Source organism: Eubalaena glacialis, chromosome 5 (assembly GCF_028564815.1).
Source record: "Eubalaena glacialis isolate mEubGla1 chromosome 5, mEubGla1.1.hap2.+ XY, whole genome shotgun sequence".
Lineage (NCBI taxonomy): Eukaryota > Metazoa > Chordata > Mammalia > Artiodactyla > Balaenidae > Eubalaena > Eubalaena glacialis.
This window is the reverse complement of record NC_083720.1, coordinates 33,353,261-33,425,349: the sequence shown is the minus strand read 5'-3', so window position 1 is coordinate 33,425,349 and position 72,089 is coordinate 33,353,261.

The window sequence follows — 72,089 nt, the reverse complement described above, 5'->3', positions numbered from 1 at the left end:
TACTTTAGATTAGTATGAACATATAAGTCAACATATTTGTCTTCCACCGTGTTATCATCCATTTTATTCTCTCTCATAATGAGATGCAAAATTAATACAGTACTAGTGGTAATGGCATCAACTAAGTTAATCATTTGTTTATCTATTTTTATATGGAAAACTGTGCTAACATATAAATATATAGCAGTTAATAAGATACCCTAGTTCTTTGCTCTCACAAAACCTAGTAATCTTGGATGAGTTTCATAAACTCTGCGGACATCTGTAAACAAAGGAGTTGAACTGGATGGTTTTGAATGTGCCTTCAAGCTCTAAAATGGAATGTGCCTAATCTCTGCCATTGGCATAGGAGATGAGAACTGTGGTTTTCACACTTTACTTGCTCCCGTTCCTTCCTTTTTCCAAAAACATTAGGATGCTGGAGGAGATACTTGAATAAAAGGGTAGACAAGCACTTCTTTTCAGACAGAAAGAACTGCTGGAGAGAGAACAAGAGAAAAAAGGAGGATGAGATCCTAAGTCGTAGGATATTGAAACCTGTGGTTTCAATTTAGAAAGCTTTTAAAATCAGAAACATATTACTTGGTGTACCCCTTCGTGCTGCCTTCAAGTAATATTAATCCCATGCTTTCTTTGCATAACTGTGTTCTCTTAAGGATCATTAAGAAGTTCATGAATAATCACTAGCAATTCCTGAATCTCAGGCCCCACTGAAGTGTTTTACTTGCCTTGATCCCTACAACGACCTCAGGAGGTAGATACTATTATAACCTTCATTTTCTGGAGGTGAGTCAAAGAGATCAAATAACTTGTCCAAGGTTACATAGCTAGTAAGAGGTAGACCCAAGATTTGAAGCAGTGTCTGGCATCACTGCCTCATTCATCCATTACCTGACCAAACTGCTACTTCCATTGCTTTATGATTTTTCATTGCTACTTATTAGAAAATGTTATTTATGAAAACTTCTTCTATAGTCTCTTTTTATCACACACTGATGAATGACCAATTAATAGATCTTATCTTTCCCTCCTTTCTGCCATTATAAGAAAGAATAAGTTAAATAGTCATGATTTCAGTTTGCTTTTGTTTTAGTTTCCCAGGGCTGATGTAACATATTACCACACATTGGTGGCTTAAAACAACGAAAATTTCTTCTCTCCCAGTTCTGGAGGCCAGAATTCCAAAATCAAGGTATTGGCTGGGTTAGTTCTTTCTAGAGGCTGAAGGAAAATCCATCCCATGCTTCTCTCTAGCTTTTGGTGGTTGTCAAGAATCTTTGAGGCTCCTTGGCTTATAGATGCATCACGTCAATCTCTGCCTCCATCTTCACATGACCTTCTCCCAAATGATCTTTGTGTCTCAAAACTGCTTCTTTTTTCTCTTATAAGAATGCCAGTCTTCCAGGTTAGGGCCCACCTTAAATCCAGGATGATCTCATACCAAGATCTTTAACTTAGTTACATCTGCAAAGACCATCTTTCCAAATAAAGTGACATTCACAGGTACTGGAGATTAGGACTTGGATGAATCTTTAATGGGGACTCTATTCAACCCACTATAGCTCTATTGAATGAAACAATTTAATGGTCAAGATATTTTCTTCATGATGTCAATCAATACCTGTCTCATTCTACTGAATTCACTAATTCAACAAATATTGATTGAAAACCTCAGCTATGTCCAGGTTATAGCAGATAACAGGAGACACTCCCTGTGCTCTTGGAGCTGGTATTATGATTGGGAGAGAAGTAGAGGGAGAGATACAACAAACACGACAAGTAACTAATAAACAAACAAGACCATTTCAGAGAATGAAAAATGGCATGAAAGAAATTAAACAGGACAATAGATTGTTTAATTTATGAGTCCTAAGTAGCTCCTTAAATATCTGTTATATCTCTAGACACTGCAAATAGTTGTTTGATTTATTTTATTAAATCAAATTCTATTTTGAGTTTTATTTCTGTTGCATAAAATCCTTCTTGGTATGATAAAGTGGTCAAAAGAAATTACAGATGTCTGCCATTACTCATCTAACATGTCAAAGAAGTATTCCCTCATGAAAGAAATAACATACAAGATTCTCTGATTTCCTGAGGAAATTGAATTGGGGGAAAAGTATAACTAAAGCACCAATTTACCAAGCATCAATTTCCCCAACTCCCAAGCAGTACAGCATTGTAAGATTACTACCAAAAATGTCCTCAGGGATCGTTATCTGTAGGAACATAAAATTTTTGGAAAAAACTCAACCTGCTATAATTGGTCATATATTACTCATCAATTACAACTGAAAATTTTTTGCAAAATACATTGGCAAATGGCTTGGAAGTTGTTATTCAGGAAGTAATTCATTAAACCTAAGATGACATCTTAAAACTCAGTTTGACTTCATGTGGTACCATAACGTTAGTCTCTACAAAGCACCTGTCTAGGGACAAACTTATCCCTTGGCTATGTAATCACCAGTTGCAAGAAAAGCCTTTGGTGATGTTTTGTAAACTACTGAGAACTTGTTCTGGCATATTTTTTGGATTTGGGGCTGTTATATGTCCATTTTCTTTCTCCACAAATTATATTTCTTTTGTTCAATTCTGGTAATTGTCTACAAGCAGCTGGAGTATTTTACTTTAGTTCATGAACTCTTTTATAGTGCTAGGAATTAAACAGGCACCAACGTTCATTCTCACTTGAAATACGAATTTAAGTGAAGGCCTAGTTTACTCAGAGGAAAGAAATTTGGCTGTGCTTGAGATTAAACCAGTGCTTGTTTCAGCAAATACTTCAACTCCACACCTAGCTGATTTGCTGGAAAACTCATTCTTAGTTATATGCCCAGGAAAGAAAAAGGTTGTAATCTATCCTTTCATTAGGAATTTAGACATCCCCTCTCCATAGGTAGTGAGGAAATTATTTTTTGGAAGTCATTTAGTAGTAAGTTTTACAAAGACTACTGCATAAGGCACTACCATTCCAGTTGTTTTTTAAAACTTTATTAACAAGAGAAGGTAAAAGAAACAATAAGGTAAAAGTAAAAGATATAAAAATAGTGGAATTCAAAACAAAGGAAACAAAATTAACTCAAACAACTGTATTTAATGAGTTTGTGCTGCTATTCCTTTGCCCCCCAATAAGATATGATGTCTATAAAATTGTGATGCTGATAAATTTGTCTAGGTCTACCTCTTGCAGAACTTTTATCTCTATTCATTGGACCTCTGAAGAGTGCCTGCTGTGTGCTAGGGGCTGTAGTATATACTTGATGTATGGAGGTGAACCAAACATATGTGGAATTGGGTGGCAGACATTGTAAACAAGAACATACATGAATAAATTAACAAATACTTTCATATAGTGGTTAGTGCTCTGAAGCAGTAAACAGGTTGGAATGGTTCACCTTAACCAGAGGAGAAATATTTAGATAAGATAGTTAAGAAATGTTTTCCCGAGAAGTCATTTAAGCTAAGTGCCAAGTGCTACGGCTAAGTGTCAACTCAATTTATACATTAGAAGGTCAACTGGACTTTCATATAACTAGTCAGGATTGGGGGTTATTAACCTGTGATCTTGGAACCAAAGGAGGGTAAATTTGGTGTCCAATAGCAGGATTAACCATGTGACTTACATATATTAAAATATATATGTACAAATGATATATCATTTACTTAGTAGACTGTTTCTATGAAATGGATTGTAATGGCTTTCCAGCTGGGTTCACTCACATTATTTGCCTTTGATCTGCCCCTTTTCCCCTTCCTGATCAGAGGAATTCTAACTGAATTGCAAATCTTGCACTTTTTAAACTTTGAGAGTTAATCCATTGACCCGTGTGTTTAATCACACCACTTAGACAAAATCTTTTGTGGGGGGAATTTTCAAGAGTGTTGAAAGCCTTAGTGGATGGAATTTACTGCTTTGAGGTGTCCATCTAGTACAAAATGCTTTTTTGTGAAATCTTTAATCATTCTCAGTATCCTATTGATCCTCAATTTTCTTATCTGCATCATGGCTCTGATGAGACTATGTACTTAATATTCAGCTATAAACTGTGAATTGCATTCCTAAGAACTATAAAACAATTATTTCAATGTGAAAAGAGGAATTAGAATGGTAGTTTTAGCCTTGCAGTTGCAGGTTATTTTTCTTACAGGAATTCCATTAATAATTTAATAGCTATTAATACATAGCTAAAAATCAAAACAATACTGAACAAAACTAGTCTTTGACTGCATATAACTTTTTCTTCCCTTTCCTACCACCTCCAACACTATAGTTGGCACACTGCTTCTTACACATTCTAATCACTTGCAGAGTTATAATATTGGCCAACATTTATTAAGCAATGACTATGTGCCAAGCACATTTGTAAGTACATTATAAATGTTTTCTCATTTAATCGTCACAGTGACCCTATGTGGTAGGCATTTTTATTAGTCTCATTTTCCAGATATGGACATTAAAGCATAGGGTGGTTAAGTATCTCGCACAGGTTCACAAAATTGGCAAGTGTGACTACGGAGTGTAAAAGCCTAACCTTTCTAGACTGCAGCTGCTATGCTCACTTCTGGTTCCTGATTGAAGTATGGGGATCTCCTTGTAACTGATTAAGGCAAAGCTGTCAGTCCAAAGCAAAGAATGTTTCCCCAGGAGCTCAGTCGTGTTGTATCTGTTTGCTTTATGAGCAGCAGGCTGGGAAAAATTCCTGTAAAAAAAAGAATATCATTAGTTTTAATAAGGTATGTTTATAAGGTGCTAACAAACCCATTTAGAACTACATGAAAAATGCCAGTTGTGTCTCTTTTCACTTAAATTTATTTATAAAAGGACCTGACCTTTCTGATAGGGGTTCTCGGTAGGAAAACTTCAGAGTGGGGTTGGATGGTATTGATGGTAATTAAAGGCACATGCAATATGGATGAAAAGGGTCTATAGCAGGTCAGAAGAGGCCTAGCTCATTTATACTTAAATAAATACCATACAGCTTAAAATATGACTCTATTTAGATGAATTATTTTTTTCTTAATTCTGATATGTAGAAAGTGATTACCCTGAAGCACTCATCATGCAGAATCATGCACACCAATGATGATGGTTTGGATTCTGGAAGCTTAGCTATGAAATTCCTCCTCCTTTTAAGATTATATACCCCTGATATAGAGTATAAAATACATAATGGAAGGAAATATCACATATTTCTTATATAATTTGAAAAATATGCCCCTAAAATTTCTACCAATAAAGCTTGCATTAGATGCTTCTCTGTTCATAATATAAAATACTCACCTAGAGATCAGAAACTACTTTAACACATTGGGAGTTTTCTTTTCCTAATCTCTTGAAAAATTGAGTTCTGCTGTGTCAACTTGGCTAAGTCTGCCCTGGGCTACTCTTGATGATGGAATTCCTAGAATAAACACCAAGGATGATGAAAGGTAACCTGAACTGAATTCTTCCTGAGCTAGAATGAGGTTGAGAGATCACTCTGAAAATTCTTTCCAAGCTGAAAATTCATTTCAGTTGCTGCTACTATTGTGATCTATCTATACATAAAGTGAGAGGAAAATTTATGGCAAAAATGACTAGTTTATAAAAGAATTTAAGGAAGATGAACATTTGGAGAGAGCGCTACTAAGGTCTATGGAAACATTGTGAGATAGGATACAAACATAGATGCCGCATTGATTTGTGTTAATGAGAAGTGCTTTTGAGAACTTCATTAGTAGAAGCCATCCACTAACATGCATATCTGTCACTTGAAACACCCCGGGGGTAAATCTGAATAAAACTAAAGGAAAGAAATTTTATAGCTGAACATTTAGGCAATATGTCTCTAGAGACAGTCACTAGAGGAAATGTTGGTCATTGGAATTCCCTCCCTTAATTTGTATTTAATCTATTTGAAAGTTTTGTTAATAGAATATTGAGTTTTGTTGAAGTCACTGTTTATTACATTGCATTATATAGCTCTGCCTGATATTTTTCTTGTTTATTCATTCTTTCTTCATTTATTTGATTATAATCTATTTTCCTCTACTAAAATATAATCTTTATAAGAGCAAGACTTTTCAATGCATTCCCTCCAATATCCTGAGGATCATAGGAGCCACGACTGATACCCCTCAGCATGGGGAGGAGTAGGGCATTTCTTCCCAACATTACCTAGAACACTAGCACAGAGATTTGTACACTGAAAGTCATTAAGTATTCATCAGGCAAACTACATAAATAGGGATTATTGCATTTCTGTCACCATCAGTGTTAACTGCATGTTGAAGATAGAAAAATAACTCCAGTGAGAAATGTATCCCAGAAGAAATCAATGAATACTTAGGCTTGAGTTTGTCCTTTAGACTATAAGCCACTAAATTACAGTGCTTTGCAATCAGAAGTGGGGGGGGAGGGTGGTCATCAATAAATACACTGGTCCCTGGGTATCCGTGGGGATTGGTTCCAGGAACCACCACCCCCGCCCCCATATCAAAATCTGTGAATGCTCAAGTACCTTACATAAAATGGTGTAGTACAGTCCACTCTCTGTATCTGTGTGTTTCACAACCGCAGATTCAACCAATCGCCAATGGAAATTGCCATCAGAGGATGGTTGAATCCTTCCATGGGTGCAAAACCCATGCAGCAAATTTGGCGGGTCAGAGGACCGACTGTATATTTATTGAAAACAATCTGCATTATAAGTAGACCTGTGCAGTTCAAACCCTAGTTGTTCAAGAGTAAATGGTAATACTGACTCAGCAACTTCTTTGAACAAAAGAGTATCTGAGTGGCTACTGTACAAGGGGTGGCCATAGAAGGCATTATGAAGAGATGAAGAGAAGTGTTTATTCTAAGATCTGAAAGAAAAGAAGGAGACACTGATAAACATATTATATGAAAGAGCACTCCCTATAGGGGCAGTAGCTAGTGGAAAGGCCTGGCGAGAATGAGAGGTACATTTGAAGAACATGAATTTTCCTTGGATTTTATTGCGATCAGAAACCACTGGAGAGTTTTAATAATGTGAATAGTGTGATATAATTTAGGTTTATAAGATCACTTTGACTGGTGCATGGACTAAGGGTTGTAGAGGGTTAAGAATAGAAGCAGCAAGACCATTTTGGAGGCTGCTTTAGTAGTGCGGGTGAGAGAAGATGGTAGGGTTGAAGTGAGTCCTAGTGGCCTGGCTGAGAGGAATTAGACAGATTCAGAATAGATTTGGAGGTAGAACCAATAACGTAGCTTGATTGGATGTGGAAAGTGAGGGAAAGAGGAATCCAGGAGAATACTTAGGAATATGTAGGATTGGAGGTTGTGTGTGAACTCTTCAAATGGCAGTGAAAAATCTGGGAAACCTTGAGAAGAGAATATCAGGAAGATCAACATGGAAATTACAGAGACTAATCAGAGGTGAAATACTAAAATACTAGTAGTAAACATTTATTGAGTTCTTACTGGGCATAGAACTAAATAAATACTTCATATATGTTATCTCCTATATTCTGAAAAAATAAAATAAAAATCATGTGAAGTGTGTATTATCAGCTTCATTTTATAGATGAGAGAACAGAGGCTTAGATAAGTTAATTAACTTGTCCAGATCATATGGATGGAGAGAAGGTAGGTAAAAAATCCTTCTGGACACTAACTGCTCACTTTCTCAGATACTCTTGGACTCTCCCTCAGGGAAACAAGTGAATAAGTGCTCTGAGAATGAATGAGAAATTTCGCAAAAAAGCGCAGGGAAAGTTGCTGTAGGGACTTCCCTGGCAGTCCAGTGGCTAAGAATCCACCTTCCAATGCAAGGGACATGGGTTCGATCCCTGGTCGGGGAACTAAGATCCCACATGCCGTGGGGCAACTAAGCCCACCACGTACCGCAACTACAGAGCCCGTGTGCTCTAGATCCTATGCGCCACAACTACAGAAACCCACGTGCTGCAACAAAGAGCCCGCGCACTGCAACTGACCTGATGCAGCCAAATAAATAAATAAATATTTAAAAAAAAGAATGACCCTGAATTCATTCTATTTTCAATAGACATGTTTGAGAATATTATGGAATTACTAATATGTGCACTTTATATTGTGCACAGAGGAAGGCACTGGAAATGTTGTTATTGAAAGGGATGGAAACATGAAGAAGACACTACTTCCAAGAACTTATAAGCAAAAAGTGAAGATGTCTAACAACAGACTGGGATGTAGAAGGCATTCAACAATGTGAGTTGAATAATTAAGAAAAAAAAAGCTGAGATTGTTAGGAAGGCAATCATCAGAGATCAGTGAGCATTTGAGAGTGTTGGTCAAGGCTTCCAAGGTAGATAGGAAATACTCTGATTAAAACAGCAAGGGAAGTCTTCAGGTAGCTGTGGGGCAATTATTTCCACAACCCTAGCTGAATTATCATGGCTCTAAGGGAGAGCCATGATTCTATTTCCTAGGCATAAACTTCACAGTCTTGAACTGATAATACTTTGCACTGTCCCAATCTTGGCTTCACTTAATGGTGCCAGCCTGTCTAAAATGTTAAGCAAACTGAAAGAAAAAGCAAAGAGCTTGTGAAGCAAATTGAGATTGGGCAAAGTTGTATAATTTTGTGAACTTTTGTATGACTTTCTCTTTCCTGAGGTATTGCCATTCTTTCTCTCAATCAGCAGAGAATTCCCTTCTCTTCCTGGTTCAGGTAAATGTCCTTGTACAAGATTAAGGATGCCTCCTGTTCTTGGAGAGAGATAGTTGACATAACCCAAGACTATTGGATATCCTCTTGGATCTTGCTAAGATTTCATTGAACCTGCTTTTCAAAAGCAAGTCACTTTCAACAGGAATCAGTGGCCGTGTTCTGTCACAGGAACAGCTTCTTCTTTCACAACATTTTATTATTTCATTTGTGATCTGCATCAGCATTCATGAGCTACTTTCTGGTTAAGTTAAAAAAATCCCGTTTTGTATACTAAGGGGTGGAGGGCAGAAGGGAAATTGGCAAGGGAGAAATTTGGTGTGATCCAGTGACTCACAAGTTCATCCCTAACTTTTATTGTCAGATAATGTTTAAACACTTCTTGCTTTTGCTTTCTCTCTGGGATCATTTGTAATTTTTGTTCTAAAATCCTTGTATCATTTACCTCCCTGTACATTCAACATCTTCTTCTCTAACTTCTGTTGGGAATATAAGATGTCAACAACATGCTATTTCGATGAAACACTGTTATCTTTTCCTTTATAGGGTTTGTCACTTCCTGTTGTCTGTCCAGACAAATAGCCATGCCTACAGGGCTTTCAGTTTGGGCTACATTATTACTTTCCTCTTTTACCTCTTGTCCCAGTATCAATAGATACAGATAGACTTGTTTGTAATATTATACCTGGTTTGTAAGATAACCGGTTCTTCCTAGATAACTCTTCCCAGGGTTTCTCACTTTCCTTGGGTTTGCTGCCTTATCATTTAAAAGCCACGATTTTTTTTAGTTTAAGGTCTACTTTTTCAATCTAAAAATGCAAAGGATAGGATTTTGCTACTATCTGGGGCTCCTGTATATTTAATGATTTCATTAAAATTATGTCTCTTATATGTACAAGAGGTTCCTCTTTTCTTCCAGAAAAGATAGACTTCTGTTCTTAGTTTGCTTTTGGAACTCAGCATGTTCACAGTCTTCAAACTGTAATTTTGATTTATCACTGTGATCAGATTTTCCTTATTGGAGTCAGTTGTAGATGATTGTCTCAAGACAATTATGGTAAAATTGAGAAGTAATCTCAGAAACAAGGTGCTTAAGGAAGAGAATTTGCTTTCTGAAGAGAGGAAGAATACTTAAGACACTATATATTCTCTTATCTTATGGTTCATGAGTAATTGTTCAATATAAGTAAGCAGTAATTTTTTAAAGGGTACAGACATCCAATTATCAATTATAACTTGCCCTAAGGTGAAAAGTAAGTGTATGTCACAGTGTCTCTTGAGTTACTTTACTACCTCCTAATGAACCAATTCACACCCCAGTAAGTCCATTCTGTTTTTCTTTTTTCTTTTTCTTCTTTTTCTTTTGCTGGACCATATGGTAGTTTTATTTTCAATTTTTGAGGAACCTCCATATTGCTTTCCATAGTGGCTGCACCAATTTACATTCCCACCAAGCGTGCACCATAGTCTAGTCAGCACTTTTTATCTCTTGTGCTTTTTTTTTTAATTTTTTAATTTAATTTTATTTATTTTTTTATACAGCAGGTCCTTATTACTCATCAATTTTATACACATCAGTGTATATATGTCAATCCCAATTGCCCAATTCATCACACCACCACCACCACCCCAACCCCTGTGGCGGTTTCCCCCCTTGGTGTCCATACGTTTGTTCTCTACATCTGAGTCTCAATTTCTGCCCTGCAAACCGGTTCATCTGTACCATTTTTCTACGTTCCACATATATGCATTAATATACGATATTTGTTTTTCTCTTTCTGGCTTACTTCACTCTGTATGACAGTTTCTAGATCCATCCACGTCTCAACAAATGACCCAATTTCGTTCCTTTTTATGGCTGAGTAATATTCCCTTGTATATATGTACCATATCTTCTTTATCCATTCATCTGTCGATGGGCATTTAGGTTGCTTCCATGACCTGGCTATTGTAAATAGTGCTGCAATGAACATTGGGGTGCATGTGTCTTTTTGAATTATGGTTTTCTCTGGGTATATGCCCAGTAGTGGGATTGCTGGATCATATGGTAATTCTATTTTTAGATTTTAAGGAAGCTCCATCCTGTTCTCCATAGTGGCTGTATCAATTTACATTCCCACCAACAGTGCAAGAGGGTTCCCTTTTCTCCACACCCTCTCCAGAATTTGTTGTTTGGAGATTTTCTGATGATGCCCATTCTAACTGGTGTGAGGTGATACCTCATTGTAGTTTTGATTTGCATTTCTCTAATAATTAGTGATGTTGAGCAGCTTTTCATGTGCTTCTTGGCCATCTGCATGTCTTCTTCGGAGAAATGACTATTTAGGTCTTCTGCCCATTGTTGGATTGGGTTGTTTGTTTTTTTAATATTGAGCTGCATGAGCTGTTTATATATTTTGGAGATTAATCCTTTGTCCGTTGATTCATTTGCAAATATTTTCTCCCATTCTGAGGGTTGTCTTTTCGTCTTGTTTATGGTTTCCTTTGCTGTGCAAAAGCTTTTAAGTTTCATTAGGTCCCATTTGTTTATTTTTGTTTTTACTTCCACTACTCTAGGAGATGGATCAAAAAAGATCTTGCTGTGATTTATGTCAAAGAGTATTCTTCCTATGTTTTCCTCTAAGAATTTTATAGTGTCTGGTCTTACATTTAGGTCTCTAATCCATTTTGAGTTTATTTTTGTGTATGGTGTTAGGGAGTGTTCTACTTTCATTCTTTTACATGTAGCTGTTCAGTTTTCCCAGCACCACTTATTGAAGAGACTGTCTTTTCTCCATTGTATCTCCTTGCCTCCTTTGTCATAGATTAGTTGACCATAGGTGCATGGGTTTGTCTCTGGACTTTCTACCTTATTCCATTGATACATATTTCTGTTTTTGTGCCAGTACCATACTGTCTTGATTACTGTAGCTTTGTAGTATAGTCTGAAGTCAGGGAGTCTGATTCCTCCAGCTCTGTTTTTTTCCTTCAAGACTGCTTTGGCTATTCGGGGTATTTTGTGTCTCCATACAAATTTTAAGATTTTTTGTTCTAGTTCTGTAAAAAAAAAGCCATTGGTAATTTGATAGGGATTGCATTGAATCTGTAGATTGCTTTGGGTAGTATAGTCATTTTCACAATGTTGATTCTTCCAATCCAAGAACATGGTATATCTCTCCATCTGTTGGTATCATCTTTAATTTCTTTCATCAGTGTCTTATAGTTTTCTGCATACAGGTCTTTTGTCTCCTTAGGTAGGTTTATTCCTAGGTATTTTATTCTTTTTCTTGCAGTGGTAAATGGGAGTGTTTTCTTAATTTCTCTTTCAGATTTTTCATCATTAGTGTATAGGAATGCAAGAGATTTCTGTGCATTAATTTTGTATCCTGCAACTTTACCAAATTCATTGATTAGCTCTAATAGTTTTCTGGTGGCATCTTTAGGATTCTCTGTGTATAGTATCATGTCATCTGCAAACGGTGACAGTTTTAATTCTTCTTTTCCAATTTGTATTCCTTTTACTTCTTTCTCTTCTCTGATTGCCATGGCTAGGACTTCCAAAACTATGTTGAATAATAGTGGTAAGAGTGGACATGCTTGTCTTGTTCCTGATATTAGAGGAAATGGTTTCAGTTTTTCACCATTGAGAATGATGTTTGCTGTTGGTTTGTCATATATGGCCTTTATTATGTTGAGGTAGATTCCCTCTATGCCCACTTTCTGGAGAGTTTTTATTATAAATGGGTGTTGAATTTTGTCAAAAGCTTTTTCTGCACCTATTGAGGTGATCATATGGTTTTTCTTCTTCAATTTGTTAATATGGTTTATCATATTGATTGATTTACGTATATTGAAGAATCCTTGCATCCCTGGGATAAATCCCACTTGATCATGGTTTATGATCCTTTTAATGTGTTGTTGGATCCTGTTTGCTAGTGTTTTGTTGAGGATTTTTGCAACTTTATTCATCAGTGATATTGGCCTGTAATTTTCTTTTTTGTAGTATCTTTGTCTTGTTTTGGTGTCAAGGTGATGGTGGCCTCATAGAATGAGTTTGGGAGTGTTCCTTCCTCCACAATTTTTTGGAAGAGTTTGAGAAGGATGGGTGTTAGCTCTTCTCTAAATATTTGATAGAGTTCACCTGTGAAGCCATCTGGTCCTGGACTTTTGTTTGTTGGAAGATTTTTAATCACAGTTTCAATTTCGTTACTTGTGATTGGTCTGTTCATATTTCCTATTTCTTCCTGATTCAGTCTTGGAAGGTTGTACCTTTCTAAGAATTTGTCCACTTCTTCCAGGTTGTCCATTTTACTGGCATAGAGTTGCTTATAGTAGTTGATTTGTAGTTCTGTGGTGTCTGTTGTAACTTCTCCTTTTTCATTTCTAATTTTATTGATTTGAGTCCTCTCCCTCTTTTTCTTGATTAGTCTGGCTAATGGTTTATCAATTTTGTTTGCCTTAAAGAACCAGCTTTTAGTTTTATTGATCTTTGCTATTGTTTTCTTTGTTTCTATTTCATTTATTTCTGCTCTGATCTTTATGATTTCTTTCCTTCTGCTAACTTTGGGTTTTGTTTGTTCTTCTTTCTCTAGTTCCTTTAGGTGTAAGGTTAGATTGTTTATTTGAGATTCTTCTTGTTTCTTGAGATAGGCTTGTATAGCTATAAACTTCCCTCTTAGAACTGCTTTTACTGCATCCCATAGGTTTTGGATTGTCGTGTTTTCATTGTCATTTGTCTCCAGGTATTTTTTGATTTCCTCTTTGATTTCTTCAGTGATCTCTTGGTTATTTAGTAACGTATTGTTTAGCCTCCATATGTTTGTGTTTTTTACATTTTTTTCCCTGTAATTCATTTCTAATCTCTTAGCATTGTGGTCAGAAAAGATGCTTAATATGATTTAAATTTTCTTAAGTTTACTGTGGCTTGATTTGTGACCCAAGACATGATCTATCCTGGAGAATGTTCCATGCACACTTGAAAAGAAAGTGTAATCTGCTGTTTTTGGATGGAATGTCCTATAAATATCAATTAAATCTATCTGGTGTATGGTGTCATTTAAAGCTTCTGTTTCCTTATTTATTTTCATTTTGGATGATCTGTCCATTGGTGTAAGTGAGGTGTTAAAGTCCCCCACTATTATTGTGTTACTGTCGATTTCCTCTTTTATAGCTGTTAGCAGTTGCCTTATGTACTGAGGTGCTCCTATGTTGGGTGCATATATATTTATAATTGTTATATCTTCTTCTTGGATTGATCCCTTGATCATTATGTAGTGTCCTTCCTTGTCTCTTGTAACATTCTTTATTTTAAAGTCTATTTTATCTGATATGAGTATTGCTACTCCAGCTTTCTTTTGATTTCCATTTGCATGGAATATCTTTTTCCATCCCCTCACTTTCAGTCTGTATGTGTCCCTAGATCTGAAGTGGGTCTCTTGTAGACAGCATATAGGTGGGTCTTGTTTTTGTATTCATTCAGCAAGCCTGTGTCTTTTAGTTGGAGCTTTAATCCATTCATGTTTAAAGTAATTATCGATATGTATGTTTCTATGACCATTTTCTTAATTGTTTTGGGTTTGTTTTTGTAGGTCCTTTTCTTCTCTTGTGTTTCCCACTTAGAGAAGTTCCTTTAGTATTTGTTGTAGAGCTGGTTTGGTGGTGCTGCATTCTCTTAGCTTTTGCTTGTCTGTAAAGCTTTTGATTTCTCCATCGAATCTGAATGAGATCCTTGCCAGGTAGAGTAATCTTGGTTGTAGGTTCTTCCCTTTCATCACTTTAGGTATCTCATGCCACTCCCTTCTGGCTTGTAGAGTTTCTGCTGAGAAATCAGCTGTTAACCTTATGGGAGTTCCCTTGTATGTTATTTGTCATTTTTCCCTTGCTGCTTTCAATAATTTTTCTTTGTCTTTAATTTTTGCCACTTTGATTACTATGTGTCTCGGTGTGTTTCTCCTTGGGTTTATCCTGTCTGGGACTCTCTGCACTTCCTGGACTTGGGTGGCTATTTCCTTTCCCATGTTAGGGAAGTTTTCGACTATAATCTCTTCAAATATTTTCTCGGGTCCTTTCTCTCTCTCTTCTCCTTCTGGGACCCCTATAATGCAAACGTTGTTGCGTTTAATGTTGTCCCAGAGGTCTCTTAGTCTGTCTTCATTTCTTCTCATTCTTTTTTCTTTATTCTGTTCCGCAGCAGTGAATTCCACCATTCTGTCTTCCAGGTCACTTATCCGTTCTTCTGCCTCAGTTATTCAGCTACTGATTCCTTCTAGTGTAGTTTTCATTGCAGTTTTTGTATTGGTCATCTCTGTTTGTTTGTTCTTTATTTCTTCTAGGTCTTTGTTAAACATTTCTTGCATCTTCTCGATCTTTGCCTCCATTCTTTTTCCGAGGCCGTGGATCATCTTCACTATCATTATTCTGAATTCTTTTTCTGGAAGGTTGCCTATCTCCACTTCATTTAGTTGTTTTTTTGGGGTTTTATCTTGTTCCTTCATCTGGTACATAGCCCTCTGCCTTTTCATCTTGTCTATCTTTCTGTGAATGTGGTTTTTGTTCCACCGGCTGCAGGATTGTAGTTCTTCTTGCTTCTGCTGTCTGCCCTCTGGTGGATGAGGCTATCTAAGAGGCTTGTGCAAGTTTCCTGATGGGAGGGACTGGTGTTGGGTAGAGCTGACTGTTGCTCTGGTGGGCAGAGCTCAGTAAAGCTTTAATTCGCTTGACTGCTGTTGGGTGGGGCTGGCTTCCCTCCCTGTTGGTTGTTTGGCCTGAGGCAACTCAACACTGGAGCCTACCTGTGCTCTTTGGTGGGGCTAATGGTGGACTCTGGGAGGGCTCACGCCAAGGAGTACTTCCCAGAATTTCTGCTGCCAGTGTCCTTGTCCTCACGATGAGCCACAGCCCCCCCATCACCACCTCTGGAGGAGACCCTCCAACGCTAGCAGGTAGGTCTGGTTCAGTCTCCCCTGGGGTCATTGCTCCTTCCCCTGGGTCCCAATGCGCACACTACTTTGTGTGTGCCCTCCAAGAGTGGAGTCCCTGTTTACCCCAGTCCTGTCAAAGTCCTGCAATCAAATCCCACTAGCCTTCAAAGTCTAAGTCTCTAGGAATTCCTCCTCCCGTTGCCGGACCCCCAGGTTGGGAAGCCTGACGTGGGCCTCAGAACCTTCACTCCAGTGGGTGGACTTCTGTGGTATAAGTGTTCTCCAGTCTGTGAGTCTCCCACCCAGCAGTTATGGGATTTGATTTTACTGTGATTGCACCCCTCCTACCATCCCATTGTGGCTTCTCCTTTGTCATTGGATGTGGGGTATATTTTTTGGTGAGTTCCAGTGTCTTCCTGTCAATGATTGTCCAATAGCTAGTTGTGATTCTGGTGTTCTCGCAAGAGAGAGTGAGAGCACATCCTTCTACTCCGCCATCTTAGTTCCTAATCCATTCTTGTTTTTCTGATGAAACTGGGTTGAGCACAGCAAAGAAACTCACTCATCCAATCACTCTTTACAATACAAAGTCCTTTATCTCTCAGCTCTGGATTCAGCTGATCAGACTTGTTGGTTTATAACAAAATATTATTAATGTAAATATAGACTCTTGTTTACAATTCTGGCTTTCTTTGATCCTGGTTGGCCAAATGCTGTGGCAGCTGCCAAGAAGCAATTTTTTTTTTTTTTAAAGTCTAAATACAATTCTGACTTTTCCACCTAAGCTGTGGTAATATAATAGGAAAGCAACTAACAAGAGTACCTCAAAAACCTTAACCACTGCTGTGGACTGAATTGTGTTCCTGCCATATTCACATGTTGAAGCCCTAACCCCCAAGATGATTGTGTTTGGGACAGGGCTTCTGGAGGCAATTAAACTCAGATGAGGTCCTAAAGGTGCAGTACTAATCCAATAGGATTGGTGGCCTAAAAGAAGAGGAAGAGAGAGATCTCTCTCTCCCTCCATTCACATGCATTGAGAAAAGGCCATGTAAGGACACAGCAAGAGGGTGGTGTCTGTAAGTCAGGAAGAGAGCTCTTACCAGAAACTGTGCTGGACCTTGACCTGGGACTTCTAGCCTCCAGAACAGTAGAAATAAGTTTCTATTGATTAAGATGCCCAGTCTATGGTATTTTGTTATGGCAGCATGAGCAGACTAATACAACTACCCTTAGAAAGAACCACATAAACGAGAGGACACAATTCCTCTAGGAGTGAAGCATATAGTTTTAATGAAAATGAAAGAGAAGGGAAGGGGGCAGGGCACAACCCTTAAAAGACTGAGGATATGACAAGAACTGGTTAGAACCAATTAAGTCTAAGATGGCCAAAGATTTGACTTCAAGTAGACCTTGAGTCTCATTATACACTCATTGTAATACATCAGCATGTGCTAAATGACGCACCCACCAGTGCTATGACAGTTTGGAGGCTAACCATAAAAGGCCAAAAAGTGGGCAGTGGCCCAATTCCTGTATATCTCTGCCCCTTCTCCAAAATAGTTGTAATAATCCTCCCATTCATTAGCCTATGAAATTACCCAGCCCATAAAAACTAACCACCCCATATTTCAGGGCCTCTGACCTTCTGAGATGGCCCACACTTTGTCTGTGGAATGTGTTTCTCCCATGGCCGCTCTCGCTTTCCAAGGTGATCCCATGCCCTGGGGCTGCTCTTGCCTTTTGAGACAGACCGCATTCTTGATAGGGATAGAATAGGACAGTTATACATGTAGTTGTAGAAGTCCCAGTAGGGGATTATAGATAGAGAGGGAAGGAAACCTAGGGAACTTTGGGAGACCACCGTATGCTAATGATTGCGCAAGAAATGTCATGGAACGAAACAGGCTTGCTAAGTGAAAGAAAAATATAACCACCCTTCTGCTGATTTGAATGAGTGCTATGATGGTCCTAGTTTGACCTCATAGGGTCAGACACTCTCCTGCTTGATATGAAGGAGGAGCTAGTGATGTAAACCTGACATCTACTTGAAAAATGAGGAAGAAGGCAGTCTTTTCCCCCTCCCCCACTCTCCTTTGATTATAAAAATGTAGCCCACTGAATCCTCAGGGCAGAGCCCCCTGGCCTGCAAGCTTGCATCTCTAAAAAATGTCCCACATTAATAAGTCTACATCTTGCCTATCACTTTGCCTCCCACTGAATTCCTTTCTGCCCTGAGACACAAAGAACCTGAGCCTCAGTAAGTCCAGACACCAGGTGAGTGATTCTAATTAAAAGACCGTGGGTTCGAGTCGCAATCAGAGGTACATGGTTTCATTCTGCTTATGGAATGTGGATTTCTCTAAATAAATCCACTTCTTACCTATCACTTTGTGTCTCACTGAATTCTTTCTGCGACAAGACATAAAGAACCTGATCTTCATTAAGTCCTGAGACCCGGTGTGCAATTTCAATTAAAAGATAGTGGGTTCAAGTCCCAAATCTGAGTTTTGGCTGGGTTTAAGTCCCAGCCTGCAGGTTCAAGTCCCAATCTGAGTTGTGTGGTTTCAAAAACTTTCCTTAATGTTTTCCATGGGGACTTGTCTTCTGTCCCTTCTCTCAATATGTATATTTAACTTATCCAATGGATATGATGTTCATAAAATTTATCATCTAAATCAGTACAGTTTTTATAACTATAGGCTGGGATCATCTAGAGCAAACTGAGACAAATTGTCACCCTTCTTATACAGAATGTCTGCCCATTCCTAGGGCCATCGTAAGTGGACTATCCCATGTTAATTGTCCAGTGATGGCTTTGGTTGGTGATACTGGGTCATTATCCATTGGTTACTCACAATCTTTGTTTTCCTGCTGTTTTCAGATGTTACCCATGTTCGCTGCTTTCCTTCACTGCCTAAGTACAAATAGAGCCAATTTTCCTTTGATGCCAGATTAGTATTTACAGAATCTTTGATTTATACTGTCTCCAACTATAATTTAAGACAAGTTCTCTGAATTTCATGATGATTTATTCAAAGATATCTGATATATCAGTTCAAAGATACAACATTTAGGCCATTTTTTCCCAGAGGCAAAGATCAGGCAAGAAGCATGATATTCATTATATAAATATATAAATAAATGGATTTTTAATATAAAGAGTAATTTGTAGCCTTGCTATTCCTACTTCTCTATTAATTCTAAGGAGCATGGGTAGAAGAGGAGAGGAAAGAATCTCATTTATTGAGCTCAAGGTCCTTAACACTGTCTATAGGTGGACTGTGGTCCCTATAGTCCAGTCTTGAAAGGTAAGACAGTTATATGGGGTTCTTTATGACAGAGTAGTGTTTTTAAAAAATAATAGCTTCCTCATTTCCTCCTAAATAATGGAAGTTCTCCCACTGAATGACACATAAGTGGGATATATTTTTATTATTAATATATTTGTGAATTTTCTATTTCTTCTACCTTAAGCAATCTATTTTTAAAATATATTAGAGGATATTGAGTGGAAAATACACTGTGTCCCAGAGTTGTGGTTAAGGCCTCAAATTGTGGACAAGAGGCACTAAGTATCCTACTTTGAAAGCCACTGTGTAATAGAAGCCAGCCATATTCCCACAGGGCTTGTTAAGAGGTGAAAAGTGCATACCACCCCTGCCAACAGTGACTAAGAAGAGAACTGGGGAGGGAAAAGGGAATCATCAGCCTTGTAGGGTGTGCTAGTTGAGAGTGATACTAACTGCTGTAACTAACAAAGACCTATATTTCAGAATAAAATAAAATTTTTATTTTTCTCTCATGCAGTTGAACGATGTGGGTGTTCCTGGTTGGATGGTTTTCCTTCAAGCACTCTTTCCAGCTCGTAACTTTGCCATTTTCAGCACATGGCTTCCAACTTTGTCCTGGGGTGGGGGTGGGGGGTCATCTCCATTCCATCCAGCTAGACAGGGAGGACATGGAGGATTATTTTATTTTTATTTTTTAAATTATTTTTATTTATTTATTTATTTATTTTTGTCTGTGTTGGGTCTTCGTTTCTGTGCGAGGGCTTTCTCTAGTTGCGGCAAGTGGGGGCCACTCTTCATCGCGGTGCATGGGCCTCTCACTGTCGCGGCCTCTCTTGTTGTGGAGCACAGGCTCCAGACGTGCAGGCTCAGTAGTTGTGGCTCACGGGCCTAGTTGCTCCGCGGCATGTGGGATCTTCCCAGACCAGGGCTCGAACCCGTGTGCCCTGCATTGGCAGGCAGACTCTCAACCACTGCGCCACCAGGGAAGCCCACATGGAGGATTATTCATGGGAGGGTTTTATGGGCTGTATTAGCTTGGTAGGGCTGCCATAACAAAATACCACAGACTGGGTGGCTTAAACAACAGAAATTTATTTTCTCACAGTTCTGGAAGCTAGAAGTCCAAGATTAAGGTGGCAGCAGGTTTAGTTTCTTGTGGGGCCTCTCTCTTTCACTTGCAGATGGCCACCTTCTGGCTGTGTCCTCACATGGTCTGTCCCCTCCATGTGTGCATCCCTGGTGTCTCTTTGCGTGTCCAAATTTCCTTGTCTGATAAGGATACCAGGTTGGATTAGGGCCCACCCTAATGGCCTCATCTTAATTTAATCACTTATCTCCAAATATAGTCATATTCTGAGGTACTGGGAGTTAGGGCTTCAACATATGAATTGGGGGAGGATGTAATTCAGTAACATGGACCAGCCATTAAAGTCATATAAATTACTTCCACTCAATAGAATCCTTGGCTAGAACTCCAACTCCTGGCTACACCTAAATGCAAAAGGAACTAGGAAATGTAGCATACCTGTGTAGCCAGGAAGAAGAGAAAGGAAAATGAATGGGTTTGATCAGGGAGCAGAGTCTTCCATAGTCTGGTCACCAAATATCCATTTCACACTTCTTACTCATGGCGTTTACCTACCCTGCCTCCACAGATTCAATGTGTATGATCTCCAGGTGGTGAGCAGTCTTACTATAATATCCAGATATAGCTTCTGCTGGTCCAGTGACTATGAATTTAAAAGACAAGTTATCTCCTCACCTCCTGCCTCCATACCTAATATATAATAGTGAAGCAGGAACAGAATAACAGCAGTAAACTGTCCAAATGAGGAAGAATGAGAGAGACACAGCAGTGTCTGGTACATAGCAATAATGAACTCCTGTAGGGCAGGCATTATAGGGTCCTTTGCTCTGGCAGTTCTTGATTAGATCCTTATTCTGCCCTCTGGGAGGACCATTCCTGACCACGCTCTGTGAGGCCACTGGCTCTACTCTTTGTGAGGTTCATTCTTGTCTGTTATCCTCCATGGCCACGTCTCAAGTGCACTTTGGGCATATACTCATTGGGAGTTGTTCAGATTTTGCAGTCCACTTCCTGTTTAGGTAAGTTTGGGCACCCATGGATTGGTTGAAGATTCAAGAAGTCAAAGGCATATATAATTTCTTTAGTAAGACAATGTTCTCAACACCTTAGGAAGATTTTGACCTACTTGCTTCTAATCAGTTCCCCGTGCCAATAAGCTTACGTGAAATTCTTTCCCAAATATAACTCTCAAACCTGGTTTATGCCTTTGCTGCCTCCCTTCCATGCTTCTCTCCGCTTGGAAGCTTAAGGGAAACTACCTTGATTTCATATGAAACAATAGTTTGTGGTGGAAATACACTATCCTCCATTCAATCTCAAAAGCAGAGCTGAGTTCCTTGTTCAGTTAAGTCTTACAGGGCCTCTGTTATTCAAAGGCCTTATCAATTTCTTACTATTTAGAATCTAGAAAAGTTAGCTTTTCTTAATTTTTGAAAGCCAGGATTTCTGGATTCTTTCTATACCCTTTCATTTCTGTTTGCAGACTGTGCAAGTCTTTCCTCATCTCATTTCTTTCTTGTGATACCTTGTTAAAGGCATTGAGTAAAAGCCGAGATTCGCACTCTTGTAAACCACTTCCCCTAGAATAACTGGTTCAGGTGCCATTGTTTTACCTTCCACGCAGGAGGTGGTTTTGCCAGATATTTTGCTACTGCATAATGTCTGCATCTTTCCAACTCCAATATTATTATTTATTTATTTATTTATTTTATTTGGATCTTCGTTGCAGCCATGCGGCCTGGGCTCTTAGTTGCCACATGCGGGATCTAGTTCCCTGACCAGGGATCGAACTCACGCCCCCTGCATTGGGAGTGCAGAGTCTTAACCACTGAACCACCACCAGGGACGTCCCCAATATTATTTTTCTTACCCCTTGCTGCCTTTGTTTGAGGCAATATTCCACCCCAGTACCAATTTTTATGTTAGTTTTGATAGGTTAACTACCATGATAGACAACTATAAAAACTTTGGAGAGAAGAAAAAAAGAATAAAAGTTTATTTCTGTTTACTTAACAGTAATGTGGGTCAAATTTCGGGGAAAGGGGTGTTGGGTCTATGTGTTCATTTGGGGGCCCAGCTTGTTGGAGGGTCTGCTATCTTCTGCGCTCCTCCTGGGCATTGATAACCAACCTGAAGCTAGGAGAAAGACATTGAAAATTATTTCTTAGAGATTTTAATGGTCTCAGGCTAAAAGTAGTACACTTTACTTCTGCTCTTTGCATAGAACTCAGTGTCATGGTCACACAAAAATGCTAGCAATTCTGGAAAATATAGACTAGTTTTGTGCCCACTGAAAACATATTTGGTAATCAGACAGTTGTCTGTGCCACTGTGGAGTAAAATATTTGTGGGAAAAAGGTCTTTCCTAACTTCCTTACTGAAGCTAAGTGAAGGGGAATCCAAAACGATAACTCATGAAGGTTGGTGGTGTCTTTAAGAAGGGGAAACTGATTTCTCTTCCCTTAACAGGTACTTTCTGAGCTTCAGTCCTCCAGAGGATAGAACATGGTAAGAGATTTCTGGGGAGAACTTTAGGGGGCCCAGGAGTATAGCATAAATTCTTACTAAGTTCCTCCACTCCCACACTGGAAAGGAGAGAGTTTAAGGGCCTAGGTAGTAAACAGAGACTGGCATTTACTTTTTTGAAGACAAGAGGCTCCATGGAATAACAGGGATTGAGGGACGAGTGATATACAGTAATTTGTCTGGAGAAGAAAATTAGGACAATTGCTTCCCAGTGTCAGGTCTGCAAGGCTTCACATGGAATAGCACAGAGGGTGGTGAATGGACAACTTTTATATATTGCATAGGTAGCCACTGAGAAGAGTGACAAAATGCCCAACCAGAGAAGATGTTGGGAGATGTGTCATTGCCGGTGAAGCCAAAGGGACACATGGCTGCTCTTCTAAGGAAGTCTCTTGAGCAAAGGAGGAAGCTTAAGTGAAAGTGTACACCAGGCAGAGGAAACCATGAATACCACCCACATGCAGATCCTAATATCAGCAAAGTCCCCAATAACAGATGAAACCAGAAAACCAGAATGGGATCGGGAGTACCAGTCAACTACCAGCAAGAGGGAAGTTGTACAGACAGACCATGCCTCCTCTCTTCCTTATCCCTGCCCCACACTAGAGGAAATAGAACCTTCTCCCTGACACTATCTATTCCATGCATCTGAGGCTTCTGATTTAGTTTATGTAGGTGGTAGAGAGGAAATTAATCTTGGATCTAGTTCAAGTTTGAAGTTTCAAAATGAATAAGATTATTTTTTGTTTCTGTTAACAGCTTTATTGAGGTATATTTGACATACAATAAGCTGCATTTATGTAAAGCATACAATTTATATATATTGAATATGCTCTTTCTCCTCTCTCTCTCTCTCTCTCTCTATATATATATATATATGTATACACACATATATATACACACACACATATCTGAGAAATCACCCCAAATCAATATCCATCACCTGCAAAAATTTTCTCATGTCCCTTTGTAAAACTCTTTTTTGCCTGTCTTCTTTCATCCAGCATACTTGTTTTGAGATTCATCCATTTTGTTGTGGCAATAGTTCATTCCTTTTTATTGCTGAGTAGCGTTCCATTGTTTGAATGTTCCATAATTTGTTATCCATTCACCTGCTGATAGACAGTTGTACTGTTTTCAGATTTTGGCTATTACAAATAAAACTGCTATGAACATTTTTGTACAAATCTTTTTATAGATATGTTTTCATTTCTCATGAGAAATACTGAACAGTGAAATAGAGGGTTGATATGGTAGATGTATGATTAACTAACTCAGAAATGGCCAGACTGCTTTCCAACATGGTTATATCATTAAATATTCTCACCAGCATTGCATAAGAATTCTATTCCTCCATGACCTTGCCAACACTTGGTATTGTTCATCTTTTTAATTATAGTCTTTCTGAAAGCATGTGGTTATATTCATTGTGATTTTAATTTGCATTTCCTTAGTGACTAATAAGTTTGGGCATATTTTCATGTATTTGTTTACCATTTATATGTCTTTGGTGAAGTGTTCAAATATTTGCCATTTTTTTATTATTAAGTTTTGAAATTTTATATTCTATATATAAGCCTTTTGTCAAAGATACGATTTACAACTATTTCCCCCAAGTCTGCGGCTTGTCTTTTTATTCTTTTAACAGTGTCTTTTGAAAATAGAAGTTTTAATTTTAATAAAATGCATTTTTTCTTTTTATGAATCATGCTTTTTTGTTGTAATTAAGAAATCTTGACCTAATCCAAGATCACAAAGAATTTTTCCTGTATTTTCTTCTAGATTTAGCTTTTTAACTTAAGTATGTAATTCATTTAAGTTAATTTTTGTACATAGCAGGAAGTATAGGCCAAAGTTCTTTTTTTTTTTTTTGCATGTGGATTTCTAATAGTTCCAATATAATTTGTTGCCAGACTATCATTTCTCCTCTACAGTATCTTTGGACATTTTGCAAATATCAGTTGTCTATATGTGTATGTGATCATTGATCTATTTGTCTATATTTAAACCAATACCACATTGTTTTAATTATTGTAGCTTTACAATAAGGTTTGAAGTCAGGTAGCATAAATTCTCCAACTTTACGCTTCATTTTCAAAGGTGTTTTGGCTCTTCTTTATCCTTTGCATTTCCTTTCAGCTTGTAACTTCCTACAAAACAGCCTATTGGGATTTTGACTGGGATTGCATTGACTCTATATATCAATTTAGGGAGAATTAACATTTTGACATTACTGAGTCTTCCAATCCATGTGCACAATATATTTCTCCATATTTTTGGACTTTCTTTAATTTTCCCCAGCAAATTTTGTAGTGTTCAGTGTACAGGTCCTTTACATCTTTTCCAAATCTATCCCTAAATATTTCATCTTTATGATGTTATTATAGGTAACCTCAAAAATTTTAATTTATGATAGTTTCTACCATATAAAAGTAAAATTGCTTTTTGGATATTGACCTTTTATCCTTGCTAAACTCACTTACTAGTTCTAATAGCTATTTCATATATTTCACCATATTTTCTACATAGACAATTATTTCATCTGTGAATTAAGACAGTTTTACTTTTTACTTTCCAATCTGAATGCTGTATATTTCTTTTTCATGCTTTATTGCAGTCAAGTGCCAAAACCTCCAGTGTGATGAAGAATGGAAGTGATGAGAGGTGACATCCTTATTTTATTCTTTATCTTATTGGAAAAATGTCAGTTTTACCATACATGTGCTGTTAGCCAAAGGATTTTCATAGGTGATCTTTATCAGGTTGAGAAAGTTCCCTCCTGTTTCTTGTTTGCTGGGAGTTTATTTATTTATTTTTTAAAAATCAGGAATGCATGTTGGATTTTGTCAAATGCTTTTTCTGCACTTATTTAGATGATCAAGAGTTTTAAATTTTTTAATCTCAATATGTTGAAGTATATTGATTGCTTTTTGAGAAAAATTACATTTTTCCTTACATTCCTGAGATAAATTCCTTTTGGTTGTGATGTATTATAATTTTTATGTATTTTTAGACTCAATCTTCTAAAATTTTGTTTAGAATTTTTGCATCTGTGAAAATGAGAAATATTGTTCTATAGTTTTATTGTGATATATTTGTTTAGTTTTGGTGTCAGGGTAATGCTGGCTTCATAGAATGAATTGGTAAATGGTTCTCCTATTCAATTTTCTGGAAATGTTTGTGTAGAATTGATATTTTTTATTTCTTAAATATTTGTTAGAACTCACCATTGAAGCCATCTGGCCTGGAGTTTTCTTTGTGGGAAAGTATTTGACTACAAATTCAATTTCATTAAAACAGAGCTGTTTAGATTATCTATCTTCTTGGGTGAGCTGTTGCAGTATCTTTCCAGGAATTCGTCCATGCCATTTAAGATGTTAAATTTATTGGCATAAAGTTGTTCATAATATTCCTCTGTTATACTTTTACTTACATGAACATGTTCTAGTTGTTACCTTTCCCATTCCTGAGAGTGGTAATTTGTGGCTTCTGTTAACTTTTTTTGCTAATCAGTCTGGCTAGAATTTTATCAGTTTTATTGATCTCAACAAATCAGCTATTTGTTTCACTGATTTTCTCTACTGTTTTTTAATATTAAGTTTTAAATGTGAAAAATAACGATAACTGAGAAAGGTAATTTGATCAAGATGTTGTGAAGGGATCTGCTACTCAGTGGGAAAGCAAGATTTGACATTTGAGAGCAGTAATTGGAAAAATAAAATCATTTCGTAGTAAGACTCCTAAACTGGTTACATATGTTTAGTATAATTACATATTAATACTATCATTCAAATATAATTTGATTGTTAACATGCATTATGTATTTTGAATGTCAAATAATGTAGTGCAGTATTTCCCAAGAAGGGGGCCACTGGACATTACTTCCCTGAATATTAATGTCTGCTAGTGAAAAAAGGATTTAGTCTTCAAATGGTAGGAAACAATGGTTAAACTGAGTTGGATAAATTTCTGGTTTTGTAGGATTTCTCATACTTTTAAATATTATATTGTGTATCTTTAATCTCCATGAGAGGGATATAAAGCACAGTATTTCCCAAATATACTTGACCTGGGATCCTTTTTTTTTTTTTTTTTTTTTGATGGATCATCTAGAAGGACAAGAATTTAACAAAACATCTTTTGGTGAATGATAGTAGGTTGAATGAGCTTTAAAGTGAAACAAACCTAGGTTTAAATCCTTACCCTGGGGGCTTCCCTGGTGGTACAGGGGTTAAGAATCTGCCTGCCAATGCAGGGGACACAGATTCGAGCCCTGGTCCAGGAAGATCCCACATGCCGCAGAGCAACTAAGCCTGTGTGCCACAACTACTGAGCCTGTGTGCCACAACTACTGAAGCCCATGCGCCTAGAGCCCGTGCTCCGCAACAAGAGAAGGCACCGCAGTGAGAAGCCCGTGGACCGCAACAAAGAGTAGCCCCGCTCTCCACGACTAGAGAAAGCCCGTGCACAGCAACAAAGACCCTACGCAGCCAAAAATAAATAAATTAACAACAACAAAAAAATCCTTACCCTGGAACCAATTTGATCTTGGTCAAGTAACTTAAAGCCCGTGAGCCTCTGCTCATCTTCAAAAGAGGATATAAAGAGTTCCCTTTTGGGGTGTTGGGATGATTAGAAATATGACTATAAAGCACCTGGTAAAATGCCTGACACATAGTAGATGCTAAATTATTGGTATCAATATTAATGCTAATAACTTAATCTCCAATAATACAGGATGCTAAAAGAGAAAAGGTGCTTTATTTCTAGAGCTGACATAAGAGCATTTTGTACAATTTGGAATAATGATTTTTGTATTAAAAAATTATAACACACCTATCTTTATTCCTGAAATTACATCCAATGAAAAACATAATGTTAGGGCAAAATTGAATTGAATTCAGGAAGAATACCATGAATTTCAGCGTTTCTGCCTATCACTGATTTCTTACGTGATTTTGAACAATTTAAACTCTCTTAAGCTTTGGTTTCCTCATTTATAAACTGTAGCATTTGTACTGGAATTTTCATAATGGTTTACTTTTCAATACTGATAGATATTTATCCTTGAAAGATGTATTACCTTAAATTTAATCTCTATTTATAGGGTATTTTGTTGTTGTTATCTCTAACCCTTATTCTAGAAAAAGAAACATCAGCTTAACTTGATTTAGATTTTCAATCTCAAATCCTTACCCTCTGAGCAATGCTTTACCCACTTTTACCCTTAACCTTTAACCTTTATAATTCTAATGCAGTTACTGTAAAGACAACACTTTTGGTTGTCTGCCCATGGTTCACTTTTTCTCTTCTTCCTAATAAAACCTGAACTTATTCAGGTATACAGTGCTCCCATATGCAGCCATGTGCCCCCAAGAGAAGGTGGGTGACCCTGTCCCAGCTACAGTAGTATATGTAACTAGTTTGCCTAAAGGTAAGCTGATTATCCTTGCTAGTCATGGGTCCAAGAATGGAAATGTGACCCATTCCTAGCCAATGAACTGTGAAATGAAATCAGCTGGTACATTTTCTGGAAAACGACCTCAATCCTAAGAGATATCCACATCAAAGGATGGTATATTTCTTTTTATTGTCTGAATTAGGCATTTGGTCCTGCTTCAGCCATCTATCTAATTAGCCTGTGAATCAGCTCAAAGCAGGGAGGGAAAAAAGGAGAGATTGTAAGAACCTGTGGTTTGGATGACATTGTTAGAATACTTAAGTAACTTGCCCTGAAACCTGAACTTTCTATGAGTTTCTATTATGTAAGATAATAAGTTTTCTTTGTGTTTAAAATTCCTTACGGTTTCTGTTACTTGTGGCCAAAAGCATACTGTCAAATGTTTAGACTCATAACCTGATAATTTCTAATTTTATTTTTAATACTTCTTGTTTCCATTCTTTTTTTTTTTAAGGAATCTAGTTTATTTATTTGTTTATTTATTTTATTTTATTTTTGGCTGCGTCGGGTTTTAGTTGCAGTGTGGGCTTCTCTCTAGTTGCAGTGCGCGGGCTCCAGAGTGCATGGGCTCTGCAGTTTGCTGTACACAGCCTCTCTAGTTGAGGCGTGTGAGTTCAGTAGTTGTGGTGCGGGCTCAGTTGCCCCTTGGCATGTGGGATCTTAGTTCCCCACCAGGGATAGAAACGCACCCCCTGCATTGGAAGGTGGATTCTTAACCACTGGACCACCAGGGAAGTCTCCTTGTTTGCTTTCTAATGCTAATAAAACTTGTAAGAGCTGAGCATTTCAAATGCAAGTTGCAAATTTGAAAAGGGAATATCCATGGTAAACAATTGTTGGGGTTAACAATCATGGAGTGTTACCTTGTTTCCTCCAGGTAGTAGATGTGCTTTGTGATGCTGCAACAAAGTAATATTTATGATGACAGGCAGATAAGCTAGGAAGGACAATCTGTTTAATTATTTCTTTATCAAAGAACCCTAGTATTTTACTTTAGAGATTTTTTAATTTGGTAAAATTTTATTAAAACCCCAGTTTTGACATTAGTTTTAATATATTTTTTCTTCTAAAAAATAAAACTTTTTTTAGTGAAGACTATGGGAGAATTAACTTTAAGTTTTTGGCCAAAATGAATGTTTCCATAAATCTCTTCTTACCTCCAAGAAAAAAAGGCATTTGATATTTGAAAATGCTCTTCATTGCTATATAGAATCAGCGAACAACTCTTGTAAAATGAGTAAGTTTTAGAATCCAGGACTTAGGTCTGATGTTGATTAGCTATGAGGAAAGAAGTGAATCAAATAGGCAATTATAATGAAAAGGAATTTTACAGCCACATTATATTTCACGGGAACAATAGTCTAAAATTTGATTTTAACCATATTGAACATATATTGGATTAGTATTTAAATGTATTGGTATAAGACAAATTTTCCATGAATCCTGTTATGGAAGAGTTTGCCGCTGAGGTACCTACAGCCCCGAAACAGTGACTTTACTTATGGGGGTTCCAACGGCACATTCCTCAAGGGTTTATGGTTTATGCCACTAACTTACTGCATGTGGAGCTGGACTCTTTAGGTACTTACATGATTCTCACTTAATGCCTTTTTATGAATTATTGTTTACTTGGTGTAAACTACAAATTGTACTTTGCCAGTCACTGGCAAAAACTCACCCACTCTTTGGGAAAGGCTCCCTTTATCACAAAGTATCTTTCACTGTCAGATGGTGTTGAGTGACTGTTATGCCAAGAATGAACATGATGCCTTGATAATAATTCTGGATTTGCCTGTTGTAGTTCACTCCGAGAGTGTAAGCTAATCCACCAAGAAACATGCTTTGATTTTCATCCTCATCATTAGGATGGATGAGTCATATAAGAGGTCTGAGGTACTTTATGATTAAATCCAGGAAGGTTTGGAAGCATCATAATTCCATGTTTTCCATGATAGACATAGCCACATTTCTTAAGAATTTTTGGAGTTTTTAAAGAGGTGGGTAGCTGACCAAATGTTTCAATGCTTATTCTGTTGGAATTTCAGGATTTAGTTAGCTGATTTTTTTTTTTTTTTCCTTTTCCTTTTTCTCTTTCTACACTTAGAGGAAAAGAAACATTCCTCAGGGTCTGGGTTTAATATTTGGTTGGGGGTCTAGATTTACTCTATGACTGCTCTTGACAGAGGGTATCTCCTAAGTTGAGGTCCCTTGTTTTCACCTAGGAACCTAGACTGAGACCTAGAATTTGGGATAACACCTTCTTTTGGAGTACACTGTTGGTCTTCTTCCTTTTGGAGTAGTTTGATTTTTTTATTTCAAAATCTCAGTTGAGATATAATTTTCTTTTTGGTCTTTGGACCAATCGCTTTGCAATGCCAAGAACATTTGCCTATGTCTAATTGACTTGTTTTGAGGGGTTGTGCCAGAGACCACATAGAGTCTGAACTGTAATAAGCACATCTATATTATTTTGGAACACATCGTTCTGTGATACTTCATCTTTCTTTTTGCACACCCTTCTCCCTCTTCTTTCTTTGCCTCCTCTGGCACTGTCTCCCATCACCTTCCCGAGGTGGTAATCCATTCCAGTGTTGGCAGGCAGTGGTGGCTCCTGAGATCTACCCTGAGCCATGTCTTTGAAAAAGAGGAATTACATCATCTCAGAACTTGGTGTGCTACATTTGCAGTATTGATGGGGGATTGTTTTGCCAACTTCCCCAAAGTATATGCTGGGTTTCATCTCTACGGACTGATAATCACATTTGCAGGTTGTACATTAATTGTTTTTACTTAAAATTGTGATTTTATGAAGCTATGCATATTCAACCTTTGAGCTAATCTTTTGCTACTTGGTAATTTCCATCTTTAAAACATCTAATATTTATATCTATTTCCTTGACAGCATGCTATTAATGTTGCTAGTATCAGTTATGCTGTTGTATTTTTTCCTGACTTCCACTAGACTAGTAAGAAAAGATTGCGTTTTTTTCTTCTTTGATTCCCAAACCCTGGCAAAGCAATTGGCACACAGAGTAAGTGTTCAGTAAAAGTTGAATGAATGAATGTGGGTATGTGCCAGAAATGCATGGTAGCCTCAGTCAGGGGTGGTCTTGAAAAATAAAAGTGATCAAAAATTCTCCCAATAGGCAGGTTTTTGGGAAGTGCACCTGGTTAGAATATATAAGAATTATGGGCGAGGCAAATGGCCTAGCAAGAGCTTAGAAAGAAAAAGACTGAAAGATCGGAGACAAGGTGGTCTAGGATAGAAGCATGTGAATAAACATAGGAATGGGCATAAAGTAGAAAGTTCTTTCTATCAGTAGTTCATGTCCACCAGAGAACATTCAGTACAGAAGAGGCACTAAAAATCCAGGTAGACAATATGACCCAACCAGTTTTAATGTTAGCCAGCCTCTATCATTGTTTGCCTAGTGCTGGCAGGATGGGCACACAAGTGCCAGTGACAGAGATGTAGGTCACACATGGGCCCAATGTCATGGACTCCTGTTTACCAAGGCTCATCTAGGTACTGCCACTGCAGACTGTTTCTAGTCTGACAGCAACAAGAAAAGTACTAAGATCCCAGTATGGCATCATTTCTTGAGGAGATAAATTCTCTCCTTGTTGGCAAGCCAATTATATTATTGGGCCCTCTCTACCCTGGAAGGGCCAGTGGTTCATTCTCACAGCATATACATATATTCCAGGCATGGGTTTGTTTTTTTTTGTCCACAGAGCCATAGCTAGTACCATTTTCTGAAGATTTAAGTATTTGGTCCACTGGTGTGAGATCCTACATAACATTGCATCAGAACAAGGGGCATACTTTATAACAAAAGTGGCGTGGGAAAGGACTCATGACTGTGGGATCAACGTCATATCACACATTGCACTACCTAGAAGCTGAAAACCAGACAGAGCATTGGAACCACCCACTGAAGACACACCTGAAATGCCAGCTTTGGAGGTGATACTCTGTGGATGACATGCCATCCTCCAGGACACAGTATATGCATTGAATCAAAGACCTTATATGGCATTATGCTCCCAATAGGAAAGGAAAACAAGGGTTGGAAGAAGCAGTGGCTCCATTTACCATTACTTCCAATAACCCACTGGGGGACTTCGTGATTCATATTCTTGCAACTCTGGGCTCTGAGAGGTTAAGACATCCTAGGTTTCCAAAAGGGTGTACTTTTATCAGGGGACACAGTAAGGGTACCATTAAAGTTTAAGCTACACACTTTGGGCTCCTTGTATCCTAGGACCAATGTGCAAGAAGAGGTGTCAACATCTTGGCAGGGGTAACTGACTCTAATTATAAGGAAGAGGTGGACCAGCTACTACACAATGAGACAGGGAGGAATATGTGTGGAGCCTAGGTGATCCAAATGGGTGCCTCTTGGTACTCCCTTTCCCAAATGTTACTGCAAATGGATAGATACAGCAACCCCAGCCTGAGGAAAGCATGGTGACCAGGGAACCAGGGTACTTGCGCATGAGGACTTGGGTCATGGCACTAGGTAAACTACCAAGCCTAGAAGATGGGGAAGGTAAGTGTGAAGGAAATCTAGAATACATTATGGAGGAGAGAAGTGATGAATATCAGTTATAGATCTGAGACAGCTGTAGACGCGAAGACTGTTGTTCAATCCACTAAAATCACTCTTCTAAGTTTTTCCTCTGGAAGAGAGGATGACTAAAATTCTGAAGGAACTTTCCCCTAAATGTATATGGAGGATTATATCTGAGTGATGCAATGGATGAGTTATGGTAGATAAGGGCTTGAACCACCCAATTCTTTCTCTAAGAAAGGTCTTGTTGACAAATGTGAGGAATGAGGTTAACAGAGAGCCAACTCCCCAGGGTCTGCCTCAGCTGTAGAGTTGTTTCACTCAAGATCATTCCCTTCCTGGAAACACTTGCATCCAATGACAGATTGAGGTGAGTCCATAAAAGTTTTTTCCATTTTAGTTTGATGAAGGATGGTGCTAATCAGCAATAGTTGCTCCACATGGTCCCCCAACCCCTCACCCCCCAACCCAGATTGACTGAAGCTTTGTTAGACCGTGTTGCATCAAGGTTCAGCTTTTCACTCTGCCCAATCTTAATTCTCCCCCCTTTGTCTCATAGGTGTAGATCCCTAATAAACCTCCCCGGCACAAAATGGGGCTTAAAAGGTGTGAAGAGGTTTGATTGAGGAGAGTCTTGTTGGTTTGTATTAAGGAATTTGGGCTTCATCTGAGGGTGATTGGAATCTATTGAGGGTTTTAATCAGAAGCATGACGTGATTAAATTTGCATTTAAAAAAGTCACTTTATCTGCAGAAAGGAGTAGATAAGAGTGGAAATATTCTTAATGTCCTGGAGGTAGGGTCAGTGGAACTGTGTGCAGGGAGGCCAGCTACGATGCTGCTGCAGAAATTTAAGCAAGAGATGAGTTGGTTTGGACTAATGATGTGACAATGGCCATAGACTTGTTATTTATTTATTTGTTTTATTGGTTGAAGGGATGCCAATGAAGGAGAGTCAAGAAGACTCCTGGTCTCTGACTTGAGCAACAAGGATTCTTCCTGTAAAGAAGATACAATTGAATGGCTCTCTATATAGCCAGTAGGACAATTTCTAGACAGAAAGCCTTTATTTCTAAGATGAATAACATGAATAAGGGTTATAACAGTATAATAACAGTTACATTATACTGTGTTTTGGTGTCAGAGTTTTTGTTCTTCTGTGCTGCTGTTACTGACTTACCCCTATTGAGTTGTAAGTTACATGACAAGATTTACAGTAAGGAAATCTTGCCTCAAAATGACTGTGGCTGAAGATCTGCTTCCTTTCCCAGTCTGTTTTGCTTCCATATCGCACGGTCTTGGCTCTGGGCATCAAAGTGTTACAATAAAAAGATCACTTGTATCAAGAACTATCCCCAACTAGCCTTATATGATTCTAAAGAGATTGTTTCTTTTTAATCTTCATAAAGACAGTATATCTGAATTTTAATTCTACATCTGACCCATTGCTCTCAAATCAAACTTTGATGGAGTTGAGGACAAATTTACCGTAGTAAATTATATTACCTTCTCTGAGTATTGACTGATGATGAACAGAATATCTCCTTAACTGAATGTCAATTTTTGTTTTATAATTTCTATCTTGGAATGCCTTCATCATATTTGTTTCAATTCTTTTTAAATTTATTTCAGAGGCTGAGGAAATTAGATGGAAAAAGAAGTGCTAGAGGTGGCAGCCAATGGCATATGTAGAAAAATACTTTTATAGTCTTCCTGAATACTAACTTAGTTGGTACCGGGCTGGAATGAGAAGAGAGGGATGGATGTCTTTGATTTCAGTGTTGAATTTCCAAAAGAGAAAAGCTGATGATTTCATTAGATGTTAAAAGCCAGGAGTCATTATCATCCAGAGTCTCAAGGAAAGACCAAGCGATCCATTAAAAAACAAAATGTTCCATACAGTAGCAATAAACACCCAATATTTTAGGTATGTGTGGCATGAAACAGTCCATGTAAGTGATTTTTCCAGATAGCTTATCTGTGTTAAAGTGCTAAAATTTTAATTTTTTTCAAGGAATCTTTTTAAAACGTGTTACACATTTCCTTAGTTTTTTTCAAAGAAAAGGTATTTGGTATTTAAACATTTTTTCACTGTCTCAGTTCTACTGTTATAAATAACGGCTAATGAGCCATAATGTGACACAATAATATTTCCAATGATTATCTCATTTGGGTTGTTTTATACTGAAGAGCTTCAGGTTACTATGCTTTTCAATTTTTTGCCTCTATTACTTTTAGTTTTTCTTACTTTTTTGAATTATATAAACATAACAATGAAGAGAGTTTCTTGTGAGTGAGAAACAGATTTAAATTATAGATTTGTTACATATCTTTGGCTATTTATTTGTTCATTGTGTATCCTTTCATTCATTCATTCTTTCTATTTCCTTTTTCTTTTTTTTATTTGCTGATTCTTCACAACATTACTGGTATAGGTTATGAGATAAGAGAGCCAAAATACTCTCTTGATAAGATCACACTTTGTTCTAGCTGAGCTTAAAAAAAAACCCAAAAAAACCCCCCAAAACCCCCCAAACCACACCCCCCCAAACTACAAATGTCCTGGCATCAGATTTTGTCTTAATTTATATTATGAAACTACAAATAGGGTTAACATTGTTTCAGGCATGAATTTTAACATAATATAAGGGTTACTTGAGCCTGTGCCACTTGTGCACACGAACGAAGTCCCTAAGCAGTTAACTGGCCTTTTTTTTTTTTTTTAAACTGGCCTTCTTAACCCCAGGTGTTCTCTATCAAGTTCAATTCTTGAGGAGCAGGGAAGGAAGCTGTTGGGGAAGGGCACTGTCATAGCAGTCAGTGATTCATGATGTATATTTGCCAGGGGATACAGTGTATCTTGAGTAGAGCATGGGCTGGAGCTCAGAGGAGTTGGAAGATAGCAGAAATGACCATCACAAATGGCACCTGGGGCTCAGATCATCTTCAGTCATTGCAGGGAGAAGTTTTTGTAGTTGATTTTTTCCTTCCTTTTTGGGGGGAGGGGAATGGGAGGATCAGGAGATACCTTTTTCTGTAATCTTTTGTTTTCGCTCATGTATTTTTTTCAAAAGAATTTAGAAAAACCAACCAAAACCGGATGGTTCAAGATCTCATGGTCAAAAGCTTTGAAAAAGAATTCCCTAGGGATTGTAAAGCTGTTGCAGCTGAGAGCAATATGGTCTGCGTGTACTGCTCTTGAGAGCCTCACAGGCTTGGGCTTAAGTAATGCTTCTGCTCTTCCAAACCAAGTGACCTTCAGGAAATACTTAACCACTTCAAATTACAGTATCCTCACCTGTGAAATGGAGGTAGTAATATCTACCTCACAGAGTTGAGAGGATTCAATAAGATCATATACCTGGGGAAAGCATTCAAAGAATTGTAGCATTTATAAGTAATGTACTAATAATATTCAACTTTCTTGTTGTCTTGGTTTGTAAGTTCAAGTTCCTTTGTAACTAATAGATCAATAGTCTTTACGGACTGCTTTTGCTAAAAGAATGATTTTAGTTTTATCTGGGTTTCATTACCTTCCATTTTATCCTCCTTTTAGGAAGATGAAAACGTGTTTTGGAATATTCTCTGTGGTTTTAAAGCAGGAAATTGGGAGAGGGAAAGAAGATATTCAAGTTCCTTATCTTTGCTATAGCAAGCCTTGGATTTGCAATAAATATTTTGTGTGGGAAAAAATGATTCTTGGACAGTTTTACAATGCCAAAACAAATCCTCTGGATTCCACATTTGCTTAGTTTCTTAAAAATTGTACTCTCATTTGTTATAATAATTCACATTTACATATTTGGTATGTATGATGTATATATATTTTTTCTTTACTATCTTTTAGTATAGTACCAACAGAAGTCAAGCCCATCACCTCAAAGAATCTTAATCTAAGATGTTATTTAACTCATGTACATTCGAGGGACTATGGTAGGTGCTGGGCATACTTCCATGCAAAGATTTTAGTACATTATTCAGCAGAGTGGACCTTTACCAAGGTCAGACATTTGAAAAATGAAAGAAGAAACAACTTCAACGTCTCATCAGTAGAGAAATGGTTAAATAAATGATAGTAAATCCATACAATGGAATGCTGTGCAGCTGTTAGAAAGAATGAGGAAAAGCCATATGCACTGAGTTGGAAACATCTCTAAGACGTATTAAATAAAAAAAGCAAGTCTGAGAACTATGTACATGACATGACTCCATTTAGGTTAAAAGATATCCACATATACATATGTAATATGTATATGTCAAATATATACATTTTATTTATAGATTTATACCTATCCCATAGACAGAAACTAGAATACCCATCACCTGTGACCCTGGGGAAGGGAGCAGTTAAGTCAAGGAGGAATTTATTGTTTTGCTCTAACAATTATGCATTATTTGAATCACTTAGAATGTAGTATTCTTGTTTACTTCCATGCATTTTTAAAATGATGAATGGACAACACATAATTGGAGTAAGATCAAGAAAACTTATATAAATCTTTTAAAAATTATTTCTAATTATGATAAAATTTAAATAATATAAAATTCACCATCATAACCATTTTTAAGTGTACAGTACAGTGGCTGCAATTACATTCACATTGTTGTGCTACCAATCAACACCATCCATCTTCAGAACTCTTCACCTTGCGAAACTGAAACTCTGTACTCATTTAGCAATTCCCCATTCGCCTCTTCCCCTAGCCCCTGGCAGCGACCCTCCTACTTTCTGCTCCTATGATTCTTTTTTTTTTTTTAATACAACAGAAAGTTTAAATCTTATTTTTCTTTCATTAGGGTAACACCATTTCCCAAGGAAATGATACAATTTAACACATTATTTCACAGCCAAAGGCACTACACCTGCCTGCTTGTGCTTTGGGTTCGTTTTGTAACAGCTGAACCGGCTTCCACGCCTCTTCACTGGATGAACAGTCCTTGCGGCGCCTCTTGATGACGTGCCTGGTTTTAAATGCCGGAGCCGGCTGTGTGCGCAGCAGCAGGAGGTTGGAGAGAAGCGACGCCTGCCTGTGCTGGGATTTGTACCCACTGCGGGGGGACCGCAGCACGAAGGGGCTCCCGGCAGGAGTGTGGAGCGTGTGTGAGGTTTCCTCGTGCAACAGCTCTGACTTAGCGGAGGTTTCATGTGCAGAAACTACCATATTCTTTATAAAGACAGTTGCCATGTTGTGGCTGAATCCGCACAGACGGAGGCGGCCCGGCCGACAGCGTTCGGAACCCGAACCCGCCTGTGCGCTGGGGAAGATGCCGCCCCTCTGAGTGTCCGCAAGCTGCTGTTGCTGTAAATTTGACTACCTCAAGTACTTCGTGTAAGTAGAATCGTATAATATTTGTATTTCTGTGACTGGTTTATTCCACTCAGTGTGTCCTCAGCTGCTAGGTCATGTCCTCAGGGTTCATCCATGTTGAATTTCCTTCCTTTTCAAGGCTGAATAATATTCCTGTGTGTGTATCACATTTTGTTTATGCATTCGGTAAATCTTTTAAAAGTGATATTTCAGTTGGCTATAATACATAATAAAAATGTGGATAAGGATGACATTCTGTTTAAAGAAAACTGAAAATCAGAAAAGAATTTAAGAAGAATTTGTAAAGTTACTACTGTCACATAGATGGTATAATAATCTCTCCGAGAGTTGTCCCCCCCCCCCTTTTTTTGGTCATAGGGAATATGAATCGAGAAGGAATTGGAAAATTAAATACTTGCTCCTATAGATTGGAAAATGGATAATCCAAGTAAGACCAGACAAATAGGGCATAATTTCACTGTTTCTGAGTCTTACCTCAAACATTTCGTTACATGTAAATTCGTTAGTGCCATTCTATTTAAACTCCTGAAGGAACCAATTAAATGGACTTTTAGGATATTTTACAAGAAGAGTAATTAGGAAGACAGGGCTTTAAACTTTTTTGCCTAATTTAGCCTGTATCTGGAGGCATAACTAAAACTTTACTATATAAAAGAATGGAGGAAATTGAAAACAAGGGATTGCAGGATGTTAGCAAAACATCATCCCTGTACACGTAATATTTGTATTGCCAAGTGCCAGTAGGAATTCCTTTTGCATTTTATTTTTGCCTAATTACTTATGTCAGGAATTTCTGAAATGATTAGGAGCCAAAAAGGAAAGAAAAAACTTTCTGAGTGTTCTTCTCTTTGTTAAATAGTTGCAGAGTAGGTGTCTCTTATCCACAAGTGTCCACAAGGTATGCTCCAGGTGTTCTTCAAAAATAATTTAAAGCTTTTTTCTTTTTGTATTAATACGAAGCACACATAATAACTTACTTTCACCAATCAGGTTATTATGTAATTTCAGACAAGAAATGTGATAGCTTTACCAAGGTCATGGTCAGAGTTCAGGAAGACTAGAGACCCATGTCTTTTTTCTCGGTGGCATATGCCACCTCTTTTTCCTTTGCCCCATTTCCCTTCTTATTATGTTCTCTCTGTTTTTCTCATTTTAGTAGTTATATATATTTAGGCTGTGATTTTCACTGGCAGTAACAGAGTAATCTTTCACTTGTTTTGGCTTAAGTTCTTTCTGTTTTTCAGACTCACTTATTGTTGTATCATTAATAATTGTAGCTTTTTCCACTCAGAGGCTGTGAGAAAAGACAGACAAAGGTGCTTGCAAAAGGAGAATGGCAGCATGGCAAAATGCAAGGAAAACAGTAAATATATTGTATAGACATTTTTATGACTATAGGTTTCTGGTTAAAACAGTCTTTTTTTAAAAAAATTAATTAATTAATTAATTTATTTATTTTTGGCCGTGTTGGGTCTTCGTTGCTGCGTGTGGGCTTTCTCCAGTTGTGGTGAGTGGGGGCTACTCTTCGTTGTGGTGCACGGGCTTCTCATTGCAGTGGCTTGTCCTGTTGTGGAGCACAGGCTCTAGGCACGTGGGCTTCCGTAGCTGTGGCATGTGGGCTCAGTAGTTGTGGCTCATGGGCTCTAGAGCTCAGGCTCAGTAGTTGTGGCGCATGGGCTTAGTTTCTCCGCGGCATGTGGGATCTTCCCGGGCCAGGGCTCGAACCTGTCTCCCCTGCATTGGCAGGCGGATTCTTAACCACTGTGCCACCAGGGAAGCCCAAAACAGTCTTCTTTCATATTTGTTCTTTATTATATAATAGTCTAATAAAGGAATGATGAGTGAAAAATGTGGACATATATACAAGAAATGTATAATAAATAGTGTTGCAATATGCATATCCATCATCAGTTAATGATACAATTCCAAGTGGAACATGCTTCTCAAATTTCAATACTGAGCTGATGAACAGATATTCACTAGATATTCAACAAATGTATATTAAACTAAATTGATTTGTAAGTCAGAGATTATCTCTTTATAATTATACTTAATAGCTCCATATAAAACAATACGATTAGCAATGTATAGAATGCATTCTGATCTTAAAGGTTATCATTACAAGAAAAAAAATTGTAACTTGTATGGTAATGGATGTTAACTAGACTTATTGTGATCATTTTGCAATATATACAAATATCAAATCATTATGTTGTACACCTGAAATTAATATGATGTTACATGTCAATTATACCTCAATTTAAAAACAATGTGATCTGAACTCTTTATGAAGGAATTAGGGGAGTTTTTCACATCTCCCTAAGGTACATCGGGATGTACACCACACTCTTTCACTAAACCTAGGAAATTGGCAGTTCTCCTTGATTCCACCTTAGTCTCAGCATTGCACTTGCCTCAAGTCCGTCAATCACATTTCTTAATTCCATGGTCCAAAGTGCTCACAAAACAGCCTCTTCTTATTCCTACTTCCTTATTTCAGATCCTAATTATCTCCTGCCTGAGTTACTACAGCATCCTCTGAACTCAGCTTTTTGCCTATATTTTATTCCATTCTTAGCTTTCAAAGTGAAAATATGGCCATGCTACTGCACTGTTGAAAGCCTTTCAAAGGTTGTCCAATGATTATACCAATATTTTCCATACTTTTCTTATTGCACAGTCCTGTTGATCAAAATGATAAAAGATACTTCCAAATAGAAAAACGAGAGGATAAAAATTCAATGTAAAATATTTGTAGATGCTTTACCACTCTTATTAGGTAATATTTCAAGGTAAACTAAATTTAGAGCAAGATTAACTACTAATGATGGTGGTTACAAGTCCATATTTAAAATAATCTTATTAATTTTAATTTATTTTGCTTGTCTTCATGTCAGATCTTTTTATAGTGAATATATTTGACATATAACATTGTGTATAGTTTGTTACTTTGATACATAATATTGTAATATGATTGCTGTTGTAGTGATATTTATCACATTACATAATTATAGTACAATATTGTTGTTTATATTCATTAATACTGTGAATTAGATCATTGCAAGTTTGTTCTCTTAACAGCATCAGTCTTATCTCCCCATCCCCTGGTAACCAGGGTTTTACTCTCTATTTTTTATGAGCTTGGCTTTTTTAGATTCCATGTATAAGTGATATCATATCATACTTGTCTTTCTTTGTCTGACTTGTCACTTAGCATAATGTGCTCAAGGTCCATCCATGTTGTCACAGATGGTAGGATAACCTTCTTTCTCACACATGAATAATATTCAACTGTGTATATATAGCACATCTTTTTTATCCATTCATCCACTGATGGTCATCCACTGACCATCCACTGATGGTTTCCATATCTTGGCTGTTGTGAATAATACTTCAGTAAAGATGAGAGTGCATATATCTCTTCAAAATCCTGTTTTCATTTCTTTTGGTATACCCAGAAGTGAAATTGCTAGATTGTTTGTTAGATCTATTTTTAATTTTTTGAGGAATTTCCATATTGTTTTCCACAGTGGTTGGACCAGTTTACATTCCCATCAACATTGTTATAAGGGCTCCCTTTTCACCACATCCTTGCCAGCACCTGCTCTCTCTTACCTTCTTGATGCTAGCCATTTTAGCAGGTGTGAGGTGGTATCTCATTGTGGTTTTGATTTGCGTTTCCCTGATGATTAGTAATGTTGAGCATCTTTTCATGAGCCTGTTGGCCATTTTGATGTTCTCTTTGGAAAATATCTATGTAGTTCTTTTGCTCATTTTTAAATTGGGTGTTTGTATTTATTAACTTGTATGAGTTCTTTGTATATTTTGGATATTAACCCTTCATCTGATATATGGTTTACAAATTTTTTCTCCAATTCTGTAGGTTGTCTTTTCATTTTGTTGTTTCTTTTGCTGTATGAAGCTTTTGAATTTGGTGTAGTCCCATTTGTTGATTCTTGCTTTTGTTGTTTGTGCTTTTGGCATCATGTCCCAAAAATCGTTGCCAAGATCAATATCAAGGAGCTTCTTCCCCGTATTTTCTTCTAGGAGTTTTATGATATCAGGTTTTATGTTTACGTCTTTGATCCATTTCAAGTTAATATTTTATGAGTAGTGTGAGATAGGGATCCAATTTTACTGTTCTGCTTGTATTTCTCCAGTTTCCCCAGCATTAATTGTTGAGGACACTATCCTTTCCTTATCGAGTGCTCTTGGCTTCCTTGTTGAATATTGGTTGATTGTATATGCCAGGATTTAATTCTGGGCTCTCTGTTCTGTTCCATTTGTTTACATGTATATTTTTGTGCTGTTCTTATTGCTCTGGCTTTGTTGTATAGTTTGAAATCAGGAAGCATGATACCCCCAGCTTTGTTCTTTTTTCTCAGGATTACTTTGGCTATTCAAGGTCTTTTGTGGTTCCACACAAATTTTACGATTGTTTCTTCTGTTTCTGTGAAGAATAATTGATATTTTGATGAGAATTGCGTTGAATCTGTAGATGGCTTTGAGCAGCATGGATATTTAAACAGTATAGTTCTTCCAATCCATGAACATGGGATTTAAAAAAATTTGTGTCTTCTTTGATTTCTTTCAGCAAAGTCTTGTAGTTTTTTTCTTTTTTAGGTATCATTCTGATATTTAAAAAAATTTTTTTTTAACATCTTTATTGGAGTATAATTGCTTTACAGTGTTGTGTTAGTTCCTGCTGTAAAACAAAGTGAATCAGCTATACGTATACGTATGTCCCCATATCCCCTCCCTCTTGCATCTCCCTCCCGCCGTCCCTATCCCACCCCTCTAGGTGGTCACAAAGCATGGAGCTGATCTCCATGTGCTATGCGGCTGCTTCCCACTAACTATCTATTTTACATTTGGTAGTGTATATATGTCAGTGCCACTCTCTCAAAGTCTTGTAGTTTTAATTGTACAGATCTTTCACTTCCTTGGTTAAATTTAATTCTAAGTATTTTATTGTTTATGATGCTATTGTGAAAGGGATAGTTTTACTTCTTTTTCAGATGGTTCATTTAGTGTAAAGGAATGCAACTGATTTCTGTATGTTGCTTTTGTATCCTGCAACTTTACTGAAACTGTTGATTAGTTCCAACAGTATTTTTGTTGACTCTTCGGAATTTTCTATATATAAAATCATATCATCAGCAGAAAGCAATAGTTTTGCATCTTCCGTTCTGATTTAGATGCCTTTTATTTCTTTGTCTTGCTTAATTGCCCTGTCTAGGGCTTCCAGTACTATATTGAATACGAGAGATGAGAGTCGGCATTCTTGTCTTGCTCCTGATCTTAGAGGAAAAGCTTTCAGTTTTTCTCCATTGAGTGTAATGTTAGCTGTGGGTTAGTTAAATATGACTTTTATTATGTTGAGTTATGTTCTTTCTGTACCCAATCTGTCAAAGGCTTTTTATCATGAAAGCATATTGTATTTTGTCAGATGCTTTTTCCGTGTCTGTTGAAATGATCATGTGATTTTTTGATTTTGTTGATGTGATATATTACATTAATTGATTTGTGTATGTTGAATCATCCTTGCATTCCAGAGATGAATCCCACTGATTACGGTGCGTTATCTTTTTACTGTGTTCTTGAATTCAGTTTGCTAATATTTTATTGAGAATTTTTACATCTGTGCTCACCAGGGTTGTTGGTGTATAGTTTTCTTTCCTTGTGGTACCCTTACCTGGTTTTGGTATCAAGGTAATGTAATAGGGGCGGGGCAGGAGTGTGGCCATTGGTCCATGGCCGTCAGCGGTTCTGCTTCGCCAATGGTCAGCATGGCAATGGTCCCCACGGTGGCAGTCTCCCTTGGTTGCAGTCTGTGGGACCTGGCCCCCATTTGTCCTCTTGCTCCCTTCCCCAGAGCAGTTGCTGAGTGAGTCCTGACATAGCATGGGCGCTGAGGAGGGGGACAGAAGGGAAAGGCTGCGGCAGGCGCAAACGTTTCAGCTTCTCACTTTGGGTGACTCTGGGCTGTTTCAGGCGGCCGGGCAGGCATACTGACAGGTAGACCGGCAGACTAGTGGAGGTGGTGATGCTCTGTCTGATCATGCATTAGGTAGACCCTCTGCTGGTGTGAAAGGCCAGTTGAAGATGCTGTGGCTGGAACGTTGTGACCTGACCATGACCTGACCCCATGGACAGCTATAAGGACAAAGGATCCGACACCAAGAATTTTGCAACAACTAACCACGCCCCTCTCTCACCTTGCCTTTAAAAGGGCTTTGCTGAACGCCTTTGGGGAGTTCGGGGTTTTTTAAGGCATGAGCCACCCATCTCCATGCATGGCCCTGCAATAAACCTTTCTTGGCTCCAAACTTCGAAGTTTCAGTATCGTTTGGCCTCACTGTGCGTAGGGCACACAGACCTGTGTTCGATAACAGTAATGCTGGCTTCATAGAATGAATTTGGAAGTGTTCTTTCCTCCTCAGTATTTTGGAAGTGTTTGAGGAGGGTTGGTGTTAATTCTTCTTTAAATGTTTGGTAGAATTCACCAGTGAAGCTGTCTGGTTCTGAAGTTTTCTATGTTGGGATGTTTCTGTTATTGATTCAATCTCTTTACTCATTATTGGTCTCTTCATATTTTCTATTTCTTCCTGATTGAGTCTTGGTAAGTTGTGTTTCTAGAAATGTATCTAGTTCTTCTAGGTTATGTAACTTGTTGACATATAATTATTCATAGCAGTCTCTGATGTTCCTATGTATTTCTGTGTAGTATTAGTTGCAATGTTCCCTCTTCAATTTCTAATTTTATTTGAGTCTTCTCTCGTTTTTTCTTGGTTAATCTACCTAAAGCTTTGTCAATTTTGTTTGCCTTTTCAAAGAACTAGCTCTTAGATTCGTTGTTCCTTTCTATTGTTTTTCTGGTCTCTATTTCATTTATTTCTGCTCTGATCCTTATTATTTCCTTCCTTCTGCTAACTTTGGGCTTGATTTGGTCTTTTTTGTCTAGGTCCCTGAGGTGTAAAGTTAAGTATTTTATTTGAAATCTTTCTAATTTCTTAATATATGCATTTATTACTGTAAACTTTCCTCTCAAAAGTGCTTTTGCTGCATCCCACAAGATTTGATGTATTTCCATTTTCATTTGTTTTGAGATAATTTTTAATTTCACTTTTGATTTTTGACCAATTGGTTGTTTAGAAGTGTGTTGTTTAGTTTCCATATATTTGTACGTCTTACCACTTTCCTGTAGTTGTTGATTTCTAGTTTTATACCATTGTGGTCAGAAAAGATAGTTGCTATGATTTCAGTCTTCTTGAATTTGTTAAAGTTTGTTTTGTGTCCTGTTATAGATCTGTCCTGGAGAAGTTCCATGTGCACTTGAGAAAACTGTGTATTCTGCTATGGTTGGTTGGAATGTTCAGTATATGTCTGCTGAGTTCATTTGTTCTAAATTATGGTTCAACTCCAACATTAATTGTTCATTTTCTGTCTAGGCAGTCTATTCTTTCCGGATAGTGGGATATTGAAATACAATATTATTGTATTGTTGTGTAGGTCTCCCTTAAGATCCATTAGCATTTGCTTAATATTTTGGTACTCAGTGTTGGGAGCATGTATATTTACGATTGTTATATCTTGATGTATTGACCCCTTTTTCATTTTATAATGACTTTATTTGTCTCTTGCTACCATTTTTTGGCTTTAAGTCTGTTATGTCTGATATGAGTATGGCTATGTTCACTTTCTTTTGGTTTCTTCTTGCTTGGAATATCATCTTCAGTCCTTCACTTGAGCCTATGTGTGTCTTTAGAGTTGAAGTGAGTCTCCTGTAGGTAACATACAGTTGGGTCTTGTTTTTTTAATTCATCCAGCCACTCTGTGTTTTTTTGATTAGTGAGTTCAGTCTATTTACATTTAGGATGATTATTGGTGTGTAAGAACATACTACTGCCATTTAATCTTTTGTCTTCTGGTTATTTTGTTTCTCCATTGTTTCTTTTTCCTTCTGTTTCTGTCTACCTTTGTAAGTTGGTGGTTTTACATAGTGATTTGTTCAGTCTCCTATTTTTTGTTTTGTGTCTCTACTCTAGGTTTTTGCTTTGTGGTTACCATAAGGTTTACATAAAACATCTCATAAATAAGAGTCCTTTTCCTGCTTATAGCAACTTACCTTCATTTGCCTATAAAGGTTCCGTTCTTCTATTCCTTCTCTTCTATGGTTTGATGTCACAAATTATCTTTTTAAGCTGTGAATTTGTTACCAAATTGTAGTGACTATAGTTATTTTTAATATTCTTTTCCTTTAACGTTTATGCTATAATTGTTTAACACACTTCTAAAATAGAGTTACAGTATTCTAATTCCGACTCTCTGTTTATCATCTTAATCAGAGTTTTGTGTGCCTTTGTCTTCATTTCAACTTGAAGAGCTCCCTCCAACATTTCTTGTAAGGCAGGTCTGGTGACTTGAACTCCCTCAGCTCTTTTTTGTCTGGGAAAGCTTTCATTTTCCCTTCATATCTGAAGGATAACTTTGTCGGATAGAGTATTCTTGGCTGGCAATTTTTATGTTTCCATAATTTGAGCATGTCATTCCACTCTCTCATGGCCTGTAGATTTTCTACTGAGAAATCTGATGATGGCTTAATGGGGGTCCTTTTATAGATTACTTTCTTTTTTTCACTGAGTGTTTTTAAACTTCGTTGTCATTGACTTTGACAGTGTCATTATAATGCGTCTTAGAAAAGTTTTTTTTACATTGAGATACTAAGGTGTTCTGTTAGCTTTGTGGACTTGTATATACAGTTCTTTTCCCAGGTTTAGGAAGTTCTCAGCTATTGTTTTTTAAAATAAACTCTCTGTCCCCTTCTTCCCTTTTCCTTCTGATGAACCCATTATTTTTATGTTGGATTTTCTAATGGAGTCTGATAACTCGCATAAGGCTTCTTCTCTCTAAAAAAAATCTTAGTTCTCTCTCACCTTCCATTTGAATCATTTCTAAATTCCTAGCTTTCAGGTTGCTTATTCTCTTTTCCATCTGATCTGCTGTGTTTCCAGTACCTTCTAATGCATTCTTCATCTCTTTTTTTTGAGTTTTTTGGCTCCAGAATTTCTGTTTAGTTCTTTTTTAGAATTTACATCTGTTTGGTAAAGTGTTAATTAATTTTATTCCTGAGTTCATTGAATTGCCTTTTTGAGTTTTCTTGTAGCTTGTTGAATTTCTCCATAACAACTGTTTTGAATTCTCTATCAGAATGCAATATTCTGTGTCCAGTTTCAGTTGCTGGAGAATTGTGATTTTGTTTTTGTGATACCATATTACAATGATTTTTCATAGTATTTGATGAAATGTTCCTCTGCTGCTGCATTTGAATTAGGAAACAACTTTTTTATTTAGGTAAGACTTTGTTTTCTTTCATTCTAACAATCCAACAGGTTGGCAATTAGAAGAGTGGAGGAGTCCAAGAGGTTTGTGGGCAGATCTTTTGCTGACATTTTGGGCAGATGGCATGAAATGCATTCCTTCAGTTCTCTGTCTGCCTTCTTCCTTTTGCTTTCCCTCCCCTGGTCATGGAGACCTCTCTTCAGAAATCTGTTTGCTGAAGAGCAACAGGACCCTCTACTGCAGCCCCTGTGGCCAGGCATACTTTTACTTTCCACCTCCTCTGCTAGAAGTGCTGCCACTACCATTAGTGTTGGTGTCACTGCCACCACCACTGCCCCAATGCTACAGCTGCTGCAACTCCCTTGACTCTATATCCTCCATCATGGTCTAATGCATCCACTTTTGGATGCATTTCTGAAATGTTCTGGTGTGCTCTGCAAAGGAACTTTGATCGGTTATGGATATCCTATTAGTTGTAAATCAAAGTGGAGAGAGAAAAAGAATGACTCACACCAACCACCATGATGCTGATCCCCATCTTCTTAGATCATCATTTTTAACCTCATAATGTGGCTGATGAAATGCCATCTCCACCATGCTTTCATTGCTATGTTTGCATTATATTTATAGAGGGTTGTTTCTTTTTAAACCACTTATCTATGTTGTGACCACTAAATATAGTTAATGTTGATAAAATTAGAAATATAATTCATGAATTCAGTTAACTGAGCACACGAACAGTACATTATTTTGAAATACTCAAAAAGTAAACACATAAACTTCTCTGTTTTGGAACTTTCTCTTGTGTTCCATAGGAGATAATTTGATCACCTCACATAGTATGAATTAGGGATCCATTAATCCATGCATTCTGATTATAATCAAAGCTTAATTTCTTTCCCATTTTTAAAGAAAATAAATAAAAATATAAATTCTAATATATTCTTTGTACCTATGGAAAGGTCATCTTTCACATCCAATTTTAGAGACGTGTCCTATAAAATACAGTTCAAACTCCTTAGTGTAATTCTTACTTGGGATTAGTGTTTTCATGATCTGTATTTTCCATCAATTTGCATTTAGCTTACACAAGTGTTTATAGTTAAAACAGGTTTATAGCTTATAGTTGGGTCTTGCATTTGAAGTCTAACAATATTTGTCTTTTAATTGGAGTATTTAGACCATTTACATTTAATGTAATTGTCAATTTGGTCAGCTTTAAATTTACCATCTTGCTATTTGTTTTCTATTTATCCCATCTATTCTTTTTTCCTTTTACCATTTTTATTTCCTTCTTTTGAATGGAGGTTTTAATGTGTGTCTTTAATTCCAATATTGATTTATTTCCTTTTTTCATGGTTGTTCTGGTTTTAAAATTTTATCTTTATTGTATTACAATCTAGTCTCCAGTGTTATATTACTTTTTACAGTAGTATACTTTCATTATCTCCTCCCATTCTAGGTGCCGTTGTTGTCATACATTTTATTTTATATTTGTCATAAGCACTATATTATTATTATTATTATTATTATTTTATTTCAGTCACCTATAATTTAAACCAAAATTTAAAATGAGAAAACATCTTTTTTATTTACCACATACTTAACATTTTCAGCACCATTCCTTCTTTAGTAGAGTTCCAAATTGTCATGTTATAATTTTACTTCTGCTTAAAATTTTTTCTATAACATTTCTTATAGTGCAAGACAGTTGGAGACAAATTCTTTGTTTTTGTTTACCATGAAAAAGAGTTTTCTTTGTTTGTCTTTTACTTTTCTTTTTAAGGATATTTTTATATGAAAGTTGCTTCTTTTAGTAGTTTAAAGATGTTGTTCCATCTCATCTGGATTGGATATTTTTTGATGAGAAATCTGTGATTATTATTATCTTTGTAGTGTGTTAGTGTTCTCCAGAGAAAGAGAACCAATAGGATAGATAGGTAAATAGGTAAATAGATGGATAGATATATAGGCAGATGGATGGATGGATGGATACATAGATAGATGAATGAGGCAATTTATTTTAGGAATTGGCTTATGTGACTATGGAGGCCAAGAAGTCCCACAATTTGTTGTCTTCAAGCTGGAAGCCTAAGGAAGCAGGTGGTGTAGTTCCAGTACAAAGCTGAAGCCCTAAGAACCAGGAGAGCCAATGGTATAAGTCCTAATTTGAGTCCAAGAGTCTGGAACCAGGAGGACCTATGTACAAGGACAGAAGAAAATGGATATCTCAGCTCAAGCAAGAGAGCAAATTCTCCCTTCTTCCATCTTTTTGTTCCACTCAGGCCCTCAGCCAATTATATGTTGTCTACTCACATTGGTCGGCGTGATCTTTTCAATCAACTGATTCAAATGCTAAACTCTTCTGGAAACACCCTCACAGGCACACCCAGAAATAAGTTTTACCAGCTGTCTGGGCCTTCCTTAGCTCAGTCAGGTTGACAGATAAATCAACTTTCACATGTAGGCAAAATGTTTTTTTCCCTCTCACACTTACTTTTCTCTCTTTATTGCTGGCTTTTCATAATTTGATTATGATGTGTCTTAGTATGATTTTCATTGTGTTTGCCATGTATTGGTTTCATTTAGCTTCTTGGTTTGTGCGATTATGGAGTTCATCTACTTTGAAGAAGTTGTCAGCATTATTTTTCAGTTTTTGTCCTTCATCCCCTCACACACACACATTTTGCAACTCCAATTATACATATATTAGGCCTCTTAACATTGTCCCATAAGTCACTGAGGATCTTTTATTTTGTTTTTAGTCTTTTTTCTCTTTGTTATTCAGTATGATAGTTTCTGTTGCTATGGTCCAAGATCACTGATCTTTTCTTCTAAAGTGTTTATGCTCTTACTAGTACCATGCAGTAACTCTTTTGTTTCACTTCTTTTATTTTTCATCTCTAGAAGTTCCTTTTAGTTATTTTCTATATTTCCCATGTCTCTTATGTCTATATATATATTTTAAAATTATCAAGCATATGGAACGTACTTATAATGGCTGTTTTAAGGTCCTTTTCAGCTAATTCCATAATTTCTGCTATCGTTCATGAGAATGTTTCTATTTTCTGATATTTCTCCTAGCGTGTTTATTGGCATAGCTTGTTATTTTTCATTGTGGGGGACATAGTGAATGTTACATTGTTGAATATTTGGATTTTGTTCTAGCATATTAGTCTGCAAATAGTAAAGTTATTTACAGATTAGCTAAAACCCTTTGAGGTTTATTTCTAACATTTTTTAGAGCAGGCTTAGAATAGTCTAGTAATAGTTTATCCTTTATGCTAAGGTGTGTCCCTTCTGGGATTTCTACTGAATGCTATTAGTGACCAATAATGAATCTCCACTTCCACTGGTCAGAGTTTGAATATCTCCCATCCCTATAAAAGCTCTTGGAATTGGTTGCTTACCACTTCTTAGTTTTTCTTTGTTCAGTCTCTCAGAATTTCATCATGTACTCAAGTGGCTTAGTATTCAGTAGAATGTCAAAAGACCTCTGAATATTTCTAAAGAATCTTTTTCAGCCTGTAGCTGTATACTGAAACTTTCGTCCATAATTCCAACTACTTCAGGTTTCTTGACCTCAGACAAGAAAATTCAGTGAGACTCTTGGGTTCTATTTGGGATTCCTGTCTCTCTACAACATTCTGGAATGTGACTCCAAGGAGAAATCTGAGACAGTTGTAACACTCATTTATTTTTTTTCTCTCAGTGATCACAGTCTTGCACTTTTGGTTATTAGATGTCTGAAAATAGTTGTTTCATATATTTTTCCCAGCTTTCTAGCTGTTTACAATAATGGGGAGTAAGTCTGTTTCATGTTACTTCTTCATGGCCAGAAATTGATTCAGTTTTGATAGTTTATGTTTTTTAAAGAAAAGCTTCATTTTATTTAAGTTTCTTTAAAACGTGTGCAGATACAGATTTATTTTTATTTATCCTTCTTATTACATGTTATGAATTTTTATACATGCAGAGCCGTGGTTTTTATCAATTCTTAAAAGTTCTGCATTATCACAGAATTATATCTTTATTCCCTCTGTTCTTTTATTCTGTTACTCTGATAAGCTATATGTTAAACTTTCTCATTCTATCTTACTTTTTCTTAAATGTTGTTAATATTATTTATCCTTTTGACTCTCAGTGACTTATTTGGGATAATTTCTTCAAATCCTTTTTCACTTGACAAATTTTCTCTTTGTCTGTGTCTCATCTGTTAATTCATTGAATATATTTATTTGAAAATTTAACTATTATATATCTTATTTCTCAGTTATTTGAATTATTTGGTTCATTATCAAATATTTCTAATTATTTTTATAGTGTCTTTTTTACTTTTGACTTTTAAATTTCATTTTATATTTCTTTAAGTATTTCTAACATAAGTCTTTTAAAGTTTTTTAAAAAATATTTATTTATTTTTTGGCTGCATCGGGTCTTAGTTGTGGCATGCGGAATCTTTCATTGCAGTGTGCGGGCTTCTCTCTAGCTGTGGCACGTGGGCTGCAGAGTGCATGGGCTCTGTAGTTGTGGTGTGCGGGCTCCAGAACGCATGGGCTCTGTAGTTGCGGCATGCAGGCTCTCTAGTTGTGGCTTATGGGCTTAGTTGCCCTGTGGCATGTGGGATTCTAGTTTCCTGACCAGAGATCTAACCGGCGTCCCCTGCATTGCAAGGCGGATTCTTAACCACCAGACCACCAGGGAAGTCCCTAAAGTCTTATTTAGCAATTCCATTATCCAAATTCCTTCAGAGGGCAATCTCCTGACTTTCACTTATGGTGGCTTATTTCCTTGTGTAATTGGGATTTAGCAGGAATCCTAGAGTCCTAAATCAGTATTAATTTTCTCTGTAGAGGATTTGCTTTAACTTCTTGCTTCTTCTGAGATCCTGGTCGTTCTATGAACCTGGGAATTAAGTACCCTTCAACTAGCTCTGCCCAATTCAGGAATGTCATATTTAACTCTTACACATTGTCATAGGCCCTGGGTACTGGTATCAGGGCAAGCCCAGCGTTTTTGTGTGCTTATTGATTATTCTTATTTTTCAAGTTTCAGTTCACTGTTCTCAATTGTTTGTTTTATTCCTGAGATTTCTTTAGTCTTCTGTGAGCACTGTAATGTTTTAAAAATATGTTTGTTACAATTTATTTTTATTGGATTGGGAAAGACCTTCTGTGTATCCCAGGTATATTATCTTCATACTGCAGAAAGATGAAATCCCTGCCTCTGTTTTTAGCTTTATCTCTTGAAAATTCCCTTCTTTTACCTTGTGTTCTGCGAGGACCAAAATATGTGATACAGTTTATATGCACTCACATACTTCTTCCTAGGAGTGCTTTTCTACCACTTGTCTACTTGATACATTTTTGTTCAGTTTTCAATATGTAGTTAATGTCTTTGAAACATTCCTGGAATAGAATTATGGCTATCTCATTAATATCACTGATCTTTGTGCATAAATCTGAAAACAAATGCACCACAATGAAATGAAGTTATTTAATATGTTTTCATTATATTTTAGTTATATACTTTTTAGCTAGGGTGTATTTATTTTTTTAATTTTCATATCTCTTGTGATTAACATAGTATGGGATACAGAGTGAATATTAAGAAATATGTTGAATGAATGGGTATTACTTCAATATAATTGATACCAAGAAATAGTAACGTTACACCTCTGAGGTAATAATACATACCAAGATGAGTGATGGTCTCTATGAGTATGAGAAAAAGGAAAGCCAAAAATTAAAAATTTGTCAGCAGCCAAGTATAATATAGGGAAAGGTTTCCCTAATTCTAATTTGTCTTTCAGTTATGTAATTTGGTAACTTTAGTTATTAAAGACAATCAGTTACCTACTCAAAACAATATTATTCTACCTACTAAGCAATATCTTAGTAGAAATCTATCTATGTAAATTTTCTACATATAGGAGAATAAAGAGTTGAATTGGACACTATAGTTCCACCCTGTTAGAGTTTATATTTTTCATGTAAAATAATAAATAGGTATTCTGAATTTGACTATCCTGATAAAAATGAATCTCATATCTGTGTCAACTGATAAATTTATGCATGTACAATATTGAAAATCATACCCTAGGCTTGAGGTAACCTCACAAAATTGTTTTATTTTATATAAAATAAGATATAATCAAGTAGTAAAATTCTGAGTTCTAGAGCCAAGGGCAACTTTTCTAATGTTATACATGACCTTGCCACAAAGCTGGAGACATTTTTCAGTTAGTATTTGAGCCCAGTGGAATCTACTGTTTATTAACAACAACAACAAGAATACCTGTAAACTGTGTCCCATTATAGCTTCACGATTCAGAGACAGAGATAAGATACCTAGAGTGAATATGAGCTAGCACTCAAAGCTGAGAGACAGAGTTGCAACTGCTATTGTACAGAATGTTTGGTGTGGGAGATAGCACTATTCAAAGAACCTGTAGTTAGGATTAGTTAGAGATAACTAACCTGTATTAGTTATAACTAACCTAGTTAGTTAGAGATAGCTAACCTATTAGTTAGAGATAACTAATAGGCAGAGAACTAACTGGCCCTGTATTTAAAGCCTGACACTTGATCACTTACAAACAGAGCTCAAAACAGCTTTGTAATTGGTTTTAAAAATCATGATAGAAAGAAATAGCTATTTCAGCCCAGAATGTCATGGGTCACAACAAGGTCTGTGGAAAGATACTACAGAGCTAGATGGTGACAGAGATATTTTCCTTAGCTATTACTGGCTAATGTTTCAACATTTCCCAGTGAGGAAGTTTGAAATCAGTGCCAAAACCATATTAGCTTGTAGTTTATTAAATACACACACATACATGCACATAACGCTTATGTGTTTGTGCTGAAGTTAAATATTTAGAAAATTGTATATCTTACCACTAAAAACATCCTTGTGTGTGTGTGTGTGTGTGTGTGTGTGTGTGTGTGTGTGTGTATAGTTCTGAGTCAAAAGACAAATTTTGGTGGTGTTATCTCAGTAAGAAATACACTCAAATGAAAATTTCAAGCAAGAATAGATGCTTTCAGTTGACAGACTTGGTAAGCTGCACATCTGGTGTCTAAATAGTTCTGTCATGAACTCCAGCCCTATACATCCAGTGTCACTTGGGTATCTAATGGAGATATCAAATTTTCTTTCCCATCACACCTGCTTCATCTATACTCTAACCTCTCTGAGTATATGGAAACTTCATCTTTCCAGTTGCTTGTGTCACAACCTTGGAGTTACACTAAATATTTTTTTCTTTTACATTCTACCTCTAAAATATCAGGAAAACCTGTTGGTTCTACATTTAAAATATAACTAGTATCAGATGACTTATCTCCACTACTACCACCCTTGTCAAAGCCATCATCATCTTTCACCTGGATTATTGAAATAACCTTTAGCTGCTTTCCTTCATTCCATCCTGTTTTATCAACAGTTTCACAAGCACTTAGAACAATGGCACATTATTAGTGCTCAGTATATATTTATAGAGTGAATGGATGAATGAACAAAATATTTTTATTTGCTGTGCTTTATGTAAATAGGCACTCATGGTATCACTTAAGTTCCTCTCAATCATCACTCAGCTATGACATCAACAGTTAACTTTAAAAAATGGGTAAGTTAAAAATCATTATAAAATATTTATATACTGAAATATAAAGTAACGTGTGTTTAGTTTACAGGAAATAATAAAATATTTAGAAAATAAAACATTACTAACGTATTTGAAGCCTCCTGTTTGGCCTTCCATAACTATATCCCTTTTCCCTCAAAAAGTAAGCCACTGTCCTGAATTTTTATCATTTCTTTGCTTTTCTTAATAGTTTATAACCAGACTCATGCAATTCTGAAAATTTTGTAATTTTTACTTTGTAAAAATAGAATTATCTTTGACATTTCTCTGCAGTTTGTTTTGTTCACTAGGTTTAGTTTAATTGGTATGCCAATTGGTATACGCATAGACTTTCCAAAGGGTATGTCTTGTTAAAATTGATCTGCCTGTAATAAAGTTTTAGATATTACCCTCCCACCTGTACTTTACCAGAGGCCCCCCCCCCCCTTTTTCTTTATAAAAGACAGGCACAACCTGTCCTTATAGTACCCTGCAGTGTCAAACCTTCAGGGATTCAAAACAGGAACAGTTAGAAATATTGGACTTGAGAAAGTGAATTAATCTATGTGAGTCTAAAACTGTGGTATCTCTGTCTTTTTCTATGAGCATATGCTTGTACATACACACACACACAATCACAAGACTTCAGAACCAGAGGCAGATTTTTAATTACTACAGAAAATCTTGCATCAGTTCCTTTTACTGAAGTGCCCCATCAAGACTCAATGATTACATATGTCACCTGAGCACATAACAGAGTTTGTACCACAGGAGAGAGACCCTGACATTGTAATTCTAGAAACTTATGTAGGGCAGCTCACACAGTTGGCCCTCCTCCCCTCTGGAGATAGAGATGGAGACCTTTGCTCTAGAATGTAAGTAGATCCTCTCTGGAGAGAGGAGTGGGTGTTCTCTTGCTTTGCAATCCCTGGAATATAAACAGATCCTCCAGGAGAGATGTCACTGAATCTCTCTGGAGGTCTCTATCTAACTTTCACAGCTTGTTTGCCATTCAGTGATCCTTAATCCAGGTTGCTAGTAGGATAGTTTTGTTCAGAAAGACCTTTCTGTGCAGAAATATGAAAATATTCATAGAACATTGTTTCCTGGCAATATGCTGACTGGACATAAACTATTCTAAATCCTTTTCTAAAGGTCAGTTGTTCCCCATTCTTTGCTTTTAACAAATTTGAGGAAATGCTTGAATTGTCAGCTGATTAAACATTATTTTTTATGGTAGATCACTGTGATTTGGGCATATGACCCAGAAGCCCAGAAGGAGTTCAAAGATTTGAATATTACTATTACAAAGCTCTTTCTGTTCCCATATGCTTATTTATAAGACTATGTGTTATCTTATTTGTATAAAAATGAAAAATAGGAACAGAATTGATGCTGATCTATGTCCTATTCTAGCAAAATTTAATATTAATGTATAGATATATGAGCTTATTAAAAATGTTTGAGATCTATTTCTAGTGAAATATTGTTTTTAATAATTATTAACGAAATGTTATGTATTTGTTATTTAATCAGTTATGTACTAATAATAATCATAGTGATAATCCTATCAAGGAGAAAATTTTTAACCCTAAACTCAGTTCATTTGTTACCTCTTAAAAGAACTTTTTAAGTAATTCTCCTCTTACCTTCACCTACACACACAACAAATACAAATTTTTTCACGGTACTCATGATACTGTATTTATTTCTCAATTTGCTTTTCTGTCTTCCTCCTCTTCTCAGACCTTAGTGAGTTCTAGTTTGGTGTCATCAGGGCCCAGCACAGTACCTGACAGAGTATGCATGCAATAAATGTTTTGTTAAAAGCAAATGTACAGAAAGAAGGGAAATCACAGTGGGCTGAAGGAGTCTGGAAGTCATGGAGGAGTCCCAGAAGTGGAACTTATGTTGGACTTATTTTGGAAGCTAAAATTGGATTAATCTGATACTCATAGGGGGAGTGTGCATTTCAGAGAGGGGCATGGACAACTTAAGCTTCTTTCTTGAAAAATAGCAATAGGTGTATAAGGAAGTAAAATCATATATTTGTATTTCACTTCCATTTCCATCATACCCATGGTTTGGTTGGGAATATTTTAGAGGAAAGGAGCTGTAATAGTGTTAGGTCAGTAAAAATCTGCCCCATTTTCACCCAGCCTTAAAGCAGGCATTCAACCGAAGCTTGTTCTTTTATTCCTCTTGCCCTTCAGAAAATGTATTATGGGTCACCTAAATTAATATTTACGAGAAGCACACATGGAGATGGATTGTCGTTTAAAAATAAATGGAACTTCACTGAAACCATGAATTCAGTAGTAGTTAGTAGTAGGCATTAAATAATGAACCAAAAAGCAAAAAAAAAAAAAAAAAAAAGAGGCTTAATAATAGCCAGAATCCCACTAGTTGAACCAGCAAGTTAATAAAATGGCATCATGCTCATGGCTCCAATTAGTAGTTTACCTACATCTGTGATCAGTTAAGCTAGATCCTCAAATTAAATCCCGGTTGTATTTGTTTATTTCTCTTTAAGGGGTAGTCTGTAAAGTCCGAATTGCAAGACAGACATTTTTTTCTAGGGACTTCAGCAGTTGTTTAAATTAAACAAAGTTTGGTTCTTTGATAATAATAATTAAAATGTTCCCATTAATTAATTTATTTTTATCATTTTTAAAGCTCTACTCCAGGTATCTAGGAAAGAGAGTGTACAAACAAAGTGTCTTAAATTTCTTTTTTACAAGTCTTTGATATCAGGATGTTATTATTTTAGTTCCCCAGAGAATGGTCCCCAGAGAATGAATGCAAGGATATTATCATTCTAGCAAAGAAATAGCTCTGCCAGCGATAGTGCTGAGAGAGAGGAGTATACAAACTTACGGGAAAGCAAATACTCTGTTCCAGTATTAAAGGTTCTTTCTTGACCAGCTGTACTCTCTTCTCTTGAGCCTTCTGGCTATGCTAACAAGAACTTTAAGAAAAAGGAGGAAAATAAAATGGCAGCTATTATTAGCATTGTTAGGATATGCTAACACATTGAAAGAGTCAGATAATCTTATAAAGCAGTATATATTTTCAAATGTAAATATAATTATCAAAACTTGTGCAACCTGCATATGTATTATTTATAATTAACATCAACTCAGTAAATGTCTTATTGATTTATTCACTCATTCAGTAAACGTTGAGTAGCCATTATGTGTCTGACATTTTTACATCTTTTGTGTGTAGGACACTTGCTAGGCTCTTTTAGGTAAGAGTACAAATATGAGACATATTTCCTTCATCAAGGGGACTGCCAATATAGGGCACATATAGTAAAAGCATGCAAGAACTATATTATAAAGCAGAGTTACACTTGTGTCATAAGTGATACACTAACATCTCTTGTTAGTGTTACAGGGAATCTGTGTGTGGAGAACTTTCATCTGGTTAGGGTAACTCAGAGAAGAATTATGATAATCATACCTCTGAGCTATAGCCTTATCTAACTGTGGACAACAATTTCACATGAATGTGTCAGAAGCACTTCAGATTCCAAAATGAAACAAAACAAAACCCAGTGTCGAACCCACAGTCTCCCATTTTAAACTGCTTTCTCCTTCAGTATTCTTTGGTGGTATAATCTTGTACTCAGTTCCTTGAGATGAAAATCTGGGAATTATCCTTGACATTTTCTCTTCCTACCCCCTACAATCAACCAATTGATTTATTTTCTAACATACTTCTTTTTATTTTTTTATTGAAGAATAGTTAACACATAGTATTAATTTCAGGTGTACAACATAGTGATTTGACATTTGTGTACATTACGAATTGGTCACCACCATAAGTCTAGTAGATATCTATCACCATATAAAGTTGTTACTATATTACTGACTATATTACTTATGCTGTATATTATATCCCTCAAGTTTTTGAGGAATCTCCATAATGTTTTCCATAGTGGCTGCATCAATTTAAATTCCCACCAATAGTGCATGAGGATTTCCTTTTCTCCATATCTTCACCAATAGTTGTTCGTTGTCTTTTTGATAAAAGCCATTTGGAAAGGTGTGAGATGATATGTCATTGTGGTTTTGATTTGATTTCCCTGGTGATTAGTGATGTTGAGCATCTTTTCATGTGCCTGTTGTCTGTCTGCATGTCTTCCTTGGAAAAATGTCTGTTCAGGTCATCTGCCCATTTTTTAATCCAACTGTTTGTTTCTTTGTTATCGAGTTGTGTGAATTCTTTAAGTATTTTGGATATTAACCCCTTATCAGACATATCATTTGCAATTATCTTCTCTCATTAAGAAAGTTGACTTTTTGTTCAGTTAATAGTTTTCTTTATTGTGCAAAGTCTTTCAGTTTGATGTAGTCCCATTTGTTCATTTTTTGCTTTTGTTGCCCTTGTCTGAGGAGAAAGGTCCTAAATAATATTGCTAAAACTGATGTCAAAGAGTGTATTTTCTATATTTTCTTCTAGGAGTTTTATGGTTTCAGGTCTTACATTTAAGTCTTTAATCCATTTTGAGTTTCTTTTGTATATAGTGTAAGAAAGTGGCCCAGTTTCATTCTTTTGCATGTAGCTGTCCAGTTTTTTTAGCACCATTGATTGAAGAAACTGTCTTTTCCCCATCGTATATTCTTGGCTCCTTTGTTGTAAATAAAGCATGGTTTATTTCTGGACTCTCTATTCTGTTCCATTGATCTATGTGTCTTTTTGTGCCAGTGTCATACAGTTTTGATTACTATAGCTTTGTATTATAGTTTGAAGTCAGGAAGCATGATAATGCCAGGTTTGTTCATCTTTATTAAGATTGCTTTGGCTATTTGGGGTCCATACAAATTTTAAGATTATTTGTTCCAGTTTTGTATAAAGTGCTATTGGTATTTTGATAGGGATTACATTGACTTTGTAGATTGCTTTGGGTACTATGGACATTTTAACAATATTAATTCTTCCAGTCTCTGAGCATGGTATATCTTTCCATTGATTTGTGTTGTCTTCAGTTTCTTTCATCAGTGTTTTATAGTTTTCCTAGTGTAGGTCTTTCAGCTCCTTGGTTAAAGTTAATTCTAGGTATTTTATTCCTTTTGATACAATCATAAATGGAATTGCTTTTTAAATTTCTCTTTCTGATCGTTTGTTATTATATATATTATATATATAATATATATATATAATATATATATATTATATATATAGAAACACAACAGATTTGTGTATATTGATATTGTATCCTGCAACTTTACTGATTTCATTTATTAGTTCTAATAGATTCTTGGTGGTATATTTAGTGTTATCTATACATAGTATTATTCCATTTGCAGACAGTGACAGTTTTACTTCTTTTCAATTTGGGTGCCTTTTATTTTTCTTTCTTTTCTGATTGCTGTGGTTAGGACTTCCAACACTGTGTTGAATGAAAGTGGCAGTAGTGGGCATACTAGTCTTGTTCCTGATCTTAAAGGAAAGCTTTCAGCTCTTCATGGTTGAGTATTATGTTAGCTATTGGTTTGTCATATATGGCCTTTATTATGGTGAGGTATGTTCCCTCTGTACCCACTTTGTTGAGAGTTTTTATTATAATTCGATGTTGATTTTTGTTAAATGCTTTTTCTGCATCTGTTGAGATGATCATGATTTTTATCCTTCATTTTGTTAATGTGGTGTATCACGTTGATTGATTTTTGAATATTGAATCATCCTTGCATCCCTGGAATAAATCCCATTTGATCATGATGTATGATCTTTTTAATGTATTGCTGAGTTTGGATTGCTAATATTTTTGTTGAGGGTTTTTGCATTTATATTCATCAGGGATACTGACCTGTAATTTTCTTTTTTTTAATGATATCTGTAGTTTTTCTATCTGGGTAATACTGGCCTCATATAATCAGTTTGGAAGTGTACCTTCCTTTTCAATTTTTGGAATGGTTTGAGAAGAGTAGGTGTAAACTCTTCTTTAAATGTTTGGTAGAATTTCCCTGGGAAGTCATCTGGTGTTGCAATTTTAATTGTTGGGAGAGAGATTTTTGGTTACTGAGTCAGTATCATTGCTAGTGAACAATCTGTTAAGATTTTTTTCTTCTTTCTGATTCAATGTTGGAAGATTGTATGTTTCTAGGCATTTATCCCTTCTAGGTTGTCAACACCAATTTGTTGGTATATAATTGTTCATGGTAATCTCTTATGATCCTTTGTATTTCTGTGGTTTCAGTTGTAACTTCTCCTATTTCATTTCTGATTTTATTTATTTGTGCCCTCTCTCTTTTTTCTTGATGAGTCTAGTTTATCAATTTTGTTCATGTTTTCAAAGAACCAGCTCTTGGATTCCTTGATCTTTCCTATCATTTTATTTTTAGTTTTGATATCACTTATTTCCACTCTTCTTTATTATTTCCTTCCTTCTACTAACTTTGAACTTTGGTTTTTTTCTTCTTTTTCTAGTTCCTTTAGATGTAAGTTTTGATTGTTTATTTGAGATTTTTCTTTTTTCTGTAGCCGGGCTTTTATTGCTATAATCTTCCCTCTCAGAACTGCTTTTGCTGTACCCCATAGATTTTGGGGTTTTGTGTTTCAGTTTTCACTAGTTTCAAGGTATATTTTGATTTCTTCTTTGACTTCCTCAGTGACCTGTTGGTTGTTCAGTAGCATGTTGTTTAGCTGCTACATGTTTGTGTTTTTTTGCAATTTTTTTCTTATAGTTGATTTCTAGTCTCAGAGCATTGTGTCAGAAAAGATGCTTGAGATGATTTCCTTTTTCTTAAATTTTCTGAGACTTATTTTGTGGCATAGTATGTGATCTATCCTGGAGAATGTTCCATGTGCATTGACAAGAATGTGTATTCTGCTTTTGTATGGAATGTTCTCTCTCTATATATATCTATTAAATCCATTTGATCTAATGTGTCATTTAAGGACAGTTTCCTTATTGATTTTCTATCTGGATAATCTGCCCATCGATGGAAGTGGGGTGTTACAATCCCCTACTAGAATTGTGTTACTGTCAGTTTCTCTCTTTCTGTCTTTTAATATTTGCTTTATGCACTTAGGTGCTCCTATGTTGGGTGCATATATATTTACAATTGTTATATCTTCTTCTTGGATAGATCCCATGATCATTATGTAATGTCCTGGTCTCTTCTTAACAGTTTTTGTTTTAAAGTCTATTTTGTCTAATGTAAGTATTGCTACCTAGACTTTCTTTTGATTTCCCTTTGTATGGAATATCTTTTTCTATCCCCTCATTTTCAGTCTGTGTGTGTCTTTAGATCTGAAGTGAGTCTCTTGTAGGCAGCATATATAAGGGTCTTATTTTTGTATTCATTCAGCTAGCCAATGTCTTTTGATTGGAGCATGTAGTCCATTTACATATAAAGTAGTTGTTGATAGGTATGTACTTATTACCATTTTGTTAATTGTTTTTGTAGCTTTTTTTGGTTCCTTTCTTCTTCTTTTGCTTTCTTCTCTTGTGATTTGATGACTATGTTTAGTGTTATGCTTGGATTCCTTTTTGTGTGTATTGTGTGTATCTATTATAGATTTTTGGTTTGTGATTACCGTGATGTTTATATATAGCAATCTGTACATATACATGATTATTTTATTTTAAGTGGCCGATCTCTTTATTTCAAATGCATTTTAATAATCCTGCATTCGTACTCCTCCCTTTCATGTTTAGTTTGTGACATTATATTTTACATCTAATTTTTGTGTAAAAAACTGCTTATTGTGGATATAGATGATTTTACTCCTGTTTTTTAATCATCCTACTAGCTTTATATGTGGTTGATTTACTACCTTTACTGTATATTTGCCTTTACCAGTGAGATTTTTCCTTTTATTATTTTCAGATTTCTCCTTGTGGCCTTTGATTTTTCACTTAGAGAGGTCCCTTTAACATTTCTTATAAAGGTTTAGTGGTGCTGAACTCTTTTAGCTTGTGCTTGTCTGTAAAACTTTTGATCTCTCCATCAAATAGGAATGAAAGCTTTGCTGTGTAGAGTATTCTTGGTTATAGGTTTTTTCCTTTTATCACTTTGAATATATCATGCCACTCCCTTCTGGCCTGCAGAGTTTCTGCTGAAAATCAGTGATAGTTTTATGGGAGTTCCCTTGTATGTAACTTGTTGTTTTTCCCTTGCTGCTTTTAATATCTTGTATGTAACTTGTTGCTTTTTCCTTGCTGCTTTTAATATTCTTTCTTTATCTTTAATTTTTGCCATTTAAAAATTTTTTTCTTTTAATTAATTAATTAATTATTTTATTTTTGGCTGCATTGGGTCTTCGTTTCTGTGCGAGGGCTTTTTCGACTTGCGGCGTGCGGGGGCCACTCTTCATCGTGGTGCGCGGGCCTCTCAGTGTTGCGGCCTCTTTTGTTGCGGAGCACAAGCTCCAGACGCGCAGGCTCAGCAGTTGTGGCTCATGGGCCTAGTTGCTCCACGGCATGTGGGATCTTCCCAGACCAGGGCTCGAACCCGTGTCCCCTGCATTAGCAGGCAGATTCTCAACCACTGCGCCACCAGGGAAGCCCCTAATTTTTGCCATTTTAATTACAGTGTGTCTTGGTATCGTCCTCTTTGGGTTGATCCTGCTTGCAGCTCTGTGCTTTCTGGACCTGGATGTCTGGTTCCTTTCCAAGGTTAGGGAAGTTTCCAGCTATTATGTCTTTAAATATGTTTTCTGCCACTTTCTCTCTCTCATCCCCTGGGACCCCTGTAATGCAAATGTTAGTATGCTTGATGTTGTCTCAGATATCTCTTAAACTGTCCTCAGTTGTTTTTGTTTGTGTTTTTCTTTTTTCTGTTCAGCCTCAGTAATTTCCACTACTGTTTCTTCCAGTTTGCTGATCCATCCTAATCAGCAGTTGATTCCTTCTAGTGTTTTTTTTATTTTACTTACTGAGTTTTTCACATCTGTTTGGTTCTTTATATTTGTTAAAAACTTCTAAGTTCTATCTCTTTATCCAATCTTCTTCCAAGCTTTCTAAATATTTTTACAATATAATTACTTTGAACTCTTTATCAGGTCAATTGCTTATCTCCACTTAGATCTTTTTCTAGAGTTTTATGTTGTTCCTTCGTTTGGAGCATATCTCTTTGTCCTCTCATTTTGCCTAATTTGCTATTTTTATTTCTACACATTTGGTAAGTTGGTTATGTTTCTAAACTGTGGAGAAGTGGCTTTTTGTAGGAGACATCCTGCATCTCGCAGCAGCACACTCTGCTCTGGTCACCAGAGCTTTATTCTCTAGAGGTGCCCCCTATGTGAGCTGCATGGGCCCTTCTTTTGTGGCAGGCTAACTAATGTTAGTGTGTGGTAGGTGTGGCTGACCTCCTGGTCCAGTTGGTTGCTAAGTCCTGTCTTGTGCAGAGGCTGCTGGCAAGGTCACAAGGTCTGGCTATAGATCCCCAGGGGGTCCCAAGGCTAGTGTTAGCCCTCTGTTGGGCAGAGCCGGGTTCTGGGGTGGATATTTGCAGAGCCAGGGATCCTGGATCTAGTGTCGACCTGCTAGTGGGTGGGGCTGGGGCCCAGGGCTAGTGCCAGCCCACTGGTGTGTGGAGCTCGGTCAATGGGTTGCTGGCTGCAGAGCACTGGGGGTCCTGGTGCTAGTGTTGTTGCACTGGTGTATGAGGCCATGTCCTGGGCCCCCTGGTGGACAGGGCTGGGTCCTAAGGCAGCTGTGGGTTCAGGGGGTCTTAAGGCAGCTGGCTTGCTCATGGGTGGGGCTGTGTCCCCACCTGGCTAGTTACTTGGTCTGAGGCCTCCCAGTTACTGATACTGACAGGCTGTTGGGTGGGGCCAGGTCCTGGTGCTAATAAGCTAGAGGGAGGATTCCAGAATGGTACTTGCCAGCACCTGTGTCCTCATGGTAGAATAAACTCCCCAAAATGGCTGTCACCAGCATCTGTGTCTCCAGTGTAAACTCTGATTGTCTCCTGCCTCTCCGAGAGGCTCTTCAGGATCAACAAGTGGGTCTGACCCAGGCTCCTTTCAAATTACTGGTTTTACCCTGGGTCCTGAAGAGTGTGGGATTTGAGTGTGCCCTTTAGGAGTGGGGTCTGTATTTCCAGTAGCCCTCTGGGTGTCCCAAAAGTAAGTCTTGCTGTCCTTCAAAGTCAGACGTTCTGGGGGCTCACCTTTCTGGTACAGGAGCTCCAGGCTGGGGAGCCTGATGTGGAGCTTGGACCCCTTGCTCCTTGGGGAGAAACTCTGCAGTTGTAATTATACTCCCATCTGTGGGTCTTCCACCCAGGTGTATACCACATCTCTGCCCCTTCTACCTGTCTTATTGTGGTTCCTATAGTATGCACATAGGGGCGCATATATCTTTTCAAATTATAGTTTTGTCTGAATATATGTCCATGAGCGGGATTGCTGGATCAAATGGCAATTCAATTTTTAGTGTTTTGAGGAACTTCCATACTGTTTTCCGTAGTAGCTGCACCAATTTACATTCCCACCAGCAGTGTAGGAGGGTTCCCTTTTCTCCACACCCCCTCCAGCGCTTGTTATTTGTGGAGTTTTTAATGATGGCCATTCTGACCAATGTGAGGTGGTACCTCATTGTAGTTTTGATTTGCAATTCTCTAATAATTAGTGATTATGAGCATCTTTTCATGTGCTTGTGGGCCATCTGTATGTCTTCCTTGTAGAAATGTCTGTTTAGGTCTTCTGCCCATTTTTCGATTGGGTAGTTTGTTTTGTTGTTATTGAGTTGTATGTGCTGTTTGTATATTTTGGAAATTAAGCCCTTTTTGGTTGCATCACTTGCAAACATTTTCTCCCAGTCTGTAGGTTGTCTTTTCATTTTGTTTATGGTTTCCTTTGCTGTGCAAAAGCTTATAAGTTTAATTGGGTCGCATTTGTTTATTTTTGCTTTTATTTCTATTGCCTCGGGAGATTAACCTAAGAAAACGTTGCTATGGTTTATGTCAGAGAATGTTTTGCCTATGTTCTCTTCTAGGAGTTTTATGGTGTCATATCATATATTTAAGTCCTTAAGGCATTTTGAGTTTATTTTTGTGTATGGTGTGAAGGAGTGTTCTAACTTCATTGATTTGCATGTGGCTGTCCAACTTTCCCAATACCACTTGCTGAAGAGACTGTTTTTTCTCCATTGTATATTCTTGCCTCCTTTGTCGAAGATTAACTGTCCATAGGTGTGTGGGTTTACTTCTGTGCTCTCTATTCTGTTCCATTGATCCACATGTCTGTTTTTGTGCCAGTACCATGCTTTTTTGTTTACTGTAGCTTTGTAGTATTGTCTGGGAGAGAGTTATGCCTCCTGCTTTGTTCTTTTTCCTCAGTATTGCTTTGGCAATTCTTGGTCTTTTATGGGTGCATATAAATTTTAGGATTATTTTTTCTAGGTCTGTGAAAAATGTCATGGGTAATTTGTTAGGGATTACACTAAATATGTAGATTGCTTTGAGTTGGGTGGCCATTTTAAGAATATTAATGCTTCCAATCCAAGAGCATGGAATATCTTTCCATTTCTTTGAATCATCTTTAATTTCCTTTATTAATGTTTTGTAGTTCTCAGCATATGTTTTTCACCTCCTTGGTGAGGTTTATTCCTAAGCATTTTTTTTTGGATGTTACTTTAAAAGGGATTGTTTACATTCCCTTTCTGATATTTCATTGTTAGTGTAAAGCAATGCAACTGATTTCTGTATGTTATCTTATATCCTACTACCTTGCTGAATTCATTTTTCATTTCTAGTTTTTGTGTGGAGTCTTATGGTTTTCTGTATATGGTATCATGTCATCTGTATATAGTGAGAGTTATACCTCTTCCCTACCGATTTAAATACCTTTTATTTCTTTTTCTTGTTTGATTGCTGTGGCTAGGACTTTCATTACTATGTTGAATAGAAGTGGTGAGAGTGGGCATCCTTGTTCCAGATTTTAGCAGGAAGGCTTTCAGCTTTTCACTGTTGAGTATTATATTGGCTGTGGGTTTGTCATAAACAGCTTTTATTATGTTAAGATATGTCCCCTCTATACCCACTTTTGTAAGGGTTTTTATTATGAATCGTTGTTGAATTTTATCAAATGCTTTTTCTGCATCTATTGAGAGAGCATGTGGTTTTTGTCTTTTCTTTTGTTGATGTGGTGTATCACACTGATTGATTTGCATATTGTGAACCATCCTTGTGACCCTGGGATGAGTCCAACTTGGTCATGGTGTATGACCTTTTTTATGTGCTGTTGATTTTATTTTGCTAATATTTCACTGAGAATTTTTGAGTCTGTGTTCATCAAAGATATTGGCCTGTAATTTTCTTTTTTGGTAGTGTCTTTGTCTGGTTTTGGTATCAGGGTGATGGTTGCTTCATAGAATGTCTTTGGGAGTGTTCCTTCCTCTTCAGTCTTTTGGAAGGGTTTGAGAAGGATTGGTGTAAGTTCTTCTTTGTATGTTTGGTAGAATTCGTCTGTGAAGCTATCTGGTTGTGGACTTTTATTTGTAGGGAGTTTTGTGGTTTTTTTAAAATTAAAGATTCTATTTCATTTCTAGTAATTGGTCTGTTCAAGTTATCTATTCTTTACTCAGTTTTGATGGGCTGTATGTTTCTAGAAACTTGTCCATTTCTTCTAGGTTGTCGAGATTGTTGGCATATAATTGTTCATAGTATTCTCTTATGGTTTTTTGTATTTCTATGTTATCAGTTGTGATTTCTCCTCTTTCATTCCTTATTTTGTTTATTTGGGTCTTCTCTCTTTTCTTCTTGGGGAGCATGGACACAGGTTTGTCAATTTTTATAGCCATTACTTTTAACTCTTTATCTGGTAAATTGCTTATCTCCATTTCATTTATTTATTTTTTCTGGGATTTTGTGTTGTTCTTTTGTTTGGAAGGTATTCCTTTGTCTCCTCATTTTGCCTAACTCTCTGTGTTTGATTCTATGCATTAGGCATATCAGCTATATATTCTGGTCTTGAAAGGGTGGCCATATGTAGAAGGTGTCCTTTGGGACCCAGAGGCACAATATCCCCTGGTCATCAAATCCAGGTGCTTCAGGGGTATCCCTTGCATGGGCTGTGTGCACCCTTCTGTTGTGGTTAGGCCACAATTGCTGTGGGTGTGCTGGTGGGTTGGGTTGGCACCCAGGCCAGCTGGTTGTAAGACCTGGCCTGCACTGCTGTGGATGCCTTGGTGGGGGGGTCTGGTCCCTGGCTGGCTGTGTACAAGGCTTTGCTGTGACTGCTGTGGGTATACTGGCAGTTGGGGTTGGCTCTTTGAGTGACTGGCTGCAAGGCCCAGCCATGACTGTTGTGAGTGCACTGGTGTATGGGGTTGGGCTTCCGGAATGGGAACCACTTTGAAGGTACATTGGTGCCAGCCAGGTCTGCTCACCGTGTGGGGTGGGATGGGAGCCATTTGGGGTGGGCATGTTGGACAGGGCAGATCCTCAGGGAAACATTATCAGAGTGGGGCACCGGTTGTTAGCCAGATTAATGGAGAATGACAGAAATGGTGCCTGCCAGCACTGGGCCAGCTGGGTGGAAGGAGAGTAAACATAAATGGTACCTGCTGGCACTTCTGTCCCTGGAGAAAATTCCACCAGATCCCTGCCCCTTTTGCATATGCCCTAAAATTAGTCAATGAATCTCTGTCTTATATGTCGCATGTGCTTTTTAAGCTGCTGCCTTTGTGCTAGCACTTACAGTGAGTTTGTATGAGCCCTTCAAGGATGGTGTCCTTGTTTCCCACAGCCCTCCAGCTCTCCCAGATATAAGCCATGCTGGTTTTCAAAGCCAGATATTATGGGGGCTCACCTTCCTGGTTCAGGTCCACTGGACTGAGGAGCCTGATGTGGGGCTTGGACCCTGTGCTCCTCAGAGGCAACCTCTGCAGCTGTCATATCCCTCCTGCTTGTGGGTTGCACACTTGAGGTGTGTGTTCTGACTAGACTATGTCCCTGCCCCTCCTATCCATCTTGATGTTGCCTTTTTTTTATATCCTTAGTTGTAGAAAATCTATTCTGTTCATGTTCAGGTTGTTCTCAGAGATAGTTGTTGTATGTATAGTTGTAATTTTGGTGTGTCTGTTGGAGGAGGTGAGCTCAGGGTCTTTCTACTTTGCTGTATTGATCCAGAACCTCTTTTAACGTTTCTTTTTTTTTTTAAATAAATTTATTTATTTTATTTATTTATTTTTGGCTGTGTTGTGTCTTCATTGCTGGGCACGGGCTTTCTCTTGTTGTGGTGAGTGGGGGCTACTCTTCATTGCAGTGTGCAGCCTTCTCATTGCGGTGGCTTTTCTTGTTGTGGAGTACGGGCTCTAGGCGCGCAGGCTTCAGTAGTTGTGGCACGCGGGCTCAGTAGTTATGACTCACGGGCTCTAGAGCACAGGCTCAGTAGTTGTGGCGCACAGGCTTAGTTGCTCCGCGGCATGTGGGATCTTCCCGGACCAGGGCTCGAACCCTTATCCCCTGCATTGGCAGGCGGATTCTTAACCACTGTGCCACCAGAGAAGCCCTTTTAACATTCCTTGAATCCCATCTCTTCTCATCAGTCTTACTAACAATGTCTCGTTGATTAGAGCGATCTCCTCATTGACCTTCCTGCTCCTAAGTTTTGACTCCTTGATTCATGTGACACACAGTCATCAGATTGATCTAGTTAAAATGCAGGTATGGCCATGTATTTCCCTTTTTGAAATTGCTCAGTGATGTATCATCTGCAGGCTAAAGTTCCATTCCTTCACATTCTGTGTTTTTTCATGAGCTTGTCCTTGTCTAACTTTCCAGCCTCAAATCTTAACAACCATTATACCAAAATTTATGCTCAGCAACACCAAATTGTTTGTAGTATGACTTTGCTCAAAACTCCCCTGTTATTCTCAGTGGTCACCAACTCCAATAAGCCTTCCTGTGGCCACTGCCAATCAGCGAAGTGATGTTGTTCTCTTGTTTCATGAGAGTATGTTGTTTCTGCATTGTTTTACTATCATATATGATAGTTGACTATCATGTCTTCTTCACCCACCAGATTGTGAGATGTTTTAGGCCAGGGATGCTTTGGTCAGTTTGTACCCCAGCATCTAGTACAGTGTCTGACACAGAGTAAGCACTTAATGAAGTGGGTCTTGTAGAATGGGGAGGATTTTAATGAAAGCAGCCTTTCCCCTTTCTGTATTGTATTAGCAAGACAGTATGATGTGCCCTGGAATGGATTAGAGGATAAACATTTTTCCTTTGTTCCTAAAAAACAAGGGATACATTCTCTAAAAATAGCTTTAAACCATTGAAGGATAGTCAGTGAGACTGTCATAGTCTAACTTATATTAGAGAATCAGACAGAAATCAGTAGGAATTCTCTTACAATATTGTGATTTATATCACGTTTAATGTGATATTGTTAATTAATTGTTAACGTATAGTGGCTGACAACTTCACAAAAAACCCATTTCTGGCTTTCTTACATTTGATTTTCTCAGTTCTCCTTAGTCCCTTCCCTAGGGGAACATCTAGGGGGAATAGAAGGTAAAAAAGTGACTTCATTTGCTAATTGTTATCAGTTCTATTCCAAGTGTCTACTTTGGTGGTAAATGTTGAAATTATTTGATTGAACTGGTAGTTAAAATTATTTGTGGGTTTTAAATATATGAGATATTCCTTCTTTCAGTTACATGATGGGCAGATGTGTCTTTGGGGTCATATGGCCTGAACTCATATAATTTCAGAGGCTATTTTTTAAGAAAACAAACATAAAATTAAGAATATAAAATTAAGTACACAAACTTCAGAAGGATTAATGCCGGTGAGGAGTTCTGTAACTTAAGATTCATTATCTTCATGGTAAATCTGTACATGCTAGAATTTAAGTAGAAATATCAAAGTATTATTCACTTTTACCATTTCTTGTTTTCACTTCAGTGCTCCCTTCAGATTTGTCTTAGAGGTATCCTGGTATGAAGACAGCTGAGTTTAGACAACATAAGTGACATCAGTGGATAGGGATTCTAGTTAATAACTAGAATCAAAATGAGCTCATTCTCCCTTAAATCAAGAAATTCTAGCTCTTAATTCCTGTACAACATCTATGATCAGGAATGCTGCTTGCTGATTCCAGAATCTACATCTTTCACATCACTGCAAATAATACCGTATCAAGGCCATATTACTTGTCTCCATTTCCCACAAGTGTGTAAAGTAACCAAAAAGTTTTGGTACTATCCTGTGACATTCTTGAAGTCATGTCTGCTGGGTCAGTCACTGCAAAGCTGGTATAATCCATTATTCTAGGATGTGTTCAGCACCTAAACTAATACAGAAAATATCCCAGACATAAAAGAACTCTGCATCTCATCACATTTGTTTGTCCCAATGAACACATCTTTGAATATAGACTTTTTTTTTAGAACAGTTCTGAAGATAGTACAGAGAGTTCCCGTATACCCTGAGCCAAATTCTTCCTTTTATTCACATTAGTAGTACTCACATTGGCCTGGTACATGTATTAACAATTAATGAAGCAATACTAACACAGTATTAGCTAAAGTCCATGCTTTATTCAGATTTCCTTGGTTTTTGTATAATGTCCTTTTTTTAGTTCTAGGATTCCAGCCAGGATAGCACATTACATTAACTTGTAATTTCTCATTAGGCTCCTCTTGGCTGTGACAGTTTCTTAGACTTTCTGTGTTTTTGACGATCTTCACAGTTTTGAGGAGTACTGATCAGGTATTTTGTAGGATGCCCCTCTATTGGAACTTGTCTGATGTTTTTTCTCATGATTAAACAGTATTTATGTGTTTGAGGGAGAAAGACTACAAGAATAAAATGTTATTCTCATCACATCACATTAAGGGTATATGCCATCAACCTGATTTATCATTACTGATGTTGAATTTCATCAGCTGGCTGATGTGTGGGTCAAGCTTCTCCTCTGTAAAGTACTTATTTTTTCTCTCCCTTTCCATACTATATTCATTGGAAGGAAGTCACTATGTACAGCCTATACTTAAGGAATGAGGAGTTATATTTCCCCCCATTAAGGGAGTAGTATTTACATAAATACTTCAGAATTTTTCTGCATGGATCAATTTCTCTTATCCCCCATATATTTATTTATTCATTCATTTATATAAATATGGAGCTATGAATATTTATTTTATATTTTGGGTAATTATCTAACACTACTTTATATTACTCAAATTGTTCCAGCTTTAGCCACTGGGATCTCTTTCATTTGGCACCTATGCTTCTTTGATATACCCTCATCAGTGTGAGTTTCTCCCTCCCTCCTCCTTTCTTTCATCTTTTGGTCTTTCTCTGTCT